The sequence below is a fragment of the Pleurodeles waltl genome, chromosome 3_1 (assembly GCF_031143425.1).
Source record: "Pleurodeles waltl isolate 20211129_DDA chromosome 3_1, aPleWal1.hap1.20221129, whole genome shotgun sequence".
Taxonomy (NCBI): Eukaryota; Metazoa; Chordata; class Amphibia; order Caudata; family Salamandridae; genus Pleurodeles; species Pleurodeles waltl.
Window position 1 is genome coordinate 178,970,538 of NC_090440.1, and position 72,089 is coordinate 179,042,626.

Below are 72,089 nucleotides of genomic sequence, written 5' to 3' on the forward strand. Positions count from 1 at the left end.
CCTTTTCCCGGATGTCCATGTGGGATGCAAAAAACAGACAAAAGACAATCTAACTCATCCCTGTGTAAAAGATCCCATAACTCGAGAACTGTTTCATGACAAATAGACGCGCAAAACCACTGCCAGTTTTACAAAGTCTATGGTGAATGCTACACGCAGTCAATTCAATTCAACACCGAGCTGAGAAAGACCGCCATGCGCTTTTTTACTTCCCAACGGACAGAGGTCAGCATCGACAAGAAATTGCTCTGCTGTCATGAAGCTCTCCAGTTACCCAGATGTTTCACTGATGGAATCAAACAAATAGATTATAAGAACCATTGGCTTTCCAAACAAGATACTGAACTTGTATCATTCCCATCGCTGGCAGAGAGCTGCAAGGCTTCAGAGATAACAACCAACATCATCATCTCAGCTGCAAAGAAGCTAATAGAGCCAGTGAACCACCCCTTTGAAGCATAAGTCAACGTGGTTGAAGATGGCTATGACTTATTCCCTAAAAGACTCCTGGTAAAACGTCTTTATCCCGGCCACTGGCCGACAACATAGGGGACGGTGATTGTGAGAAATATATCCTCTGATGTTTGGAACTTCCTCATTTTGAGGCCTTTTTCGTGATGATTCTGGAGAAAATTCATGGTTCATTGACTTAATTTCACAATATTGTATTACACTATTAAGAGAGTGTGTCATTACTGATTTTTTTTCAAATTATATGCTGTAAATCTTGCAATGTTAATAAACTTTTTAACAAAACTTACAATCTTTGTTAATTATACAACTGGTGTGTTTCTACACTACGTTTCAAAATTTTAATTCTCTTAAACAGACTACTACTATAGGTGCTTGAAAATCCCTCACTCTGTATTTCCGAAGATTGCTTCTCTGAGAACTCTACATTTGGTTCTTACCCAGAAAATCTCATCAAATCCTTTCTCTTCCAAACTCATTAATATTTAATGATAAACTTTAAACAGAGCGTCCTTATCTTAATGTGTTAAACACTTCTTCAGATTTTCACAGCGGAAATTCAATAGTAGGGCAGGAATCATTCTTTCAAAATTAGGCTAAAGCGACCATCAATAATCAACTCAATGATCAATTATTAAAATCTTTGGGGACTGAAAGAGTTTGGTGAGAGCGTTTTTTTTCGTTCACCATCCTAAAATGTTCAAGACCAATAAATATTTGGTATATACCACTATGTCTGTCGTTGTTAATTTATTGGTTATATTAATTGCTATGGTATGCTAGTATTTTCACTTTGATTGTTGGGTTCTGCTTATAGTTTTACAAATTTCGTGGAAATAATTTCAGAAACAAATTCTCTTCGCCCCACAGCCACTGTCTGACTTGTTGTGATTACTTTATTTTTCAGCGCAGCGTGATGATTTATGTAGTCTTTGTCAATTAGGAACAAACCACATTGCAGGGCATCCCCGACGGGACATAAACATGCAGATGAGAGTCAGAACTTTCTTCTTATACTTTGAACTACAGACTCTCTGCATTTGGAGAGCAAGCGCTCCCTTCAGTTCAACATAGGAAGGAGTAGCTCATGAAAGACCAAGGCGCCACACATAGGCAAGAGTGTCGTCATGTCCTGCGCCAGTAGTCAAGCACGTGTTTGGTAACTAGTTGCTCATGAACGTGCGTGCAACGAAGTATCAGCCATCTTGAGTTGAGCAATCTGTGACCGTTGGACATACCACGGTTAGATATTTAAACAGATTGATTTCATAATCCACCCGCTCTTACTGTACACAATGTGTGATATGAAGTGGAAGCATGGTGCATTCACTGGAAGAGTCAGGCCCTGCATTCCATTCACGAATAGCAATCCTGCATTCATCTGTGTAAGCATTGCTAATCGTACATCAAAGTATATAGATAATAGTAAATCATTCCTATCATACCTTCAATATTTGCACTGCCACAATCAGCAAGTACATCAAGATCTGATCAAGATCCCATAATGAAATTTCTGTATTTTGAAGGACTCTCTTACACTTGGCAACAATACAGCAAATTAAGAAAATGTTAAACTTGGTGGCAGGTTCAGTTGTCATACTAGAAATTCATGCCAGTGGCAGAAGCAGGATATCACGAGAGAGATCCACAAAGGTCTAGTCTTGCCTTATAGAGAGGGCCACTTGAATTATGAGATTCTGCAGCTGCTGCGTTTTCCACATAATAATGGGTTTGCCACTTAATCCATCTTCGATTGTAGGATTTACAGATTATTTTTATAAATGTTTCTAGCTCAATATATAAAAGGTTATTAAAAACGGCATGATGCGTGTTGCTGCGCAATGGAAGACCAGTGAAAGGCCATTCACAGTATCAGGCTTGTTTTTTTTCAGATGCTTATTGTTATATTTCGGTGTTAAAGAAGTACAAGTGCGGTGAACACATGATAACGCGTCCGTCTATGTTAATTTATTCACATCAGGACTCGTTTTAGGCCGATGAATCTTTGGACCCAGTGGTGAGACACCGTAAGATGAGATAACTGATCAATATTTCAATCAATATGTCAATAACATTGTCAACAGTTAACACCAAAATATATTTTACTTTAGTCATTAATAAACATTCGGCGCAATCATGACCTTTCAGTCACGAATAACCACACCTTAATGGAGTTTTAGTGAATTTTATTCCCTATTGATTACAATCTAATAGCAAATGCATTAATCTCGAAACCAAGAAGCAAATAAACATAATCACAAGGCGACAACTATGATAAGCTTTCAATAATGCAAAGATCAGGAACATAAGATAATCATGCGAATAGGAACAGATCGCGATACATAATACCTCCTAAAGGTCTTAGTTCAGCATAGCACTACGTCAGTCACGTCAGTTTCGTCAGTCATAATGAATACCTCATCTATCCTCAAATTAGCATTAGCATGTTGGGCTTCATGCAAAACAATTTAGAACATTAATTTGGAAAATATCTAAACTAAGATCTCTAATCAAAACATACAGCAGTTGGTACCTAGAAAGAAAAGGCAAAATAGATTTCATTAGAAATAATTACCCTCCTCGAGATAGGTCAGCATACATGATCAGTCTTCGTCTTCAGGTCATCAGTTAGATCACCGTCAACCTATCTAAGTTAAAGGCAAGGGGCACTCTCCCCATAAGGAGGAAAGTGTAATGGGGCAGTCTATGGGCAAGGATGGTTTTGTCTAAGTCTCAAGTCACCAAATAGAGTGACAGAGTTTCTGGATGCAATTGATATCATTCCCTACCTAATGCGCTTTGTCTCTTGTGTCATGGGTTTTTATCCCTTTTCCCAAAATGCATTCCCCCAAAATTCTATTGGTTAGTCACTACACCCCACCATTGGTAACCTATCAAATTATACATTAAGTAATGCATTTGTCATTTCATGATAATTCTCTAATTCCTAATTGGTCTTCATAATTGACGTTTTTTCGTAGGTGGCACATCCGGGGTTAAATCATCTCCTTGGCACACATCAGGTCAAAAGTTCTCTTCTCCACGCTTTATTGTCCTTGGAAGTGTCCATAATTGTTTCGAAGCACATAACTTTATACTAAAAGCTGCTAGCATGCGGATGAGAAAATCTAGCATTGTTGCAAACGAGTAAGGAAAAGAACAATCGCTGGGTCATGGTCTTTTGCAAGTCAGCACACTGGAGAAACAGAAAAATACGCTTTAATATGAGAGTTACACAGCTAGTTCTCGACTCACGCTAACTTAAGATATACGAATTCTAATAAATGCAGTTTTATACGTTTTAATGTGCTCAGTTAGGCATAATATAAATGATTATTTCTTAAAGTTGACATTAGTTTGCACATGTGAACAATCCTCCACGTTTATGAATACGTTTCAATTAATAATATTATTAATGCAGCATTGTTAAACATAAGTATTTCATGTCTATAATATGTGATATTTAATCTACGCTCTCTCAGTCCCTACTCTGATGACGCTCGTCATCACACAATCTTTTGATGTTAATTTTTCACCTTGCGCATGATACGCATTTCAACATCTTGCCCTTTATGTGAGCTTTCCCATATTTCATTGAACATTTTCTCTCTTTCACTTTCTTCATTTTGTCGGGCTCTTTTAGACCAATTTCTTTTTACTTTGTCATTAATTTTGCATGCCCCCCATAATCCTAATAGACAAATCAAAACAATTAATAGACCCATCATAATTTTTGCAAGTACCCCATTCCAAATGTTAGTAAACCAGCTTCCCACTCGGGCAAAACCAGGTTCTTTTAGATCCTTTAAATCTGTACTATCTCTAGTAAGGTTAGTAAGCATGCTTCTAATTTTCTTACTGTTATCTGGAATAAATGAACAACAATGACGTTCATTAAGCATTTTGCACACACCTCCACTCTTTGCTAAAAGAATGTCTAAAGCAAGCCGATTTTGAAGAGTCATAGCTCTTTCTGCAGCAAGTTCAGTATCCATCAGAAGTATAGCTCCTGTAAAATTTGTCAGCATGTTATCCACAATAGTAGACAACTTTTGAATTTTCATAGAATTTAAGATAACCCCTACTGATGGGATTATAGCTCCAAAAATGTCACCAATGACAGCCGCCACTGATTCTCGTTTTTGTCTAGTATGTTGTAATTCAGACGTTTTAGGTATTTGTTTTAAGTCATCAATCTGGTATATCTTTGGGAATACTATTCCCAAATAACATGTCCCATACCATCCCTTAGGGAGACGGTAATATGCATTTAACCCACAGATGTAATAGATTCCAGGAATCGCTGGGTCTTGTCCATTTAACATAAAGGTCCATTTACTCTGAAACAGAAACACATGTCTACATTCACTCGTACCTACAAACAAATTGTCTTGATCAGATTTCGGCCTATATATACACAGTCTACCTACGTGTAATGCATCTATAGCTAATTTGCCTTGTGTTTTAATTGCCGTGTAAACATAATCATTTGCATAAGTACGTTTTTCTAAGCCTTTTTCTAACCTTTCTTTCAGTGCTTTGTGTCTATCATCTGTGTGATCTAGAAAGCTTTTCTCTACAGGAGACAGTAAGCAAGTCAAATTATTGCGATGTGCATAAGCAATTCCAAATGTAAGTGTTGGCTCAAAGAATCCTCTAACTATTTTAATATCATGCTCTTTAGCTAACTTATTTAAAAATTCAATCACAGGCACAAAAGGAAACACAACATCCAAATTTGAATAAAAGTATTGCACATGCTCTTGATCATAAAATATTGTTAATAGCAAGCTGCAGCTAATTCCATAAGTAAGAGGGAGGCTATGATAAGTAACTCCCTCCTGCACAGATGAAGGAATTTTAGTACACACATAACAATCTTTCGCATCCATAGTTTCCACATACTCATTTAGTAAGCTATAGAAGACATTAGTAGAAAGTTCCCCTTTTACATTAGTTCCCTCATGCAGATGTCTTGCATCTTGCTCAAATTTCTCCCACAGTGATAGTTTATTAGCAGTAGTAGTCTCAGGTTTTGAAGTTGCATTAATAGTTTCACTCTCTCTCCATGGCATTCCTACAATCACTCCCACAATCATTATTGCGCATACAACACCTATCATAAGTCCTAACCAACCACACACCTTACTTCCTTTGCTACTATAAGCCATGTTTGTATAGAATCAGAATAGCAGATCAACAATCAACTCAAGAAGGCAAACTCTTTCTGCGTATTTTACAGCGTCTTCACTCACTCCAGGACCCTTTTCGTCAATTCAGGTTAGCAGCTTGTCGTAATCAGGTTTCTTGAAGTCAAATCCAGGTTAAGTGTCACTTTCCGGTAGTTTCTAAAGACTCTTTCTCTTTTCAGCTTTCACAATTTTAAATTTTATCAGAGTTTTCTTGTAGAATACCTTCAGGTACCGTAGTATTGGCCTGGCACTTCTCGATCAAAGCAGAATGCTAAGAATTCTTGTTGCCATTCAGAGGTTGTAGCATATGCCCATTCAGGACCTGTATATCTTCGGTTTGCTATTCTCTTTCTTTTTAATTTTCGTTCACCTTGTTGTTCTCTTTCACTCAGATCATCTGCCTGTGAAGTATCGCTTTCTTCTATTATTGTTTCGTTTGCTATTTCTCTTATTCTAAGATGTGACTTGTCTGGCCAATTATCACCTCTGTGTGTCTTGTTTCGGTGTTTTCCTTCAGGACGTTGGACAGCACCCTCCTCTTGTGATATGGTGTTTTCTCTTGACGGAGTTGCGACTGGTTCAGAAGTCTCAGATTCGTTTCGATTTGAATTTACAACTTCTCCTTCTCTGTCGTCTTCCGGTTCTACACTGTATTTAGGCTCTGAATTGTATTCGTCTACTTCTGGGAGAACCTCTCCTTGTCTTAGTTCTCCTGCTGCCTCAACTAAGATAGGCACTCTGTCACCTCTCTCGAACTCACTGTCAGCTTGAGGGACAAGGCTGTTCTCAGTGGGCTCTCCTGTAGTCTCAGATCTTTCTTGACTAATCTCTGACTTTGAGACTTCTCCTCCTGAAGTTGCTGTACCGGAATCTTCAAGTTCCTCTTCAACAGGACACATTACCCTCTTTGTGTGACTGGCATGTATCCAGTTGGGAACCCCGGCACACTTCACAGCAGTAGTGGTTGTCAATATTACTTGATATGGTCCCTTCCAACGTGGCTCAAGACACGATTTCCTCACGTGCTTCTTGACAACCACCCAATCTCCAGCTTGCAAAGAGTGTCCTGGTTCGCCGATTGGTGGCAACGTGTTAGCTTCCACCTGGTGAGAGAAAGAGCGAATCACGTCAGCCAAACTTTTGCAGTAATCCAACACCATATCATCTGTAATATTCACTAGTGCATTTGCAGGTACCGCTGGTAACCTCATTGCTCTACCCATGAGGATTTCATGGGGGGACAGTCCCGTTTTCTTATCTGGTGTGTTTCTCATAGACATCAGTACTAGAGGTAATGCATCTGGCCACTTCATGTTTGTTGCTGCACACATTTTTGCTATTCTTGTATTTAAGGTACCATTCATCTGTTCAACTAGTCCTGATGCTTCAGGGCGATAGCTACAATGCAACTTCTGCTCAATGTTGAGTGCGGCACACAGAAGTTTAATCACCTCATTGTCGAAGTGTCTTCCCCTATCTGATTCTATAGAAACCGGAAACCCGAACCTTGGTATTAACTCTCTGAGTAGTAGTTTTGCAACTGTAAGACTGTCATTCCTACGTGTGGGATATGCCTCAATCCAATGACTGAAAACACACACAATCACCAACACGTACTTCAATCCTCCACAAACAGGCATTTCAATGAAATCCATTTGCATTTTGTTAAATGGACCTCCAGCTCTTCCAATGTGGCTCAAGGTTACCACTGTTCCCTTTCCAGCGTTCATCTGTTGACAGATGACGCACCTGTGACAAGTGATTTCTGCGGCATGTCTGAATTTTGGATTGAACCAATCAATTTTAAAAGATCTGATCATGGCATCTCTTCCTAAATGTGCCTGCCCATGATATAATCGGGCAAATTGTGACAGAAGACTATTTGGCAGAACCAATTTTCCTTCCTCTGAAACCCACATATCATCTGCTCTTTGTACACACTGCATTTTCTGCCAGGAACATTTTTCTTCTTTGCTAGCACGGCTTTGTAATGTCTTTAATTTGTCTAAGGTATCAACCACTCGTAATGCTAGGCTTAAGGTTGTGTCGTTCTCAGGTTGTGGTAACAATTCCCACTGCTCTTTAAATGATATACAGTTTAATGCGCAAAATCTTGCAACTTGGTCTGCATAACCATTCCCCATTGACACAAAGTCTTGTGATCTGGTGTGAGCACTGCACTTCACCACGGCAATTTCAAGAGGCAACTGAATCGCATGTAACAAATCTCTTATTTGTTCTCCATTTTTCACTGGTGAACCAGAGGATGTCATGAAACCCCTCTGTGACCAGAGTTGGCTAAAATCATGCACAATTCCAAATCCATATCTACTGTCAGTATAGATTGTGACTTTCAAATTCACAGCAGCGTGGCAGGCTTTTGTAAGAGCTATTAATTCTGCCACCTGCGCAGAAAACACTTTCTCGAGCCAGGTGGCCTCGACTATGCCAGATATGGTACATACTGCGTAACCAGCTCTCAATGTTCCTGTTGAATCTCTTAAACAGGACCCATCAACGAACATAATGCAATTGTTTTCTTTTAACTGGGTATCCTGTATGTCTGGGTGAGGTTTGGTACAGAGCTCAGTCACCTCAAGACAATCATGCTAAAATTCTTCCCCATCTTTGATTTCTGTATTCTCTTTGGGAAGTAAAGTTGCCGGGTTCAGCACAGTGCATCTTTTTAATGTAACATTTGGTGACCCCAGAATAATCGTCTCATATTTGGTAAGTCGTGCATTTGTCATGTGTTGCTTCTTAGTTCATGTCAACAGAATTTCGACAGAATGTGGAACCAATACTGTCAAAGGGTATCCCATGACTATGCCTTCACATTGTGAAAGGCTTTGACCAACTGCTGCGACTGCTCGCAAACAACCCGGAAAGGCTGCTGCAACAGGGTCCAAAGTAGCTGAAAAATATGCTACAGGGCGATTTGCATCACCGTGGACCTGTGTTAAAACAGACAAAGAACAAGCATCACGTTCATGGCAGAACAACTGAAAAGGTTTCTCATAATCAGGCATTCCTAGTGCTGGAGCCCTGCACATGCACTCCTTCAGCTCTAAAAATGACTCAAGCTCTTCTTTTGTCAAAGTGATTGTGTATGGTTCATCCTTGACCTCTTTTCCTGTCAATTTTATTAAGGGTTTTGAAATGATCGAGAAATTGGGTATCCACTGGCGACAGTAACCCACCATTCCCAGAAACAACCTGACATCTCTCTTTGTTGTTGGGGGATTCATTTGTAAAACAGCTGTTATTCTCTCTTTTGATATTCTTCGGGACCCTTTCTCAATCAAATGCCCAAAATATTTCAATTCTTTTTGACAGTATTGTGACAGTATTGCAACTTCTTAGGTGACACCTTGTGTCCATTCTTTCCCAAGTGATTCAACAATGCAATGGTGTCATATTTACAGCTGTCTCTGGTTTTAGATGCAATCAACAAATCATCAATGTACTGCACAAGAGTCGAATTGAAAGGCAGCACAAGAGGTTCCAAATCCTTCTTCAATATCTGATTGAAGATGGATGGTGACTCAGAAAACCCCTGAGGAATTCTGCACCAACTGTACACCTTATCCAGGAATTTGAAACTGAACAAAAATTGGCTATCTTCGTGAAGAGGTATTGAGAAAAATGCTTGTGATAGGTCTACTACAGTAAACCATTCAGCATCACAAGGAACCTGGAACATTATTACCGCTGGGTTAGGTACCACAGGGGAGCATTTTATCACAATTTCGTTTATTTTTCTCAAATCCTGCACAATTCGAACCTTTCCACAGGGCTTCTTTAAACCCATAATAGGTGAGTTACACGGACTGCTCAGAACTTCTTTCAAAACTCCCTGTCTGAGAAAATCTGCAATTATCTGTGTCACTTCAATGAGGACATCCTGAGTCATATGGTATTGTGGCACTTGTGGGAATACTGCATTTGGCTTTATCTGCACCTTGACTGGTCCTACTCCCTTGATTAATCCAACCTCTTTTCCAGTCAAATCCCACACTTTCTCTGTTACAGACCCTTGCAGGTCAGCAGGTAGATCGATCAAGGTAAACACTGGGAATAGTGTAATTAGAGGGTAATCTTCATTCGTCTCTCCTCCTTCTTCTATGAATTGCCCCTCATCTCCTTCATCATCACTGTTTGTCTGCACCTCTATTCCACCATTGGAACAGGTAATTGAACATTTGGTCTTACATAATAAGTCTCTCCCTAGTAAGGACACTGGGCTTGAATCACATACAACAAATCTATGCAGGCCTTGGAAATTTCCAATTTCAACCTGCACTGGGTCAGTAATTGGATTTGTCAGGTACTGGTTAGCCACTCCGACCACTCGTATGGTACGCCCTGAAAGAGGTAATCTCGGCACTTCTGCACTTCGAACTGTAGAGCGTGTAGCTCCTGTGTCAACTAAAAATGAAACCTTATAGCCCATTACTTTTCCCTCTACGTATGGGCCTCTCTGATCTACCTCTAAAGATGCTGCAAGCCTGCACTCTTCACTGTCTGAGCTGTCGTCTGACCAATCTCCATTCATGTCACTTTCACCTCGTAATGGGAATTGTTGTACAGTGTAATTTTGGTTTGTTACCTGGCCTGTGACCTGCTGAGGAAGCGTCACTTGTTGCTGTCCCATCAGAGCTAGGGGTAACTGCATTTGCTGTCTAGGCACCATAGGGATCTGCTGTTGTATTGGTTGTACTGTCACTGTTTGGAAACGCGGCATTTGCATTTGCTGCATGGGTTGTACCCCTGGCATTTGCACCAAATTATTCTGAAAATTCGGGTTCTGGTGTCTCATTCTTGGACCTCGTGAATTTTGTAGTGTACCGGCATTAATGCTCTGCTGAACTGTACCATCCTGCACCATATTCGGACAATCCCGTTTCCAATGCCCCAGCACGCATGACATGGTGACATCTTTTTCATTGCCTGACCGTCATTTTGAATAACAAAATTATTCATATCAGAATTACGATCCACAAAACCTCGACCTCTGCCTCTCGGCTGTGCCTGAAACACACCATTCATTTGCGGTTGTTGCTGTATTATTTGCTGAACACCATTTCCCTGTATTCCAGCTTGTGCAGCTCTTATCTGCATCACCATCACTTTCTCCTTCAACTTTTTCTGCTTCAACTCAATTTCATCACTACAGTATTTCGCATACTGTAACACTTCATCAATCGGTTTAGCTTGCCAACAAATCAAATGATTTTTAATAATCTGGCTGACCTCCGGTCTCAGCCCTTCGACGAACCTAAACACAAGATGATTCATGTCCTTTGGTTCGATTGTCTCAGTACCACTGTAATGTTTGAATGCTTTCAACAATCTCTCATAATACGCATGTATTGACTCTTTAACCTCTTGAGAAGTCCTGTCGATTTTCTGCCAATCGGTCACCTTCGGCGACACCTTTTGTTTTAAAAACTCAATTACTTTATGATAATATTTCATCACCTCTTCAGAAGGTGCTCCAGTCACCTTATCCCTTGCACTCGAGCCACAAGTCTGGCGGAACAATGATCTCAAATAAAGTATTCAAGTCTTCCCAAAGACACTTCGCAAGCTTCACGAATCTATCTGTCTGTTGATACCACTCGATCGTTTTTTCTCTTAACCTAGGATAATCATTTGTAAAGGACAAAATGTCTCCCCTAGACCAAGGCACATGAACTAAGACACCACCAGCTGTTTCTCTTATAGGTAGGATTTTCACCGTGTCTAAATTGGGTGTGGTTGTTACTTCATTAGACCCTGGGCTATCTCTTTTTCCCTTATCTCTTTTCTTTGGCCACCGGCCTTCCCATTTCTCTAGTTCTCCCCAAATTTGTGCACTTTGCAACAACTCTTTCAAGTGTGCCTTCATGCCTGCAGATCTCATGTGTTCAAAATCTTTAATGTCAAAATCTAATCTGTAGCTCCTTTTCAAATGTTTCGTGTTTCCAATTTCGACATTGTATTTGTCTGCCAAATTCGTTAATCTCTGATGTACTTTGCCTACCTCTTTGGTAATCTTAGGGCATAAGTACCTCAATTCTGCCTCAGTGTATGATTCCAACCTATTCACTCCCATTGTTCCTTCCACCAACTCAGCAGCTTCTGCTCCTAGTCGTACAAGATTCAGATATTCATCTTTTTTTTCCTTTTCAGGTTCGATTGTGGTCACTGTAGTCTTTTGTGAAGTACAAGTTTTCTCTAACCACTCATTTAACTGTTGTGCTGTGAAACCTTGCAGTGAAATGTTCCCTGCATGTATCATTGGAGTGTGGGAGGTATTCGTACTCATAGTTTGGGGAGTCAAGACTCCCAACCCTGCTTGCCGCATTGCTTCAAGAGGTGCCCCTATTGGACTAATGTCCATCAAGGGTCTCGGTTGCTCACATACCTGTTCTCCCTGGGCCATTATTTGTGGAGTTCTAATAGGCCCTCCTCTTATCACTTCATGAGTCATAACTCCCTGTTCACATGTCCTTGTTTTCTCCTGTGCATATAACGGCACCGGGGGACCGACAGTAATAGGTAGCGATATAGCGGCAGGTGTCTGACCTGGTCCCAAGCTTCTTGGAGCTTCAACACCATAAGTCTGCTCTAGTGTACCTGGTACAGGTACTAACGGTGGTCCTGCTACAGGGTTATACCCAGGTATCAGCTGTGGCGGTTGAGACACTAGCTTTGGAGTTGACTCAATCTGTATCAGCCTTGGCTTTGTATATATCGGGTCTGGCGGCACCACCAAGTTCGTAGTAGTCTCAAGCACTGGGACATCAGGATAAATTCTTTTTATCTGCGGTGGAGGCTGCAACTGTATCGGCGAGTCTGGTGCAGTGGGTACACTGACACCATTCTGTATCATGGCTGTATCACTAGTCTGTACCGTATCAGTAACTCCCTTTTCCTTCGTCTGGTTCCCAGGATTCAAGCTAGTACTTGGAGCACTGTCGCTCACCGCATACGGTGGCGGGCGATCATGTAACAATCTATCCATAAACGCCTCATCATCTGAATCGTCCTCTTCTTCCCAGGACCTTTTGTTCTCTTTGAATATGCCTGAATCTTTGTCGGTTTTGCAAGAAGCTTTCTTTCCCTGTGTCTCTTCTCCCTGTGTTATTGCCGGAAACAGCTTTAACCCATCTACTATTCCTCGTCTCCACATTTTATTCTCATTGTACCATCTAGCCTCTGCATAGGATTTTCCTGCTCTTGTCAATCTTCTGTGAAACCTTTCTTGCCTATGTTTAAGAGCCATCAGGTCCCAAATCGCCAAAGCCTCGTATTGTGCCGGTCTCGGAGGTGGTTTCTGCGTACTTAACATCCACCTCAAATTTTCTAATACCTTTGGATTGAATGTCCCATGTTATGGAAACGCTAGACACCCCTCTTTCTCTGTTAATTTGCGCCATTGTTTTATCCATAAACAAGGTGCAACACCGTTTTCCTCCATAACTGTATAAGCTGGAGTACCCTCAGGTGGTGTAGGTTCCCCATCAGTTGCAACAATATATACATCTCGTTTCAAAGCGCTTTTGAATGCCTTAACAAAATTCATTTTTGCAATTCTTTATTTCATATTTAATCAGAAAACGGCTTTATTCCCAGGACACTCTTCACCTACCCTTTTCTCAACCTATTGCCTCTCACGGACGGCAGCCAATCCGTGCGCGACCCCTCTCGGCATCTGACCTATCTCAGCGCGGCACCACTGACGTCACACTCACACACACTGCAGCTGACAAAGTCTTGCGGCTTGTCCACAGCTCACTAACTTTTTACAACTCATACAAACTAATGCAAATTATTGCAAGCACTTAAATGACAACACAAATCTGCCGGTTTACTACAGGAAGGGTAACACATTCGCTTCAGAACTTTACAGAGATTTCACTTGAAGCCTCGGCCGCTACTTTCTCCTTCTCAGTTCCCACATATGCAAGCAGAATTCGACCTGCAAATCCTACTCTCGACTTGTCAATGACTCCTTCTAGTGCACTTTAGAATTTGTCAAATCTCCATCGAAGGTTTCACACATACGTCATAACTCGAACTCGACTTGTCAACCACGCCCGATTGACCTATTAAACCGCACAGATTACAACATAAACCACATTTATCATCATACTCCGGAGTCTTAGACCTCAATAGGTCCGTATACAAGAACCAACCACGTGGATAATTTTGAGCAATAAGTGCTGCATTCACATGAAGTATGCCGACTTCCCTACTCTCATACTGTGGAGTACGCCCACTCCTTCTAAACAACACTTAATTTGGCCTAAACACACGCAAATATTCACAACCACCTGCAAGATGCATAAGATTTAATAAGCGCAAAGACCCTAACCACACATACTATGGCGCCGAGAACATTCCCAACTCATTTAGGCAGGCTCCGAGATCCCGGGAAAGCCATGGCGAACCTAGCAACTCATTATCTCTCCAAATTGCATTATCACAGAAAAACAAATTAAACAATGAATCTCCGTCCTAGGGCCCCCAAGGGCCAAACCGTCGCTCTGCTACCAGAACTGATAACGCGTCCGTCTATGTTAATTTATACACATCAGGACTCGTTTTAGGCCGATGAATCTTTGGACCCAGTGGTGAGACACCGTAAGACGAGATAACTGATCAATATATCAATCAATATGTCAATAACATTGTCAACAGTTAACACCAAAATATATTTTACTTTAGTCATTTTTAAACATTCGGCGCAATCATGACCTTTCAGTCACGAATAACCACACCTTAATGGAGTTTTAGTGAATTTTATTCCCTATTGATTACAATCTAATAGCAAATGCATTAATCTCGAAACCAAGAAGCAAATAAACATAATCACAAGGCGACAACTATGATAAGCTTTCAATAATGCAAAGATCAGGAACATAAGATAATCATGCGAATAGGAACAGATCGCGATACATAATACCTCCTAAAGGTCTTAGTTCAGCATAGCACTACGTCAGTCACGTCAGTTTCGTCAGTCATAATGAATACCTCATCTATCCTCAAATTAGCATTAGCATGTTGGGCTTCATGCAAAACAATTTAGAACATTAATTTGGAAAATATCTAAACTAAGATCTCTAATCAAAACATACAGCAGTTGGTACCTAGAAAGAAATGGCAAAATAGATTTCATTAGAAATAATTACCCTCCTCGAGATAGGTCAGCATACAGGATTAGTCTTCGTCTTCAGGTCATCAGTTAGATCACCGTCAGTCTATCTAAGTTAAAGGCAAGGGGCACTCTCCCCATAAGGAGGAAAGTGTAATGGGGCAGTCTATGGGCAATGATGGTTTTGTCTAAGTCTCAAGTCACCAAATAGAGTGACAGAGTTTCTGGATGCAATTGATATCATTCCCTACCTAATGCGCTTTATCTCTTGTGTCATGGGTTTTTATCCCTTTTCCCAAAATGCATTCCCCCAAAATTCTATTGGTTAGTCACTACACCCCACCATTGGTAACCTATCAAATTATACATTAAGTAATGCATTTGTCATTTCATGATAATTCTCTAATTCCTAATTGGTCTTCATAATTGACGTTTTTTCGTAGGTGGCACATCCGGGGTTACTTCATCTCCTTGGCACACATCAGGTCAAAAGTTCTCTTCTCCACACTTTATTGTCCTTCGAAGTGTCCATAATTGTTTCGAAGCACATAACTTTATGCTAAAAGCTGCTAGCATGCGGATGAGAAAATCTAGCATTGTTGCAAACGAGTAAGGAAAAGAACAATCGCTGGGTCATGGTCTTTTGCAAGTCAGCACACTGGAGAAACAGAAAAATACGCTTTAATATGAGAGTTACACAGCTAGTTCTCGACTCACGCTAACTTAAGATATCCGAATTCTAATAAATGCAGTTTTATACGTTTTAATGTGCTCAGTTAGGCATAATATAAATGATTATTTCTTATAGTTGACATTAGTTTGCACATGTGAACAATTCTCCACGTTTATGGATACGTTTCAATGAATAATATTATTAATGCAGCATTGTTAAACATAAGCATTTCAGGTCTATAATATGTGATATTTAATCTACGCTCTCTCACACATCACGCTGCATAATTTGCCTTTTCTTGCCAGATAATTTGGTTGATCCGGCCACATAATTTGGTCTTCCTCAGTGGCCCTATCTATAGATATGGCCACATGCTGCTGCCTAATTACTAAAACAACAGATGTGAGATCTTTCCTTTTCGTTGCACTAAGCCAGCAGAAATCAAACATACAATCAATATATATGAGTTGAAATTTACATTTCATTGCATTGCTTTTTGCAAATAGCAAATGGTGAAGGCTTGTACAAAGCGACACGGGAGATTAAGTCACCCTTAGCCAAGACAATGGAGTAAGGGTGGAGTCTTTGGTTGGCAGTGACGGTGAAGCAGCCTGTGGTTGGCAATGAGGATGAGACTACTGGGTGTGGATCAGGGATTTGGCAGCTTTGCCTTGGCAAAGAAAGTGCAGGCAAAGGAGCAAAAAAAAAGTAAAGTTCAGATACTGCCACGTGGCTCAGATTGGTGCCAATCTTGATCAGAATGCTGATAGAGTGCTTCATGGTGTCCATTGGATGCAGGTGGTGAGCACCAGTGCTGTAGGTGGCTGAGCCAACAAATGGAAAAAAAAGAGCCAGTGCATGAGCCAAGCCCTGAACATATTTGGCGCATATATATATATATATATATAATAATGCAACAAACATCATTGTAGAATACAATAAGCTGTCGTCTTATTCTTATTATAGCTGGAGCAACATCATAGTCTATTAAGTTAAAAGAAAAGAATTCTGTAAAGCACACATCCTGAAGTCACTATTTAAAGGTGCTCTCATATGATGATAATGAACAGAAATCAAAGCTCAGTCTAATAAAGTATTTGCCTAGTAACACATAATGTGGTCAAGCAGGAAAGCCAGGACTGATCACAGGTTTTCAGGTTTCACACTAAGCCATTCAACCACTAGATAGGTATCTCTTTCTGACATCAAAGGAGCCACACACCCCCACCTTTTGCCCCTCCTGAAGAGTGTCTGTCAGGCTGAGCAAAGGTCAGCCTGACAGACACTATTCATGTTCAGATCAGGCATCCAGGAGCGAGACATGCGCGATTTGCGCAGACTCCTGGCTGCCTGAGCTGAACTTTGCTGGGCTGAAGAGGTCACAGCTCCTATGGGCATAACCTCCTCAGCTCAGCAAAGGTGCCTTGAGGCCCTTCCCCTTGGTGACTAGGGGAAGCGTCACCCATTGACTCCGACCTGGGCGCTTCAAGTTTAAGCCCTGAAGCGCCCAGGGCGAGTGTCAATCAGTGACACCTCATCACAGAGTGGGGTGTGGTCAGAAGTCTCACTGACCCCATCCCACTCTGTGACGAAAGTGGGACTGTTGCCCTCACTGGCTGACCTAAGTCAGCCAGCCAGTGAGGGAAGGCAGCAGTCCCAACCCTCCTGGAACCTCCTAGCTGAAGGTAAGTGTGTGTGTGTTTTTTTAAATGAATGTTTGGTGCGTGCGTGTATGTTTGAATGTTGATAAGTGTTGTGAATGGATGTGCGTGTGTGTGAATTAATGAGTGTGATTGTGCTTCCTGCCCGCCCCCCTCCCTCCTAAAATTACCGTCCGCCACTGCTAGGTAAATTAAGCATGAAAATCTTCTCTCCCTCACTATCCGTCCCAGCTCCACCAGTCTGCTCTCATCCAGGAGCACCGTGTGTGCCTCTCTAGAAAAGCAGCTGCAAAGGCGCCTTAGTGGCCGCATCGTGCCTCACCCTTCACTGTGCTGCAAAGTATCTGTTCAAAAATTAAACAGAAAGCCTTTCATCTCGCAGGTGTTGAAATGGTACCGGGAAGAAGTGATCTGGAAAATACATTAATTCTGTGAAGCAAATGCTTTCGGTGAAATGTCCTGCTCGTAAATATACTCTAGAAGAACATTACATGTTTAAAATTAATTTATTCTCAAGCCAGTACGACCTGCCTGCGCAAGCTCCAGACTGCCACTGACCACTAGAAGAACTGTCAATCCCAACATTCCAGTTCCACATTCTGTAGTAATTACATCAAAAATGTGGAATGGCCTGTCTATAGGAAAATCACTGGCACGAGGCATCAGTTTTAGATAGTTATACACACGTATATATAAGGGATAAAGTACACTCTGCCGTTCACTATAAGGATATGACAAGTCACTGAGGAGTTCTATAACCATTTAGAGGAACAAAGTCGAAGGCCCCGCTCCTCTATAAGGTTATGGAACACCAAGGTGACTTACAATAACCTTACCACTTAAACCGGGGGTACTTTATCCCATATGGTACATGGTCATACCATGACCTTTCCCACAAACCACTTAAAACATTGGTGCGTAACTCTTTCATATAAAAGACAGAGCAGGTTTGCAAACATGAAGAATATAAATAAAACTTTTAGTGCAAAATTCCGCACATCAAAAATCTGCTAGATCTTTGTTGCAAAAAGATATTATAAACAGTTCAATAGAATTCAGTTTAAAAAAATGCAATAGTTTAAATTTGTAGAAACATGCAGAAAGATTCTAACTTTAACTTTTCTATAATTATCTAAGGAGTACAAAAATGAACGTTATTTCTTGTTGTCACTAAAATACACCAGAAAAAAGAACAAGCATTGCAATGCAATGGGTCTTGCGTTTGCTCAAGTTAAAGATATTAGCATTGTAAACACGTATCCAGGCTTTTCTTGTCACAGAAACTGACACTGAAAAGTAAAACAGTTTCACATAGGCAAGCCGACGGCCACAGTAAGCGCAAAGCAGACACACAAAAGGAAACAGAGGTTCGCTCGCAGTGAAATGTGTCGGCAAAATTGCAATTATCCATGTAACTGGCAAAAGTGTAATTATCAATGTAACTGCCAAAATGCAAATATCCATATAACAGGGTCGATGTCATGCAAAGTGCTCGACTACTACCCAGCGAGATTGCGCTGTCTACGAAATAAAGAGAAAAAGTAGTCCAGAAACCATATTGAAAACATGGAGCCTTGTATGTTTTCAGTAGTTGGTCTGTGCGCTCGAGGCGGGCTAAACGCCGAAAAAGGCAAGACGTTTGTATGCCTTTCACTAATTAAATCAAGCTAATTTTAAAAGGCAAGCCCACGAACCAACCAAACCGATGGGTATGACATGGGCGTGGTTAAGAGCCCACAGAGAGATTACACCAGGGACAGAGGGCTTTACGCTCGACCCTAAAAACAACTCTTCTTTTTTTCATTTCTTTAAACAGCTGCTTTAATTATACTCCTGACCTGCCTTTTATCTAGCTGCTAGCAGCAGGCATTGTGGCAAATAACTTAATTAATTTGGGTTCTGGCGTCTTTTCTTTATAATCAGCGATTGATGCGTCACAAGTCTTCGATTTTAAATAGAGATAGCATTTATTCAGGGATTGCAGAATTCCATGTACTATATTTACATAAACAATTTACACATTGTTTGTACCAAAGAAGCAATTTGTCTCTTTCCCTGCCAATTATCACTAGTTCCCCGATACTCTCTGAAGTACTATTTGAGTCGCATACTGAGCACATCCATGTCAAGCCCATGACATGTTTTCAAAACATTGTGGATCTTATAAAGAACACATCATTACTGTCTGAAGCACACGGGATCCTCGTCTAAAGAGAGATAGCAGTTTATATATATATTTATACCTCAGTGTAAAATGAGGGACCATCTTAAGCCCATGCGATAACTCTTAAGCTTTTGCTGCTGGTGGTTCTGGGTGTGGTTGTTGGAAATGACTGTCTTTTGTGTCGTATTACCCCAGATTTTTGCATTCTTTAACTGAACCTGTTTTTGTTGGCCATAGAACTTTGCACACTTTATTCCTGCAAATCACTGGGAAAGAGGTTGTGTTCTCACTTCTAAACATGATGGAAATTGGCATATAACTGATTGACACATATAATTTACTTATAAGTCCCTAGTATGTAGTACTACATGTACCTAGGGCCTGTAAATTAAAAGCTCATATTGGGCTGCAGCACTCATTGTGCCACCCACTGATGTAGCACTATGAAACATGTCTTAGAACTGCCCTTGCAGCCTGTGTGTGTATTTGTAAACTGCCATTTCAACCTTGAAAAAGAAACCCTTTGACAGGCCTAAACATGTAAGTTGTTTAGGGGTCGTCAGCTGTTGCAGCTGCACTTGCGTCCACAAGCATCAGAGGTGGCAAATTCAGTACCAGAAACACAGGAGCAGCTTGTCCTAATGGACATTAGTTGGGGCTGCAATCTCTTTTTTTGTCAATTTTTATTACACTAACAGTGAATAATAACATATTATTCACTATTAGTATGATGAAAATGGATTACAGTTGCTGTAATAGGACCGTCCCTAGCAGTTGGGGTAAGGAAAATAATGTTTTTAGATGTATTTTGTGTGCACGTATGCAGGTGAGAGTGTGTTTATGTCACAGAGTGTGTGTATGTCTGATTGTAGGTGTATGTGTAAGCATGTGTGTGTGAGCCAATGTAAAGGTCAAATGGCGTGTGATGTCACGTCCGCTACCCCTGGCCTTTTAGTGAATTGACGTTCATGGGACTAAACCTACATTTTAATAGTCAAATGCCACACCTAAGTTAGACCCTAAATGCCCATCGGGCTGGGTGCAGGGTATTTAAATATCGGGACATGTATATTTAATGTTCGCCTCGTGCTCTTCCGTGCTTTGCCCCACATTGTTCTTTCCTGGGCCTGTGACCTAATTTTCCATCGACTAGGGGGGGAGGCATGAAGTATATCCTATTCATGCTCTGCTGGATTTCCTGCCTGTGGGCGGAATGCTAAGCTTTCAAGGACTACGTTTCTCAGCTGTGTCGGGCATATATATGAGCACTTCAGTTCAACCAGTAGAGCTCCGCTCTTTGGCACCCTCTGTACCTTAATATACATCCATTATGTCTCCTCCACTTTGATCTTGCACACCACAGTCCTCCCAGTATCACAATTATTCCCCACAGCATCCTTCCTTCGTCGTTTTACTTCCATTCTCCTCCACTACAAGATTTCAACTCCAACTCACTTTCTTTCATCATTTCCAACTGCTATTCTGCTCTTTCTCGTCAGTTTCCCTTTTCAAGGTCTCTGCTCTTGCGATCATGTCTGCTTTTTTGGGCAGAGAAATTGAGGCATTAGGTAGCAAAGCTTTGCAAGTAAAGAAAACATTTTGAGAAGGAGAATCAAATTAGTGGCTCCACCCAGCTTGTCTCTATTTGACCATTATGGCCCTCAAACATCTTAAGCTTCCCCAGTACTGCTTACTCTGACCAGTCCACCTCCAGCTCTCCTTTTGCTTCCACTCTGTGCACAGTCTCCATCTCAGGCACGTTTCAATTTTCTTACCCTTTCTACCCACCAGCCCCCGCTTCCCTGACCACACTGAAGAAATTGGGTTACCCCTGAGCCTCACCCCACTGGATTGTATGACATATGATTTATACCATGCTGTTTGCATTTCACAAAATGTTGTAGTTGGCCACTATTTTGGTTGTAGGCCATGGTAGCACAATATATAGCTACCCCATTGGTTAGCAGTCTAGTTGTCACACTAAACTATGAAGAGAGCAGTTGAACTTTATTTAGGCACAGTTGTTCCACGTCCATACAGCCGATGTTTGCAGTGAGCTCACTGCTATATCATCCATATCCACAGGTCTTCAGCCTTCAGCCATGCTGCCTCTTTCACAGCATCCACCTTGGGACAAGGGAAGGCAACACCTTACATTTACTTTTCCAAATATTCATTGTCCCTGTTCCCTACCCATTCTGAACTGCATACCAAACTACTCAATGACTCAGAATGGGAAATCTTCATCAACCGATCCTTCTACACCCAGCCAGAGTAATTAAATTTGCCTTCAAGGACAAGCTAGTCTTCCTCATCAACCTAGTTCTCTTTCTTAGAGTGCTTTTATCGATCTGTAGAAAGCAGCTGTGGTAAAGTCACTACTGAAAAAACCCTCTGTAAATTGGCTTGACCTGAATAATTTCCACCCCATCTCATTGCTTCAGTACCTATGAAATCTGGCATTAACAAAACATAGCTTTGTAGCATCCTCCACAGTACTCTTAAATGAACACACCAAACACAGAGCTTGATTCTACTCATCTTCATTCTTCTATGTGCAAGCATAAACTCCACATTCTAAAACTGATTCCAGCCACCACGCCCAAACACTTATATCACAGCAGTTCTACGGAGTCCTTCAGGAGCCAAAAGGTTCCCATCATTACTACTCACACAACTTTACATTTCCCTCCCTGATAAACAAAAAATACACTTTTACAGACATATACACATATATTCCAACTCTGATATGAATCTCTTTGGAGCTTTTACCAAACGCCCTGATTAGGTCCTTTGAAGCTGGAAAGAGAGATGAGTAGCGTCCATGACTGACACAGGTGACTTCGGGACAGATGCAATCAGGGTTTGCCCTGGAGTCTCACTTGAACCAATCTCCGCTAGGACATTAGGATCTGGTGAAGGTTGAGACAGAGATCTGAAGTGCGAAGAGTCGTGCATAATGGACTTCTCAGGACAGTGGGCAGTCACCATGTGTATCTTACTAGTTACGACTTCAAATAGTTCAGCATCAAAAGGGAGCATCAGATTTACGCTTCCTTTTTGTCACACCAACACTCGATCTCCACACAAAAAGTAATGTTCTTGGCACCTCATCTTTTGTTACAGCCCAAGTCTTTCTGACAAAGTTCACCATCAGTGGTAGATCTTCTGTTGGTCCATTGTGGTAACTTGGTCATCATGGCTCTCCCAAACATCTGTGTGAAAGGACTTTTGCCTGTAGTTGAATGAGTGGTCAACCTGTATGCTTGAAGAGTAGCATGGAGAGCTGACTTCAAAGTAAGCTTCTCTAATCTTGCAAGCTGTACAGTTTTTTTCAAGGTGCTCATAAAGTGTGCAACAAAGCCATTTGCTTGTGACCAAAGAGGTAAGATTTTCTGATGCTTCACAATGAGTTGTTTTAGAAAGTCTCTGAATTCTCAATTGTAGAAAGGTGGACCACTGTCAGATTTTAAAATTGAGGGAACACTCCATAATGCAAAAATTCCATCCAATCTTTCAATGACTTTCTCTTGAGTAATCAATAAAAGACCTCCAATGATTATAAAATGAGAATTTTCATAGACAATCACCATCAGGTGATGTCCATTGTCAAGAGGACCAAAGAAGTCCACAGCAACTCTCTCCCATACATGTTTTGGCAAGTCTGACATTTTCAAATGATGTGGAGTGACTTTGGGAAATAAGCATTGGCACAAATGACAGGCTTTCAGTCCTTTCTCGAATCTCTCATCAAGATGAGGAAACCAAGCCCAGTCTCGAAGAGCTCATTTGGTAGCTACAATTCTACAAGGTCCTTCATAGACCGCTTTGATCACCTGCTGTTGCAGACTCCCTGGTATGGCAATTCTTGAACCTTATAAAACAATGCCTTATTGAGTAACTGATAGATCATTTTTTAAATTCTTGAACTTCTGATTTCCACTGGTATGTGTGAGAGGTTGAGTGTGCTGGCTCCAGGATTGATGTGTAATGATATATTTTAGTGTCAGCATGTCACTATCTTTGCTCATTGCAGAAATAATGTCTTCCAAAGAAATAGTAGCAGGAGTATTTGACTTAACAACAATGTTAATGTAGGCTTCCGTCGCTTTGGAAGGGGTACCACGACACTTTACTGGTACCTGTGAAAAGTAAGCAGCAGGGTTTTGATCCTTCCCTGTTCCAAGTTATATTCCTGTAGACACAAACCCTAATTTAAAATTTTGGGAGGCATCTTGGCTTTTGGATTTTCAAAGATAGTAAGCAATGCTTGATGATCAGTTACTAGAGTGAAAGGTTTGCCATAAAAGGATATATGGAAATATTCACACACCCAGACTATTGCTAAACTCTCTTTTTCAAGCTTCTGCAGGCAGGTCGCTCCCCGCTCCGCCATCTGCGCCACCTCCACTCCATATCTTTTTCCCCTCCTTTTTCCCTGCCGCTGCATCCCCTGCGGCCCCTCCCACCTCCCCCCTTCTCCTCACCGTCTTTTTTCCTCGTTGTCCTTTTTTCCTCCTTTTCCCCGCTGCTGCGTCCCCTGCATCCCCACCCCCCAGCCCTCTCATTCGTCAAGCCCTCCCTCCTCCCAGCTGCCACTCCCACCCTCCCCTACTCTTATGGTAGCCACAGCACGGTAACAGGGAGCAACCTTTGACCCTGCTTCTGCAGACAGGTCGCTCCCCGCTCCGCCATCGCGCCACCTCCACTCCGTATCTTTTTTCCCTCCTTTTGCCCCGCCGCTGCGTTCCCTGCGGCCCCTGCGGCCCCTCCCGCCTCCTCCTCACCGTCTCTTTTTTCCTCGTTGTCCTTTTTTCCTCGTTTTCCCCGCTGCTGCGTCCCCTGCGGCCCCTCCCGCCTCCCCCTCCTGCTCACTGTCTCTTTTTTCCTCGTTTTCCCAGCTGCTGCGTCCCCTGCGGCCCCACCCCCCAGCCCTCACATTCGTCAAGCCCTCCCTCCTCCCAGCTGCCACTCTCACCCTCCCCTACTCTTATGGCAGCCACAGCGCGGTAACATGGAGCAACCTTTGACCCTGCTTCTGCAGGCAGGTCGCTCTCCGCTCCGCCATTCGCGCCACCTCCACTCCGTATCTTTTTTCCCTCCTTTTTCCCCGCTGCTGCGTCCCCTGCGGCCCCTCCCCCTCCTCCTCACCTTCTCTTTTTTCCTCGTTGTCCTTTTTTCCTCATTTTCCCAGCTGCTGCGTCCCCTGCGGCCCCACCCCCAGCCCTCTCATTCGTCAAGCCCTCCATCCTCCCAGCTGCCACTCCCACCCTCCCCTACTCTTATGGCAGCTGCGGCGCGGCCTTGGCTGCTGGCGCGCCAAAGGCAAGCCCATCTGCGCCCATCTGCGCCCATCCGTGCCACGACCGCACCCAGTGCCAGTCCCCCTGGCCCTCTCAGACACACCTACTCCCCCCTCACCCTCCACTCTCTCAACCCAGGCCCCCGCCCCACATGCACCCCCGTCTAGCCCCACACACACTCATGGACCCTTCACCTGCAACACCTGTGACTTTTCCTGCTCCTCATCCCTCACACCACACACCAACCATAGCAACCCCACCTTCAACAAACACAACTCCCCCAACGCAAGACTCACCCGCCCTGCCCCCACCAACCAACCCCGCCGCAAACCAGCCCACAACCAGAACACACCCTGCAACAACACCCTCACGCACCACACCTACGCCACCCACCACAACCACCTCAACTGCCTGCTCCTCAACACCCGCTCCCTTCACAAACATGCCATAGAACTCTGGGACCTCATCACATCACACTCACCTGACATCACCTTCCTCACGGAATCCTGGACCAACCCCTCCTCAGAACCCGACATAGCCATCGCCACCCCCAAGGGATACAAACTCCTACACAAAGACCGCCTCAACAGGCCAGGTGGTGGCATCGCCATCCTACACAGAGACACCATCAAAGTCACCACCAGCTCCCAAGACACTATCGACAACACTGAACACATGCACTTCCTTATCCACATTAACAACAACTCCACCCCTCAGAGGTACACTTATCTACAGACCACCAGGACCACGCCTCGCCTTCTGCGACACCATCACTGACAGCATCAGCTCGCACGCCCTCACCTCCACAGACTACATCCTCCTTGGTGATTTCAACTTTCACTTAGAAAACCTACAAGACCACAATACTACCTCCCTCATAGACAACCTCACCAACCTCGGACTCAAACAACTGGTCACTGCACCCACCCACTCAGCAGGACACACGCTTGACGCAATTTTCACTGTAAGCCAACACATAGCCTACACCCACAACACCGAACTCCTCTGGACCGACCACCACTGCGTCCACTTCTCCTTCACCAAACCCCCCACACACTACCATCAACACACCACACCCTACCGCATGTGGGACAAGATCCTCACAGAATGACTAAACTCCCAACTGGCCCATAACCCCCCCCACGCCAACGACCACAACACAGGAGCACACAACCTCTCCAAATGGATAACTACCCGCGCAGACACACTAGCCCCCTTCAGAAAACACATCGCCACCCGCAACATCAAGAACGCCCCATGGTTCACCCCTGAACTCCAAGCGCAAATGCCGCCAAGCTGAGAAAATATGGCGACTAGATCCTTCCGCAACCAACTTCTTCACCCTCAAAACCACCATCCGCACCCATCACCAACTCATACGCACCGCCAAAAGAGATCACTACAAGGCACGCCTCGACAACAACTCTCAAAACAGCAAAGAACTCTTCACCATCATCAATGAACTTACCAAACCCAAAGCCAGCAACATAGACCCTGCACACACACAGCCCCTATGTGACGCCCTTTCCAACCACTTCCTCCACAAAATCCTGGACATCCACAACAGCTTCATACCACACACGCTCACCACACACACCCCTCACTCACCCAACCCAACCCCCACTCATGACCCCCCCACCACACTCTCCACCTGGGCCCCCACCCCCCACGAAGAAACCGAAAAAAACATGAACTCCATCCACTCCGGTTCCCCCTCCAACCCCTGCCCACATCGCATATACAACAAAGCCAGACCAACCATCGCACCCATACTCTACAAAATAATCACCACTCTCCTAAAAAAAAAACAAGCCGACCCGGAGATCTTCTCCAACTACCGCCCTATCTCCCTCCTCCCTTTCCTCACCAAGGTTGCAGAGAAATTAGTCAACGCCCGCCTATCCCACTTCCTCGAAGCAAACAACACTCTGGACCCCTCACAATCCGGGTTCCGCAAGAACCACAGCATGGAAACCGCCCTCATCGCATGCACTGATGACATCAGGACCAAAGTCGACAAAGGCGAGACCGGCGCACTCATCCTCCTAGACCTCTCCGCAGCCTTTGACACCATCTGCCACCACACACTCCGCACACGCCTCCACAACATAGGAATTCCCCACAAAGCCTTAGACTGGCTCACCTCCTTCCTCACCGACAGGACCCAGAGAGTCCGCCTTCCACCCTTCCACTCCAACACTACCAAGATCACCTGCGGAGTCCCCCAAGGGTCCTCCCTCAGCCCCACACTCTTCAACATCTACATGACCCCCCAGCCAACATCCTCCGAGCAAACGGAATCACTATCCTCTGCTATGCAGATGACACCCAACTCATCCTCTCCCTCACCCGCATCCCCACCACTGCCAAAACCAACCTACATGCTGCTCTCCTCGACACTGCCACCTGGATGACCACTAACCACCTCAAGCTAAACTCAAACAAAACCGAGATCATCATCTTCGGCCCCAACAAAACCACATGGGACGACTCCTGGTGGCCCACCACCCTAGGCCCGCACCCACCCCCGCAAACCACGCACACAACCTCGGCATCATCCTAGACCCCTCCCTCTCCATGACACAGCAAATCAATGCTCTAACCTCCTCCTGCTTCCACACACTCCGCACTCTAAAAAAATCCTACAAATGGATTCCCCCAGAAACCAGGAAGACAGTCACCCACGCACTCATCAGCAACAGACTGGACTACGGTAACGCCCTCTACGCCGGCACCACATGCAAACTCCAGAGAATCCAGAACACAGCCGCACGCCTCGTCCTTGGCCTCCCCCACCACAAACGAATCTCACCACACCTCATATCCCTTCACTGGCTCCTCATAGACAAAAGAATCACATTCAAGATCCTCATCCACGCACACAAATCCCTCCACAACACCGGCCCAAGCTACCTCAACGAAAGTGTGAACTTCCACACTCCCACACGCAACCTCCGATCATCCGACCTCGCCCTAGCCACAGTCCCCCGCATCCAACGCACCACAACAGGAGCAGGTCCTTCTCCTACCTCGCCCCCAAAACCTGGAACTCCCTCCCAATTGACCTTCGCAAAACCAAAGACCTCCTGGTCTTCAGAAAGAACCTCAAGACATGGTTGTTCGATCAATGACTTTCCCTACCCCCCCTTACGTTCCCCCCCAGCGCCTTGAGACCCTCACAGGTGAGTAGCACGCTCTACAAATTTTGGGGATTGATTGATTGAGTAGGCACGTTCAGTTTGTGACAAACTTCTGCTTGCATAGACCACAATATGTCTTTGGGAATTTGGGTGTCCATTCTGTTGGGCAAGGATTGCGCCCAGCCTGACTGAGATTGTGTCAACTACAACCTCCATTTGGAGTGTTAGATCAAAGTAGGGCATTTCAGTGGCTTTCTCAATTGTATGCTTGATTTTCGTAAAGCTTTGTTCGCAACCATGTGACCAGCAAAATGGAACATTCTTTTTTGTTGATTCTCTTAAGGGAGCATTTACAGTGGCAAAGTCATGCATGCATCTAGAACAGTAACTGGCCATTCCAAGCAATGAAAGTATCATGGTAACATCTTGTGGGTGATTAGTAGCTGATAAAGATTGTACTTTAGATGGATATGGCATCATATCCTCATCGGAGAAGATATGGCCAATGAATTTGAGTTTTGTTTTCTTGAACTCACACTTCTCTGCTTTCAAGATTAAACCTACATCAGCAAGTGGTCGACACACTTGTTGAAGAGCTTTATCATGTTCCTTTTGTGTGGCACCAGAAACCAATTTGTCATCACTGTAATTGAAAGCATTTGTGACCTGTTACATTATACGTCGAATTACATCTTGAAACAGTTCTGCAGCTGATGACACACCAAAACTTAGGGCCTGATTTAGAGTTTGGCGGATGGGTTTCTCAGTCGCTAACGTGACGGATATCCTGTCCGCTGTATTACAATCTCCATAAGCTATTGTTGGATCGTAATACGATGGACGAGCTATCCGTTACGCTTGTGACAGAGTAACCCCCTCTGTCAAACTCTAAATCAGGCCCTTTTACATCTGAACAAACCAATGTGACTAGAAAAGATAGTAATGCACTGCAGGAAAGTGAAGTATTATATGATGTGGGAGTTAGTCCTCACCATATAATACTCTCACAATTCCCCAAAGATGGTCCTGGGATTCACACTAGTAAATCCCTATCTTAGTCCTGATAGTGTGGCAAAGAGCAGTCAGGCTTTACTTAGAGGAACATGTGTTAAGCATTTCAGAGTACCAACATGGACGATAGCTAATTGACACGACTCAAAACAAATCTGACACCAATTTATAACAATAGAGATTATTTTTACCTTAATTTAGACACCTAAACCAATAGAATTGCATAAGTACAACCGGAGTTATGAATTTTAAAAGCAAAATGAAATCACAGCGAAAATGGCATTTAAAAGTTGCATTGAAGTCAATGGAGAAATACCACTTGTAGCAAAACAGTACTTAGAGAACGAGTTATGTGTAACTTCTGCAGAGTTAAGATTGGGCAGTCCCTAGGACCAGATCATGATTTTCAGTTCAGTTTTACCTGGTCCCTGGCGTCCGGGTGTAGTGTTGTCCTGGCTGTGTGTGGTGATGACTGAGGCTTGTGCTGATTTTACTGCTTACACAATTGTGCTGACAAAGGGATACCAAATCTCATCCGTGGCTGGCTTGTCGATGTCGGATGCAGGCTGCAGGGTGCTATTGCAGGGTCTAGTGTGGGGGTTAGTTACCGGGCTGGCAACCAACAAGCCTTGGCAGAGTTAAAGGTGGTGAAAAGCTTTGGGAACTTCACAGGGTCAGGGGGAGCATGTAGCGGCCTGATACTTCAGGGCAGGCAAGACTACAACTCCCAGAAGACATAGGACCACCTGGCTTTAGTCGATCCCACAGTGGGCCTGACTAATCAATCAATTAGGGTTCTTGTAGGCTAATGATTTGTTAGAGTATCAAGGTGCTGGGTGTGGGGGTGGGATATCCGCAGTTCAGTCGATAAGCTTACTGGCCAGTTCAGTCAAAGAGTCAGGTCTTGAGGTGCTTCCTGAATTGAGGCAGTGAGGGAGATTGACTGAGATGAAGAGAAATAGAGTTCCAGGTCTTAGCAGTGAGGTATGAGAAGGATCGTCTTCCTACTGTGGTCTTGCAGATCTGCGGGATGGTGGCCAGGGCCATGTGGACAGAGGCAGAGTTGTCTGTTGGGGGTGTAGAAGGTCAGGCGGTGATTGAGGTATGTGGATCCGATGTTGTGGAAGGCCTTGTAGGTGTGTGTGAGGAGCTTGAAGGTGATTCTCGTGTTGATCAGGAACCAGTGGAGGTCTCTCAGGTCCCCTGAGATGATGGCAGCAGCGGGGGATGTCTAGGATAAGTCTGGTGGTGGCATTCTGGATTCTTTGCAGCTTTTTTGGAGCTTATAAGTGGTGCCGGCATAGAGAGGGTTGCCATAGTCGAGCTTGCTGCTGACAAGCGCCTCAGTGACTGTTCTTCTGGATTCAATGAAGATCCACTTGAAGATCTACTGGAGCAGGCGGAGCAAGTGGAAGCAGGAGGATGAGACAACGTCGATATGGTGGTTCAATGAGAGCAAGGAGTCTAAAATGATGACAAGGTGGCATGCGTGGTGGGTGTTGAGGGGGGCTCTGAACCACCCAGAGTCATCCCAGGCAGAGGGGGTGGTTCCCAGGGTGAGGACTTCTGTTTTGTCAGAGTTGAGCTTGAGGCAGCTGTTCTTCACCCAGGCGGCAACTGCCTTCATCCTGTGGTGGAAGTTGCTCTTTGCAGCTGCAGATTTGTTGGTGAAGGAGAGAATCTGTTGGGTGTCATCTGCGTAGGATATGATGCTGAGTCTGTGGTTTCTGACGATGTCTGCAAGCAGGGCCATGTAGATGTTGAAGAGGAGGGGGCTCAGGGAGGATCCCTGAGGGACACCGCAGTTGATCTCTGTAGGTTTGGATAAGAATGGAGGGAGCTTGACTCCCTTGATTCGGCCGGTGAGTATGGAGATGATCCACTCTAGAGCTTGCCGTGGATGCCTGTGCCGTGTAGTCTTGTGCAGAGGGTGTGGTGGGAGACGGTGTTGAAGGTAGCAGAGAGGTCCAGGAGAATGAGGTCTGCGGTTTCGTCTTGGTAGAGGAGATTGCAGATGTTGTCTGTTAGGGCGAGCAGAGCAGTCTTGGTGCTGTGCTTGCTTCTGAAACCTGCTTCGGAGGGGTACAAGATGCAGTTGGATTTGATAAACCCAGCGTGTTGGACGTTGATGGCTTTCTCAATGACTTTTGGCTGGGAACAGGAGCAGAGAGATGGGTCTGTAGTTCTTGAGGTCCGTTGGGTCTGCAGAGAGTTTCTTCAGTGGGGGGTTGATCGCTGCATGTTTCCAGTCTTTGGGGAAGGTGGCATTCTCGATGGAGCAGTTGATGGTGCAGCACAGTTCAGGAGTGATCACCAGATGGCCAGTGAATCTTCATACCCTGCACATGTTTTTACCTGCAGTTTGCAAGGGACTAGTGCCACTAGTCCAAGGAAGTTCGAGGGTGCGTGTGGCATCCACAGGGGCCCTTCTGGTCAGGAGTGCCGAGTATGAGTAAAGGACAAGGGGTGTTCACGTAGTTCCCAGTCCGTTGCCTCAGGAATAGAGTATCCCTCTTTTGCTTTGTTGAAGTGGGCAAAGTCCGGTTGCCAGTGATGCAGGACTCCTCTTGGTCCTTCTTAGATATGAGGTTCTGGTGTCAGGGGTGACCAGTAAATCCTGGATTTAGGGGAGTTAGCAGTGTGGAGGCTAGTAGCCAATTGGCAGCTAGTTCCTACAGCTAATCCACCCCTGAGGTGACCACATCCCATAGGATGGGTCACCATTTGTTACCCAGAAACCTCTATTCTGCTACTCCTAAAATGGCAGAAATTAAAATTTAGTGCACAGACTGGGCTTCTCACCCCAGAGGTGTGGTCATCCTGCTGGGGGTGTGCACTGTCCTCCATATCTAATTTCTAGCCTGACCACAAACAAATGTGCCTGGATCAGGGGGGGTTGTTTCCTGCTCTGGTGAACAGCACAGATGGTTATCAGGGGCAGTGAAGCCTTTGAAGATCACCTCCCTGATGTGCCTATTCACTAACCTGGCTGGGGGACAGGAGGTGTGACCTTCTTCCTGTCTCAGCCTTTGTCTCTGACTCCTGGGAGTGTTAACACTACCTAGCAGGGGGTCAGACAGAACACTGTCTTGGCGGCAGCAGGCATGGGGAAAAGCACAAAGAAGTTGGGCAAATAGGTGGGCTACATCTAGGTTGCCACCTAGGAGTAGGCTAGCCATCCCACAACACCAGATTGTGGTTGGAGGAGCTAAAGCACACTGTTTGGCACCAAACTCAACATATCCAGGCAGGTCTGCCCGGGTGCAAGTCCCATGTTATCCTATGGACTGGTCAGTACTTACAGTGTACTTTAATGGAAAAGACACTACAGAGACATATAAGCTCATGCTACCATGCCTCCACATTAAATATAATGCCCCCTACCTCCTGGGCTGCAGAGGCCCTCATTAGGGGTGTCTGACTTATATGTAAGGCAGTGCATTGGACTGTGCCACTCAAGGTGAGGGCACAGTCGAACTTGACCAGTCTGCACTGCTCCTGCAGTCTGCAATGGCAGGCCTGCCAACAGTAGTTTGTAAGGGTCCCTCAGGGTGGCACAAACTCATGCTGCAGCCCTGGGGACCCCTTTACCACCTATGCTCTGGGTACCCTGGGTACTATTTACTAGGGACTTATAAGGGGGTAATGCTTTTGCCATTCACAGAATTACCAAGTCGACAAATCAATTTAGAGAGAGCGCACGAGCACTAGGGCCTGGTTAGCAGGCTTCAAAGTACTAACAGAGTCATAACCATCAGCACTGGGGGCAAAAAGTGGGGGGTTACCATATACAAAGGGACACTTTCCTACATGTACCTGCAATTTTCTTCAAGTTCCAACTGATGATATTCTTTGTTCAGATCAAGGCAAGAGAAGACTTTGGCACCATTTAACTGTGTGATCCTTTAGGCAATGTGCAGACCAGGATGTCGTTATTCTATTGCCTTGTTAGTTTGATGTGAGTCAATGCAAACGCATACAGCTCATTCACTGTCCTTTTTAGGTACTACCACTATGGGCGAAACCCACGGAGCTGGACAAGTAGATCACCCAATGATATTAAATTAAATACAATGGCCCTCATTACAACGATGGCGGTAAATTCCACCTACTGCCGTGCTGACGGCCGCCAACATACCGTGCCCACAGCGGTATTCCGCTACGGGTGTTATGGCCCACACTGAGAAATCCACCACTATACAGACACACACAAGTCTGCCAGACCAAAGGTCAGTGATAAACTGGCAGTACCAAAACCCACACCGTTACACCAACAGGAATACGCCCACAATATGAGGACCCACGAATCACCGCAGCGGTCTTTCAACCGCGCTCAAAATACACACACACTAACAAAACTCAACCACATTGGACAATTCAAACTACACAAACCTGACACACATACACACACCACACCCACACACCCAATCCAATATAAAACACACACCCACGATACCCACAACCCTTTACGACCCCAACATTTTGGCAAGTGAGAGAGAGAGAAGCCAGGAAAACTCACTCAAACAGAGCCACAAAACCCCCTCACCCAAACACAATCCACACACCTCAAAACACATACCCCAACACAGCACCTCACGCACCCGCACACATATCAATCACATTACATCCATGGCACCCCAAAAACACCCCAGGTTTTCATAGGAGGAGCTCAGGGTCATGGTGGAGGAAATCGTCCTGGTAGAGCCACAGCTATTCAGAGCACAGGTGCAGCACACCTCCATTGCAAGGAAGATGGAGCTATGGCAAAGAATAGTGGACAGGGTCAACGCAGTGGGACAGCACCCCAGAATAAGGGATGACATCAGGAAGAGGTGGAACGACCTATGGGGGAAGGTGCGTTCCGTGGTTGCAAGACACCAGGTAGCAGTACAGAGGACTGGCGGTGGACCCTTACCTCCTCCCCCACAACTAACAACATGGGAGGAGCAGGTCTTGGAGATTCTGCATCCTGAGGGCCTCGCAGGAGTAGGTGGAGGAATGGACTCTGGTAAGTCAAATCTAAATTATTACATCCCCCACCCTACCTGCATACTATCACATACCCCCACCCGCACCCCCAGCACCCCAACTCCTCACATATGTCCCAACATCACAAACCACCCATCCCAACACCAAGCCCTGCATGCAACAACAAAGCATGGACACCCATCACTAAAGCATGCCCACTGCACATACCCACACAACCCCCTAAACCATCATCACACAAGGTCCCACACAGGAATTCAACCACTGGGGTATACGGTCACCCACCCATTGCACACCATGACACACACAGATGTAATAACCATCCTTTTATACCCCTGTAGGACCCCTACCCAACGTCACCGGACAGGAGGGTCCACACATGACCACACCACCAACAGAAGAGGCCCACAGTGATGACAGCACCTCTGTCCAACTGGATCTAGATGACCAGCCCGGCCCATCGGGGACCTCGGGACAGTCGGTTCCCATCACACAGTCACAGGCCACTACAGACCTTCCACCCTCTGGAAACACCAGCATAGCACCCACCCAGCGGGCCCATACCTCCGTCCCCAGGACACGTCAATCAGCTGTGTGTCCACCACTACAGGGAACACAGGATAGCCCACCACCCCACCAACAACAGGGACCTGGGGGCAATGGTAGTGGGCACACAGTCCAGGGGACGGAGGCCCAGTAACACATGGGAAATGGGAGGGCTGCTGTGCAACAGGGGGCGGACAGGACAAGGGAACCCACTCTCCACGAGGCCCTCTCCTCCATCATGGGAGCCTCCACTCCCAGGAGACGATGGCAACGGTACTGGCCAAGTTTCAGGAGACCCAACGCCTGCAGGAGGAACAGTATATGGGCTTCAGGGAGGAACTCGGAACCATCAGATCCACCCTAGGCACCATCGTAGGGGTGCTGAAGGAACTTGTGAACACCAGGAGCGACACTGTGGCACTACAAGGGGCCCCTGACACTAGCATGGATGATGAACTGCCCACCACCTCCACCGGCGCTAGTGGACAGGACGCCCCGCCACAGGACCACCACACCAGCACCCCACCCCCTGCAGAGGGAGAACCACCCCGCAAACGGTCCCTGAGAACCAGGACAAAGACAGAGCACGATGCCAAGACCCCCGCCAAGAAATTAGACCACCCTGATTGTCATCCTACTGTCCCACTTTGTCACCCTGTCCATACTTTAACTGCCCCAGCTCCACTTCCTATGCCCATATGGGCAATGCACCTGTGAGACTAATAGACTGGACTCTGCCATAGACATTCCTCCGTCATCACCCCTCACCATTTCACTACCCCCTCCAATATTGAGCAGTTAAATAAACACACCTAAAGCACAAAACGATCTGGAGTCTGTCTGTGATTTCGAAATAGTGTATTAGCAATTACAGTGACAAAATGCTTTTTAAATAGTAATGTCAACATACCTACGTCACAAAGCTCTAGTCTATGAGGAATCTAAGCAGATGTCACACAGTGGGAGCCACATCTGTGAAATCGTAAGGGAAAGTGACAACTCAGTGACCATACACTGGGTGAAAATGACAGACAGTAGAGAGGTAGTAGTGTTAAAGTACATGTAGTAGGCAGGTTTGTATTCTTACCTGTGTCTCACTGGAAATATTGCAGGATCACTGAGTCCCTGTTGTGCATGTCTTCTTCCTCTGCTTCCTCGTCTTCAATGTCCACAGGCCCCACAGCTGCCACAACACCGCCATCTGGACCATCCTCCTGCAGAAAAGGCACCTGTCGTCGCAAAGCCAAGTTATGAAGCATACAGAAGGCCACGATGATCTGGCACACCTTCTTTTGTGAGTAGAATAGGGATCCACCTGTCATTTGGAGGCACCTGAACCTGGCCTTCAGGAGCCCGAAGGTCCGCTCGATCACCCTCCTAGTTCGCCCATGGGCCTCATTGTAGCATTCCTCTGCCCTTGTCCTGGGATTCCTCACTAGGGTCAGTAGCCATGACAGGTTGGGGTAACCAGAGTCACCTGCAAATGGTGAGGGACAACTGTCAGAGACATACTAACCTGTAGGGATATCCCCAGACCCAGACAACCATTCCCACTGACTGGCTTCCAGGTGCTCACCTAAAAGCCACACACAGTGCCTTTGGAGTTGACCCATCACATAAGGGATGCTGCTATTCCGTAGGATGTAGGCGTCATGCACTGAGCCAGGGAACATGGCATTCACATGGGAGATGTACTGGTCGGCCAAACATACCATCTGTACATTCATCGAATGATAACTCTTCCGGTTTCTGTACACCTGTTCACTCCTGTGGGGGGGACCAAAGCCACATGTGTCCCATCAATGGCACCTATGATGTTGGGGATATGTCCCAGGGCATAGAAATCACCTTTCACTGTAGGCAAATCCTCCACCTGAGGGAAAACGATGTAGCTCCGCATGTGTTTCAGAAGGGCAGACAACACTCTGGACAATACGTTGGAAAACATAGGCTGGGACATCCCTGATGCCATGGCCACAGTAGTTTGAAATGACCCACTTGCAAGGAAATGGAGCACTGACAGCACCTGCACTTGAGGGGGGATTCCTGTAGGATGGCGGATTGCTGACATCAGGTCTGGCTCCAACTGGGTACACAGTTCCTGGATTGTGGCACGGTCAAGCCTGTATGTGATAATCAAATGTCACTCCTCCATTGTCGACAGGTCCACCAACGGTCGGTACACTGGAGGATGCCGCCATCTCCTCACATAACCCAGTGGACGGGGCCTATGAAGGACAACAGGGAGCACAGAGTCAAACAACTCAGAGGTATGTACCCACAGTTTACACAGAACACCATTCATACACAAAAGGTGGTCTGTGTGACGCAGTTGAAAATGAAGCCATGTGGGCCCCTGAAATGGCGGCTGCCTGACCTGTAAAGTGGGACAATGGGATGTGAGGTAACTGCGCTGGTGTTGTACACCGTCGCGGTAGGCGGCCGAAGACCGTGGCGCAATGCTGCATTGGTTAACATTGGACCCTCTGGGTCCCAGGAGCCAATGACGATGTACGCCGGCGGTGACGGTACGCACCACCGCGGACGTGACCGCCATTTTCTATCACTTCAATCACTCGATACCTGATCTTTGACAGGAGAGGACCTAAACTGCAAGTGCTGCTGTGACCTCGGTCTGGAAGAGACAATGGCTCGAGTGTCTGGGGAAAGGGCCCCTGCCTTCACATCGCAGGAGTTGGAGAAACTCGTTGATGGGGTCCTCCCCCAGTACAGGCTACTCTACGGTCCTCCAGACAAACAGGTAAGTACACAGGGAGCATGTTGTATGGGCTATGCCTGTGTGGAGAGGGCTGGATGTAAGAAGGAAGGGGGCAGAGTGCTGCGTGCATGAAAGACGGTGAATGCATGTGCCACATGGCAAGGGTAGGGATGGGGGCCAATTAGTTTGGCGGTGCAGTTGGTAATAACCTCTCTTTTTTCCCTGTACATTTCATGTAGGTCAGCGCCCACTAGAAGAAAGATATTTGGCGTGCCATTGCCAAGGACGTCCGGACCCTGGGGGTCTACCACAGACAGAGCACCCACTGCCGTAAAAGATGGGAGGACATTCGCCGCTGGAGCAAGAAGATGGCGGAGGCTCAGCTAGGGATGGCCTCCCAACGTGGGAGGGGTGCCCGTCGCACCATGACCCCTCTGATGTTCAGGATCCTGGCGGTGGCCTACCCGGAGTTGGATGGGCGCTTGAGGGCATCACAGCAAACATAAGGGGGTGAGTACACTCTCATTTAGCTGACTTTGCGCGCATCACGAGGTGTCTGGGTGGGGGAGGTGGGCTGTGGGTTTCCCTAGGCCAGGGCGAGTTCCGTAGGCAAGGCCCCTCCGTAAGGCAGGCCCTGTGGCACCCCACCCCACCTCTGTAGAGTGCCAAGTACAGCTATTCATGCCCCTGTGTCATCTATGTGTGCAGATGTCGTCCATAGCCTTGTAGGCCATTTCCCAGGAATTGAACAGTGGAGCCCAAGAGTGCGGCGTAGTGCAGGGGGCTTCTGTGTCTGTCATGTCCGCCAACGATAGCGGTAATGCATGCACTCAACATGTCTTTCTTCTGTCTTCCCCCCCCTTTTTTTGGTCTCCCTGTTCTTGTGTGCATTAGCATCATCAGGCGGAGGAGCAGTGGCACCGGAGCACAAGGGAGCTGCATCCCACATGGCCCTGGAGGGCGACACTACGGAGTCAGAATTCACCAGTGGGACAGAGGGCGAGGGGAGCTCCACGGCGGGGATAGGAGCTGTGACCAGCGACACGGACTCGTCCTCTGATGGGAGCTCCCTTGTGGTGGCGGCAACATCTGTGCCCCCCGCATCTACAGGTACAGCCGCCACCCCCCCTACCAGCACCGCCCTCCCAGCAGCCCCGCAGCCTTTGCCCCGTGCCCGCTCACCCAGGAGGGTGGGCATCACCTTCGCTCCAGGCACCTCAGGCCCTGCCCCAGTCACCCCTGCTGCCCTCAGTGAGGAGGCCATTGACCTCCTCAGGTCCCTCACTGTTGGGCAGTCTACTATTTTGAATGCCATCCAGGGTGTAGAGAGGCAGTTGCAACAAACAAATGCATTCCTGGAGGGCATTCATTCTGGTCAGGCGGCCCTTCACCAAGCTTTTCAGACTCTGGCCTCAGCACTGATGGCAGCCATTGTCCCCGTCTCTAGCCTCCCCCCTCCAACTTCCTCCACCCCAACCCAATCCCCTGTACCTCTGCCTATCCCAAGCACACCTACAGACCAACATGCACACACGTCAACACACAAGGGTAGCTCTAGCAAACATAAGCACCACCCATCCCACAGGCACTCACGCAAGCATCACACACATACAGACACACCAACATCCACTGCCTCCACTGTGTCCCCCTCCTCCCTCCCAGTCTCGTCTACACTCACACCTGCATGCACTACCTCTACAGCCACTACGTCCCTCTCTAGCACACTCACCACCACACCCCGCTCACGTGCAGTCACCACGCCCACTACCATTCACACGTCCCCTGTGACCTCTCCCAGTGTGTCTGTGACGCCCCCTCCCAAGATGCACAAACGCAGGCACACACCCACCCAACAGCCATCCACCTCACGACAGCCTCCAGTGCATGCACCTTCACCCAAAGTCACCAAACATACACCTCCTGCAGCCACCACCTCTTCCTCCACTCCCAAACCCCCTCCAGCTACCCATCCCAGTGTGTCCAAAAAACGTTTCCTGTCCACCCTTGACCTCTTTCCCACACCTCCCCCACCCCGTCCATCTCATAGGTCCCGAAGTAGTACCTCAGCCACAACATCTCCAGGACCAGTGGTGCCTGTAGTCACCGGAATCTGGAGTGCACCGGCCACCAGGGCAGCCAGTGTGGCACGGAGCCACAGCACAGACAGTCCCCCACCTGTGAAGCATCAGAAGTTGGCCAGTGCCTGGCGGGAGAGGGGGAAGACTCCAGCCACCAAAGCCGCTCCCAGGGGTCCTGTTGGGAGTGTGGAGTCAGCTGTGACACCTTCCAAGGTGGGGAAGGGCCACAAGAAACCCGGCAAGTCTGGGAAGAGCAGCACGTCGGAGAAGACCGCCATCATCCCCGCTGCCCAGGAGGCCACCGCCAGCCCCATCCCAGCTGCCCAGGAGGCCACCGCCAGCACCAGCCCAGCTGCCCAGGAGGCCACCGCCAGCCCCAGCCCAGCTGCCCAGGAGGCCACCGCCAGCACCAGCCCAGCTGCCCAGGAGGCCACCGCCAGCACCAGCCCAGCTGGGCCATGAAGGACCGCCAGCAAAAGGCCCATTGGGCCATGAAGGACCGCCAGCAGCTGAGACCCTGCAATGTAGACCGCCATCTGAAGCACTGCTGAACAGGGCACCGCCATCTGAAGCACCGCTGAACAGGGCACTGCCATCTGAAGCACCCCTGAACAGGGCACCGCCATCTGAAGCACCGCTGAACAGGGCACCGCCATCTGAAGCACCGCTAGCCCATGAGCGGCAGGGGCACTGACGCAACTGGGTTCGTCACGGGGTGAATGATGCACTCTGGGCACCAGTCCCCCTCCAGAACCAGTGGAGAGATCCATCCACTACCTCTGTCCTTAACAGGATGAAGCACTCTGGGCACCAGGCCCCCTCCAGAACCAGTGAAGAGATCCATCCACTACCTCTGTCCTTAACAGGATGAAGCACTCTGGGCACCATGCCCCCTCCAGAACCAGTGGAGAGATCCATCCACTACCTCTGTCCTTAACAGGATGAAGCACTCTGGGCACCATGCCCCCTCCAGAACCAGTCGAGACTGTCATCCACTTGTGACACTGTGGCTTTGCACTCCCCAGGATTGAACAGTGGGCAGACCACCCACTGTACAGACTTGTGAGACTGTGGCTTTGCACTCCCCAGGATTGAACAGTGGGAATGTGGCCCCCTTGTGGATTTGGCGTCGTGCACTCAAGCGGCTGAGGTGCCCCCCCTTTCCCTCCTCCTGAGGTGCCTGTTTTCTTGCTCAATGATGCCCCTGCGGTGTTCTCTCCGTCATGGTCGAGGATCTTGTGTGGGCCTCGCCCATACCGTATGGTCCCAGTGATCCACGGACTTTCTTTGTGCAGTACCTGGACTACTATGCCTGGTATTTATTTTGTACATTGTGTATATATATATATTTCTGCCTACTTGTTTTTAATATATTACAATGGTTACACTCATTTTCTTTGGTCTTTGCATTCTTCTGGGGTGGGTTGGGGGGTGTAACTATATTGTATCGTGATGTATTAGTGTGTGTGTTGTCGTGGGTGAGGGTGGGGGTGGGGGTGTTGCATGTTGCGTGTGTGTGTCCCTGTTTTTTCCCTCCCCCCTTCCCTGTGTCGTAGGTGCAGTACTCACCGTGGTCTTCGCCGCCGGCGTTCATGCTCCTGGTAGAGGAGCAGGAAGACTATCGCAGGTAGAATTTGGAATCTCCAGAATCCCCAGCCCAGCTGCCCAGGAGGCCACCGCCAGCCCCAGCCCAGCTGCCCAGGAGGCCACCGCCAGCACCAGCCCAGCTGCCCAGGATGCCACCACCAGCACCAGCCCAGCTGGGCCATGAAGGACTGCCAGCAAAAGGCCCGTTGGGCCATTAAGAACCGCCAGCAGCTGAGACCCTGCAATGTAGACCGCCATCTGAAGCACCGCTGAACAGGGCACCGCCATCTGAAGCACCGCTGAACAGGGCACCGCCATCTGAAGCACCACTGAACAGGGCACCGCCATCTGAAGCACCGCTAGCCCATGAGCCGCAGGGCACTGACGCAACTGGGTTCATCAAGGGGTGAATGATGCACTCTGGGCACCAGTCCCCCTCCAGAACCAGTGGAGAGATCCATCCACTACCTCTGTCCTTAACAGGATGAAGCACTCTGGGCACCAGGCCCCCTCGAGAACCAGTGGAGAGATCCATCCACTACCTCAGTCCTTAACAGGATGAAGCACTCTGGGCACCATGCCCCCTCCAGAACCAGTGGAGACTGTCATCCACTTGTGAGACTGTGGCTTTGCACTCCCCAGGATTGAACAGTGGGCAGACCACCCACTGTATAGACTTGTGAGACTGTGGCTTTGCACTCCCCAGGATTGAAAAGTGGGCAGACCACCCACTGTATAGACTTGTGAGACTGTGGCTTTGCAATCCCCAGGATTGAACAGTGGGCAGACCACCCACTGTATAGACTTGTGAGAGTGTGGCTTTGCACTCCCCAGGATTGAACAGTGGGCATGTGGCCCCCTCGTGGATTTGGCGTTGTGCACTCAAGCGGCTGAGGTGCCCTCCTTTTCCCTCCCCGTGAGGTGCCTGTTTTCTTGCTCAATGATGCCACTGCAGTGTTCTCTCCGTCATATTTCGGGGATCTTGTGTGGCCCTCGCCCATACCGTGTGGTCCCAGTGTTCCAAGCACTTTCTTTGTGCAGTACCTGGACTACTATGCCTGGTATTTATTTTGTACATTGTGTATATATATATTTCTGCCTACTTGTTTTTAATATATTACAATGTTTACACTCATTTTCTTTGGTCTTTGCATTCTTCCGGGGTGGGTTAGAGGGTGTAACTATATTGTATTGTGATGTATTAGTGTGTGTGTTGTCGTGGGTGAGGGTGGGGGTGTTGCATGTTGCGTGTGTGTGTCCCTGTTTTTTCCCTTCCCCCCTCCCCTGTGTCGTAGGTGCAGTACACACTGTGGTCTTCGCCGCCAGTGTTTGTGCTCCTGGTAGAGGAGCAGGAAGACTATCGCAGGTGGAATTTGGAGTTCCGGTTCCATGGTGTCCTCGTTCCTCGTGGAGTGTGTAGAGGTGAGCGTTTTCCTTTCGAAATTCCAGTTTCCGACGTGTTTTTATCCGTGGTGAATCCGCCCCGGAAAAGGTGGCAGATTGGCCTGTCATAATAGTGTGGGTGGTACATTGTCTCCCGCCTGTCTGTTGGCGGTGACCGCCACGCTGTTTGTTTGTACCACCGTGGCGGTCGGAGTGTTAAAGTGGCTGTCTTTGTTGGCGGTTTCCGCCACGGTCATAATTGCACATTTTTTACCGCCGGCCTGTTGGCGGTCTTACCGCTGCTTTAACACCGTCCGCCAGGGTTGTAATGACCACCTTAGTTTTTCCTTCGCCTTGCACACCATTACAAAATGGTTTTCTTTGCTGCAACTTTTGGATATTTGTCCAATTGCGGGACTTTTACCCTCATGTAGAAATTAACATCCACATCTAAAGCACAGTTTCTTTGTCTTCTGAGATCCCACCATGGAGAGGCTGGTGGAAACACAGTGCTGGGGGCCACAGGGGGACCCCTGCCCAACACCCTTCAAATACACAATGTCTACTACAGCAATGTATATTCTAAGGGTGCTGGACGCTCCCTCTGTGCAATGACATTGGCTCTGGCTCCATTAGGAGCTGAGGCCAATGCCGCCACATGATTTTCACTGGGCTGACTGGCAGGAACCTCAGTTTTCTAATGTTTCCACCAGTCAGCTTAGTGGAAACCTCATAATGGGCCTGGGGTGGGAGATCACCAGCTCTGCGGTAGTCTCCTCTTCACAGGGATGGCTGGCTGGCCGACGGTCAGCCCACCAGCCTCATAATGAGGCCCTAAGTGTTCCTCTCAGCATTCGTCACCTGGAGGAATCTGACAAACAACCAGCTAACTGTAAGACGTGTGTCTTCTTCATTATTGAATTAATTGAACTTACAATGTTTGATGAGTGTATCAAGTCTCTCAACAAATTTGTCAACAGTTTAACCAGCTCTTTCCATACTGAAAATATATCTTTCATCATCAACATTTGGCATTGGATTGAATTTGACATTCCGTGCTTCTTTGATCTGATGGTAGGAGACCTCTTCAGCATGTGGTATTTGTTAAGAAATGTGTCATCTGTTTCTTCCAGTGTATCAATGAAATCATCAAAAGTCTCTATCCAGGCAGTCCATCTTTCACCAATATTTTGCTTTTTGGCAGTATTGAATGGAAGTGGTGCTTTTAATAAGGAAGCAGCATTATAACCTTTCCTCAGCCTCTGGTGGCTTAATAATTCTACTCCTGTAGTGGATTGGAACTTAAAGGACAAAGTCCAAAGGTAGAATATTTAACCAGGATGAACCTATATGGTATCTGACACCCAAGCACAGTCATCTTCAAATTGTGCCCAGATAATAGTCTACAATAACCAGTGACATTGTGTGCTTTTTTTTGCTAAATCTAATTAAACCTTTTTTTTTTTAAATCATATCTCTAGTTACTTTTATTTGATTGTTATGCTTGTGTTACTTTGTCTAATAAATTGTACTTAATTATTCTAGTTATATTTAAGATTATGATTATTTTGCATTTTTGTATTTCATTATTGATTCTGTACAATTATTCTGGTTGAATTCCTGAAGATGTTCCCTCAGGATCATGAGGGTTTTATTGAATATCCCCCCTCCCTTTTTTTCCAATACTCTAATGCGGTTCTGTTTTTTACCGCTGATTTGTTCCTCTTTCTATACCATTTCTCTTGTCATCGTCATCTTGAACAGCATGGTGCATGCTCTAGTCTTTATTTGCACTGGATGTTGTACGTCACGTTGTCCACCATACTTTTAGCTGGCCGGGACATTCACTAAAACACCATGGCCCATATTTATACCTTTTAGTGCTGCATTTGCATAATTTTTTTACGCAAAAACGGCCCAAACTTACAAAATTCAATTATAGTTTGCCGTTTGCGCTGCTTTCGCATCAAAAAATGACGCAAATGCGGCGCAAAAGAGTATAAAAATGGGCCCATGATTTCTTGTACTCCATCCCTGTGTGCTGTTTTCCTGTAGGAACAATTTCCTTCCTACAGGTATGTCCTCATTTTTCTCTGTATGTTCTGGGAGATTTACCCTCATTTGGGAGTGCACTATTTGCACATGGTTAATTTTACTCACCTTTGCCAGCTCAATTCATATATACGATTGTCAGTGCAGATTTGTTTATGGACATTTTTTTCCTGCAACACTACATTGTAAGTAATGAAAAGGCCCATATATACAGTGGAATACTTTTTTCATCTTTTCATATAGGATACATACACTTCTCACTTTGGTGTGACTCTGGTTGTGCACCTCCATCTCCTTGACTGTTATTCTTCAGACAAGTCAATACAAATCTAGTCATTATTATTTTTTCTATCTCCCCTGTTTTTATAGCATCAGATTGAAAAACAAAAAGCTTGCAAAAATGTGGTTGCTGGCCATCAAAACTGACGGCAACCATCCACCAAACTTTTTGTTGCTTTGCCACCAATACGGATGGCAAAATATAAGTGATACCATTAATCTTGAGTGCATTAGAAAATGTAAAGTTAATTTACCATATTTGATTAACTATACTCAGAATATTTTTCCCAACACACCAAGCATTAAAAAACACTGTGCCCCATTTTCCCTTTCAAGTAATCTATTTTGAAACATTTAAAATCTTTGGAAAGTGTGCTGCTAAAATGGTTATTACAACTGGAAATCTAAGGCAACATTTACCAGATGCTCTGTGTTTTTAACCCAATCGCCATTACAGTACAGGCTACAAAACACTCCAGCTTTGCAGCCAGACATATAAGCATACACATGTGCAGGGCCGGCTTTAGGACTGGGGGCGCCCTGTGTGACAGTTTATTGTGACGCCCCATGACCTCCTCCTTGGTTTCACTCACTACCACCCGGCAAATGTGCCCCTCATCTCTCCATCGCTCCCCTTTCACATACATTCATGTGTTTTAAAGGACTTGTGAAAAGTGGCTTTACAAATCCACTCAGATAGCCACTTAAAATACAGGGGCATATTTAAGAGCCCCTTGCGCCATTCTAATGCCACATTAGCGTTCTTTTGTCAATGCTAATTTGGCGTTACAAGGCCCAAAACATCATGCCATATTTAAAAAGTGGTGCAATGCATGCATTGCGCCACATTGTATCTCTTTGTGCTACATTATGCATGCGCCAGGCATCATGTATGCAAAGGTGGCATTCCCCTGTTTTTGGTGGGGGGGAGGCAAAAAATTTCAAATGGAAATTGGACAGTTTTCTTTGCGTTGTTTTTTTCCAGCACTTTTAACACCTGCTCAGAGCAGGCGTTAAAAGGAGACTTCTGTTGATTACTATGGGCCTCTGGGTGCTTTGAAGGATTAGCATCAAAAATGTTTACGCTAATCCTGCAAAGCCCCGGACTAGCGTAAAAAATTCTGACACTAGTCCCCTAACTACCACCATGTTGCGCCATATTTTAAATACAGCGCACACATGGTGGCGTTAGGGGAGCGCTAAGGAGCACAAGAAAAGTGGTGAAGCACTGTGTGCAGCACCACTTTTTTCAAATATGCACCATAGGGGCATATTTAAGAGCCCCATGTGGCATTCTAACACCATATTAGTGTAATTTGTTTTGAGCAAATGTGGCGTTAGGAGGCCGAAAATGCTCTGCCATATTTATAAAGTGGCGCAATGCATGCGTTGCACCACTTTGTAACCCTTTGCATGGGACAAATAAATGGAGCAAAGAAATCTGACAGATTTCTTTGCGTCATTTTTTCCCGGCACTTTTAATGCCTGCTCAGAGCAGGCATTAAATGGAGGCTTCCATTAGTTACAATGGGCCTCTAGGTGCTCTGCAGGATTAGCATCAACATTTTTTATGCTAATCCTGCAAAGCGCCGGACTAGAATAAAAAATTCTGATGCTAGTCCCCGAACTACTGCCGTGGGGCGCCATATTTTAAATATGACACACATATGGTGGCGTTAAGGGGGGGTGATAAGAGGCAGAAGAAAAGTGGAACAGCCCTGTGTGCAGCGCTACTTTTTTCAAGTATGCCCCATAGGGCAGTGCTTAATTTGTAAATAAAAAGGTGCCGGTGCCCAAAGCCCTCCTCTTAAACACACAGCTGCTGCAATTGAATGTGTGAACTCGGAATACAGAGACAGCGTAATCCTGAAGCCATCTCGGGACTCTTCAATCCATTTACAGGCGCTCCCTGCCCCTTCAGGTCACTCTTGCGGATTTCTGATTTTTCCCATTGTGACGCTTTTTCGTTTTTCTCTTCCTTTGTCTTTCCTGTATGTGTTTTTTTATTGCAGTAAATGCTTGAGGCAGAAAAATAAGCGCTGGCCCTCAAAAATAAGTGCCGGGCTCTGCACCGGAAACAAAAAGCACAAATTAAACTACCCTAGGGGCATATTGAAGAGCCCCTAGTGCCATTCTAACAACACATTAGTGTAATTTTTTTACAATAATATGGTGTTAGAAGGCCAAAAACGCTGCTCCATATTTACAAAGAGCCACAATGCATGCATTGCGCAACTTTGTAACCCTTTGCGCTACATTATGCCTGTGCCAGGCATAATGTATGCAAAGGGGGCAACCTCCGTTTGGGAGGCCAAACAAATGACGCAGGGAAATCTGTCAGATGCCTTTACGTAATTTTTTCCAGGCACTTTTAACACCTGCTCAGAGCAGGCATTCAAAGGAGGCTTCCATTGGTTACAATGGGCCTCTGGGTGCTTTGCAAAATTAGCGTAAACGTTTTTGACGCTAATCCTGCAAATCGCTAGACTAGCGTAAAAAATTCTGACATTAGTCCTCTAACTACCGCCATGGTGCACAGTATTTTAAATATGATGCACACATGGTGGCATTAGGGGGCGCTAAGGGGTGCAAGAAAAGTGGCGCTACACTGTGAGCAGCGCCACTTTTCTTAAATATGCCCCATAGTTCTGTTTTTTGCAGCAGGCTTATTAACACTCTATGCTACTTTATGTTGAGTCAAAGCTGCCACTAGGCAAAACTCCCATCTCTCTTTCTCTAGCAGGAACGTTAATCACAAAAGGTATAATGATGTTTTAATGGTTTCTTGAAGGCTAAACGCACAAGGAACATTTCAGCAGGTGGTTTTAAATCGCAAGTTTTGGAAATCATTGCTAAACACAGTGCCCACCGGAGGTCAGCGCCTGGTGCGGTTGCAAAGCTCGCACCACCCAAAAGCTGGCCCTGCACATGCGCATGAATAAATAATACTCATTTGTTTGTACAAGGCAGTATCTTATTTACTTAACTAAAATTAACCTTTGCTTCCTCAAAGGCACAACAAATGCTGCAAGAGAAAACACTTTAAAGGGCCTCATTATTACTCATTTTAAATTCTGCAATATCTCCATGTCATCTGGGGTGCTGCAGCACCAGCATGAACCCTACCTTCTGCACCCCCGTATACTGTCTCTGGTATGACTCCCTGCAGCAATGCGCTGGCACGTGCTCAACTCTTCAGAGCGACCGCACGGCACCTGGAGCCACTGGCGGCTCCTCCGTTATGGCGGAGGAGCGTCGCCCCCCTGCCAGCATGCAAACAGGAAAAATAAAATGATATTAAAACTATTTTATTATCATTTTATTTTTCTTCATGAGATGAGTGTTAGGGGTGAGGCCACAATGGTGACAGCACTGAAGGAAGAATGGTGGGCACTGCTGCAAGTGAGGATGTTGGTTTGTCCGGCTGTCTTAGGACAGCCAAACCAACATGCACACTGAGTTCTCTCCAACCTGAGCTGCACTGCTGGGTAGAGATCAGCAGCAACTGGTGCAAAACCAGCCCGCTCACACAGATCCCTACACTTCTCTCATGCTGGGGAATGGTATTACCAGCATGAGAGAAGTGTGTGGATTGGCGTAGGGGAGTCTGGGAGCCTGTGCACTGGCAGCAGAGGAACACCGAGGTGGTGAGACGGCAGGTAAGTGCTTTTATTTTTTTACTGTTTTTGCCCCCACGCTGCCCAACCACTTTTCTTAGATACCAGCTGCCACTGTCTGGAGCTGGAACCTGCAGTGGCAGAGAAGCAGGAAGAGGGACTTTGCTTCTCCAAGTGAGCTACACAACACCTGTTAACCCCTTCTGTGCCGCGACCGTAATGTAACCATTACGTCCTGGGCACACAGCCCAGAGGGAGCGCTAGCGTTCCCTCTGTTGGGTTCCCCCCCAACCCCCCAAGGCAGGGATGGAAGGGGAAGCCCTTCCCCTTCCACCCCGACCCCCCGTGACATCAGCACGCGAGCGCGCGCTGATTGTCACAGAGCCTCCCCCATCTTCCAGCGCGATCGGAAGAGAAATGCTTTGCATTTCTCTTCCGATCACGTGGGGGAGGCCGAGAGAGGCTTCAAAAGGAAGGAAAGTTATTTCCTTCCCTTTGAAGTCTCTCTCTGCGTTTTGGCAGCCGGATTGAAAGCAATCCGGCTGTCAAAACGCCCACTAGACACCAGGGATTTTATTTACAAAATGAAATTGACATAAGGGAGCGACCCCTTGGGCAAGGGTCGCTCCCAGGGGGGGCATTTTTTTTAAGGCCTTTTCTGCCCCCCTTGGGGGAAGATCGGCCTATTATTAGGCCAATCTGCCCCCAGGGGGGGCAGACACCTCTAGGCACCACGGATTAAAAAAAATTGTTGTTTTATTTTTGTTTAGTTTTTAGTTTTAAAGGTGGGGAGCGACCCCTTAGGCAAGGGTCGCTCCCATAGGGGGCAAATTATATTTAGGCCATTTCTGCCCCCCTTGGGGGCAGATTGGCCTATTTTTATGAGGCCAATCTGCCCCCAAGGGAGACAGAAACCACTAGACACCGGGGATTTTTTTTTTTTTTTCGTGAATTTCACGTAAGGGGAGCGACCCCTTAGGCAAGGGTCGTTCCCCTGGGGGGCAAATTTATTTTAGGCCATTTCTGCCCCCCAGGAGGGCAGATCAGCCTATTTTAATTAGGCCGATCTGCCCCCAAATCACTAGGCACCGGGGATTTTTGTTGTTGTTGTTTTACAGATGGGGAGCGTCCCCTTAGGCAAGGGTCGCTCCCCTGGAGGGGCAAATTGTATTTAGGCCATTTCTGCCCGCTTTGGAGGCAGATCGGCCGATTTTAGGTCAATCTGCCCCACTAGGCACCAGAGATATTTTTTTTGCACTGTCACGCAAGGGGAGCGACCCCGTAGGCAAGGGTCGCTCCCCGGGGCAGGGCACAATTATTTTAGGCCATTTCTGCCCCCCCATGGGGGCAGATCGGCCTATTGTTATTAGGCTGATCTGCCCCCGGGTGGACAGAAACCTCTAGGCGCCAGGGCTAATTTTTTTGTTGTGTTTTTTTTTGTTGTTGTTTGTTTGTTTATTTAGAGATGGGGAGCGACCCCTTAGGCAAGGGTCGCTCCCATGGAGGGGCAAATTGTATTTAGGCCATTTCTGCCTGCTTTGGGGGCAGATCGGCCTATTTTAGGTGAATCTGCCCCCAAGGGGGGCAGAAACCACTAGGCACTGGGGATCTTTTTTTTTTGCGCCCTCATGCAAGGGGAGCGACCCCGTAGGCAAGGTTCGCTTCCGGGGGGGGGGGGCAAATTCATTTTAGGCCATTTCTGCCCCCCCTGGGGCCGGCTGAGCTAGAGGCCAAAATCCACAGGTAGGCACTTTGCAAAAAACACCTCTGTTTTCTGTGAAAAAATGTGATGTGTCCACGTTGTGTTTTGGGCCATTTCCTTTCGTGGGCGCTAGGCCCACCCACACAAGTGAGGTACCATTTTTATCGGGAGACTTGGGGGAACGCTGGGTGGAAGGACATTTGTGTCTCCTCTCAGATTCCAGAACTTTCTGTCACCGAAATGAGAGGAACAAGTGTTTTTTTGGCCACATTTTGAGGTTTGCAAAGGATTCTGGGTAACAGAACCTGGTCAGAGCCCCACAAGTCACGCGATCTTGGATTTCCCTAGGTGTCTAGTTTTCAGAAATGTGCTGGTTTGCTAGGTTTCCCCAGGTGCCGGCTGAACTAGAGACCAAAATCCACAGGTAGGCACTGTTTTCTGTGAAAAAATGTGATGTGTCCATGTTGTGTTTTGGGCCATTTCCTTTCATGGGCGCTAGGCCTACCCACACAAGTGAGGTACCATTTTTATCGGGAGACTTGGGGGAACGCTGGGTGGAAGGACATTTGTGGCTCCTCTCATATTCCAGAACTTTCTGTCACCGAAATGTGAGGAAAATGTGTTTCTTTAGCCAAATTTTGAGGTTTGCAAAGGATTCTGGGTAACAGAACCTGATCAGAGCCCCACAAGTCACCGCATCTTGGATTCCCCTAGGTCCCTAGTTTTCAAAAATGCACAGGTTTGGTAGGTTTCCCTGGGTGCCTTCTGAGCTAGAGGCCAAAATCTACAGGTAGGCACTTTGCAAAAAACACCTCTGTTTTCTGTCAAAAAATGGGATGTGTCCACGTTGTGTTTTGGGGCATTTCATGTCGCGGGCGCTAGGCCTACCCTCACAAGTGAGGTATCATTTTTATCGGGTGACTTGGGGAACATAGAATAGCAAAACAAGTGTTATTGCCCCTTGTCTTTCTCTAGATTTTTTCCTTCCAAATATAAGAGAGTGTGTAAAAAAGACGTCTATTTGAGAAATGCCCTGTAATTCACATGCTAGTATGGGCACCCCGAAATTCAGAGATGTGCAAATAACCACTGCTCCTCAACACCTTATCTTGTACCCATTTTGGAAATACAAAGGTTTTCTTGATAGCTATTTTTTACTCTTTATATTTCAGCAAATGAATTGCTGTATACCCAGTATGGAATGAAAACCCACTGCAGGGTGCAGGTCATTTATTGGCTCTGGGTACCTAGAGTTCTTGATGAACCTACAAGCCCTATATATCCCCGCAACTAGAAGAGTCCAGCAGACGTAACGGTATATTGCTTTAAAAAATCTGACATTGCAGGAAAAAGGTACAGAGTAAAACGTAGAGAAAAATTGCAGATTTTTTCACCTCAATTTCAACATTGTTTATTTTTAGTTGTTATTTTCTGTAGGAAACCCTTGTAGGATCTACACAAATTACCCCTTGCTGAATTCAGAATTGTGTCTACTTTTCAGAAATGTTTCGGTTTCTGGGATCCATTATTGGTTTCATGCCCATTTCTGTCACTGACTGGAAGGAGGCTGAAAGCACAAAAAATCGTAAAAATGGGGTATGTCCCAGTAAAATGCCACAATTGTGTTGAAAAATTGGGTTTTCTGATTCAAGTCTGCCTGTTCCTGAAATCTGGGAAGCTAGTGATTTTAGCACCGCAAACCCTTTGTTGATGCCATTTTCAGGGGAAAAAAATACAAGCCTTCTCCTGCAGCCCCTTTTTCCAATTGTTTTGAAAAAAACGAAATTTTCACTGTATTTTGACTAATTTCTTGGCCTCCTTCTGGAGAACCCACAAAGTCTGGGTACCTCTAGAATCCCTAGGATGTTAGAAAAAAAGGACGCAAATTTGGCGTGTGTAGCTTATGTGAACAAAAAGTTATGAGGGCCGAAGCGCGTACTGCCCCAAATAGCCAAAAAAAGGCTCGGCACAGGAGGGGGAAAAGGCCTGGCAGCGAAGGGGTTAAACTCAAGGGTGCTTCTCCAGGAACCACTAAGCCACATGCACAGCCTCCCCTCCCCTCCCACCAAGGTTCCTTAGTCAGAGAAATGCAGCCAAATAGAGCCTCGCAGAAGTCAGTCAATACCATAAGAATTTGAAGCTAGCTCTAAAATATGTGAGAACATCCACCGACACTGACATCTTGAATTCCTAAAACGCGGGTGAATTTCAGTACTCCCAGCCTCATTGTATGTTTATTGACTGGCATTTTAATGTTTGAATCCTTCTAAATTTGTAACACAATACATGGTCTGTGCATTTTTAAATTATTGAATTGTTTTAATGCAGCAGGAACATTAGGCAAAAAGGGGGAAGCATCAAATTAAAGAGCTCGATTGTTTTTGTGGCCATTTTTGACTAAGATCGGTTAGCGCTCTAGCTTTTTTTGCCTCCTATTAACCAGGTTGGGCCTGCCTACTTAAGTGCAGCTATGGCGCAGGTGTGCTGCTGCTTGCCCGAACGCATGCCTAAGACAAGCCCATCTGCTCCCGTAGATGCCCAAATGGGCTCAGGGGCAACAGATGCTGCCTCTCAGCTAGTAGATAGCAGTGCATGCCCTATACTCTACCATGTTAGAAGCCTGTAGACACTCACTTAAGGCTTCAGAAGGTTTGAATAAATGCATATATTGTCCTTTCCAGTTTACCAACTCCAGTTTCATATCTCCATCTCTTACCAATACACCTGTAAGTTCAAATAGGGATTCAAATAATGATGCTGATGGTACCTTGAACTGGTGGCTGCAAATTCTTTAGTTTGAACTATCGCTCTTTGGGGAAACACGAACAGGAATTGTTTGATTTCTTAATTGATCAAAATCCAGATGTCATGTTTCTTACAGAAACCTGATTAAATGGAAACTCTGGCCTGGACATGGTCTCAGTCTTGCTGGCTGGTTATTGCGTGGCCCATGTAGATCGCACAGACAGGAAAGGTGGGACTGCAGTTACATGTAGAGACAAATACACCTGCAAGATTGAGAAGTTTAGGGGCATATTTATACTCTGTTTGCGCCGAATTTGCGTAGTTTTTTTCGACGCAAATTCGACGCAAAACTAACTCCAGATTTATACTTTGGCGTTAGACGCGTCTAGCGCCAAAGTTCATGGAGTTAGCGTCATTTTTTGGCGTGAACACCTTCCTTGCGTTAATGATATGCAAGGTAGGCGTTCCCGTCTTAAAAAATGACTGCGATGCATATGCGTCGTATTTATACTCCCGGGCAAAAATGACGCCCGGGAGTGGGCGGGACTAAAAAACCCGCATTTGCGCCAGATTTTAGCGCCTCGGTTAGGGCAGGCGTTAAGGGACCTGTGGGCTCAGAATGAGCCCAGAGGTGCCCTCCCAAGCCCCCAGGGACACCCCCTGCACCCTTGCCCACCCCAGGAGGACACCCAAGGATGGAGGGACCCATCCCAGGGAAGAAATGGTAAGTTGTGGTAAGTATTTTTTTTATTTTTTTTTGTGGCATAGGGGGGCCTGATTTGTGCCCCCCTACATGCCACTATGCCCAATGACCATGCCCAGGGGACAGAAGTCCCCTGGGCATGGCCATTGGGCAAGGGGGCATGACTCCTGTCTTTGTCATGTTAATGGCGTCTGGGCGCCAAAAAAAAATGGCGCAAATCGGGTTAAGACGATTTTTTTGCCTCAGCCTGACTTGCCCCATTTTTGGACGCCCAAACGCCATTTTGCCCTACGCCGGCGCTGCCTGGTGTACATGGTTTTTTTTCACGCACACCAGGCAGCGCCGGTCGGCTAACGCCGGCTAACGCCATTCAATAAATACGGCGCCCGCATGGCGCTTCAGAATGGCGTTAGCCGGCGCTAATTTTTTTGTCGCTAAACTGCGTTAGCGCAGTTTTGCGTCAAAAAGTATAAATATGGCCCTTAATATCCCTGGGAGGGAGGCTCTGAGGTTTTCTATCACTATCACAAAGAAATTTGCCATGACATGAGCACTAATCTATCGGCCTCCGGGCCCAGTTGGTAAATGGTGTTCAGATCTTGTTGAAGGGCTAGCCCCTGCCTTTTTGAAGCATGCTAATTTTACCATCCGGGGAGATCTGAATATACATTTAGAGGATAATTCTAACATTGCAGGTATATTCCTAATTGATGATCTGGTATTTGACATGAAGCTAATAACCAAAGTTCCCACTTATAAGGCAGGGCATCTGCAAGATCCAATACTCACAAATGTGGTTATGGCATGGGCTGACATGCCTTTGCCTCTGACATGATCTGACCATTTTGCAGGTCCTTGCTCCCTTTCAATTGAGTAATTACCACATTTTCAAGATAAGCAATATCCTCTGGTAGATGCTAGACAAAACTTTGTATCCCTAAATGAAATGTGATTTGAAGGTGAACCCTCCTCCAATATGCGACTCCGTGGAACTACAGGCACCTGTGATTGATAATTGGTTAAGGACCTCCTTAGACACTTTGGAACCCATGACTACCAACAGGCATCATAGGTCCTTACCTCCGGCACCCTGGTATAATGATTTCCTCTACAAGGAAAAAAAATTGTAAAATGTTAGAAAGAACATGGCGTAAAACCTATAACAAAGAGGATAAGGCAACCTATATGAATGCCTAAAAATCCTATCGTAAAGCCAACCAGGAAGCTAAAGCTACTTACTTTTTTATTAAAATCACTGCGACACAAAATTCTCCTAAAATGTTATTCAAAGTTGTGTCATCTCTGTCAGATCAAACTAAGGGGCAGATTTACAAGAAAGTGACGCACCGGTCCCAATGCACCAACTTTCTTGGGTCCCCCTACCGCCACCTACCACCACCTAACGACACCATGACTCGTATTTGTAATTTGGCACAATATAGCGGTCATTAGCACAATAGCTACAATATTGTGGAGCTTTGCTGCACTAGCATCAAAAATGTTTACGCTAGTGCAGCAAAGCACAGGGAAGCCCATAGGTTAATATGGGTGTGTCATTTTAACACCTGCTCTGAGCAGTCAGTAAAAATGACGTAAAAAATGGCACAATGAAATGTTGTAAATTTCACTGTGCCATTTTTTGGGGCCTCCCTGTGCCGGAACGCCCTCCTTGCATATTTTATGCCTAACTGAGTCATAATGTTGCCCAAGTGTTTACAAAGCGGCGCAATGCATGCATTGCGAGGCTTTGTAAATAGGGCACAGGAAAAAAGCAACCTTAACACCGCCTTAGCATTTAAAAAAAATTACACTAGGACAGCGCAAGGTAGCACAAGGGGCTTATAAATATGCCCCTAAGTTGGTTCCAGTCACCCCACTCTCCCACATACAGTGTGAGGAAATTGCTGAATTCTTCATCAAAAAAGTAGAGGATATCAAGGCTACTATTTCTAACACAACTGTGGCTAATTTCCAGACAAGCATTTCCAAAGTTAACACTATTTTGAGGAATTTTCAACCCCTTGAGACACTGTCAGTTTAGACCGTACTTTCTTCTAACAATCAGGCTCCCTATTGGATCCATGTCCTCCAGATACCATGGGTAAGCTTTTCAAGCAAGGCCTGGAGCAGATAGGCCTGCTTCTGAATTAATCATTGGCAGAAGGGGTATTACCAAAAATGTGGAAGACGGCCTTAGTTACGCCACAATTGAAAAATTCTAATGCTGACCCCCTCATATGGTCCACCTTTGGACCAATATCGCTGATTCCTACCCTTTCTAAAGTGCTGGAACAACATTTGAATGCACTATCGACAAAACACATTGAGCAAAATGACCATCTCCACCAGGCGCAATATGGATTTCAAGCAGGTCATAGTACTGAATCTGCACTTCTTGGCGTCAAGGAGTATCTAACACATCAATTGGATGAAGGTGGAGCTGCTGCACTACTTCTGTTAGATCTCAGTGCAGCATTCAACACTTGTTAGATCTGGCATCTTTTGCGTGTTTCCCCTGTCTTTTTGCCTTCTGGCCTCCTATTTTTATGATATGCTGGACTCTGTTTTTGCTGGTTTATTGTCTTGGCGCACTTTACCACTGCTGATCAGTGCTGAAGTGCAAGTGCTCCTTGTGTAAATTGTATTGGTGATTGGTTTATCCACGATTGGCATACTTGATTTACTGGTAAGTCTCTAGTAAGGTGCACCAGATGTGGCCCGGGGCCTATAAATCAAATGCTACTACTGGGCCTGCAGCACTGATTGTGCCACCCACATGAGTAGCCCTGTAACCATGTTTCAGGCCCGTCACTGCAGTGGCTGTATGTGTAGTCTTCCACTGCCAGGCCCAAACCATCCCTTTTACTACATGTAAGGCACCCCTAAGGTAGGCTCTAGGTAGCCCCATAAACAGGGTGCACTGTATTTAAAAGGTGGGACATGTACTGGTGTATCCTGATAGTGAAATACTGCAAAATTCATTTTTCACTATTGTAAAGCCTATCTCTCCCATAGGATAACATGGGAACTGCCTTTAAATATATTTTAAGTGTAGTTTGCCATTGGAAGCAGGAAGCAGATAGAGATATGGAGTTTGGGATCTCTGAGCTCACAATTTAAAATAAATCTTTTGGTGGAGTTGGTTTTTAAATTGTCTGTTTGAAAATGTCACTTTTAGAAAGTGGGTATTTTCTTGCTTAACCATTCTGTGCCTCTGCCTGCCTGTGACATCCACGCCTGGGGCAGACTGAGAGTTGGGCTGTCTGTGAATACCCTCTAGACAGTGACACAAAGGGAGCTGAGGTGTGTCCGGCATATTCTGATGAGTCTCATGGGCTAGATTGGGGATGGAGGAGTTGACACCTGCACCTGAAAAAGCTGTGCCTGTCTCACACAATGCAGTCTCCAGCCCCCTGGAGTATGTCTGGAGCTAAGCCTGGACAAGGCAGGATCTTATAAACAACAGAGACATTCCTTTGAAGTTTGCCCACTTCAAAGGCATAAATGAGCATAAGGAGTGGACCCCAAACCCAGACTTTCAGAACACTTTTAGATCAAAAGGAACCTCAGCCAAAGAGAAGAGTTGGAGGAGGAGTACTGCCCCTTTTCTGTGTGTGCTTTGCTGGGTTGGCCTGAAGTTGCTGCTTCTGCCTTAAAGAGGGCAAAGACTGGACTTTGCTGTGTATCCTGCTTGTGAAGTTTCTCCAAGGTCTTGGAGTAGAGCTTGCCTCCTGTTGGAAGTCTCAGGGATATCAAAGACTTTAGCTTCATCTGCCTACATCACTGGGAACTGTGCTGCTCCAACAGAAGAAAAACCACTGCCTGCAAAGTGACCTGATGATGTCATTCGGAGGCATGCCCGATGTCGCACCACAACCTTGGTCTCACCGATACCACAACCTGACGCTGTCACCGAGCCACTGCTTGCACTGTGACATAGGGGCCTGCACTCTGCATTGCATGCTCACACTGCGGCCTTGTTATCCCTGACGATGCCGGTCCACCTTGACACTGGCATCCCTGCCTGCACCATGGCTTAGGACACCAATCGTGAGGTGGCCCATCGCCCCGTCCTGCACCGTAGCCCCGGTACACCGACACTAGCGTCATCGACTCCGGCGTCATCAACAGATGCCCCTTTCTGCACCATGACCCACGGGTGCCACACGGAGCCCGTCTGGTGCCTCGCCACCGCCTTGGGCCTACCAACGACAGTGCTTCAGTAACAACGATGTTACTGCCTGCACCATGACCTGGCGACACCGCATATCGCACGGCCCCACTTCACACCACAGCCCTGTTCTCACCAACGCTGCAGGATGCCATCACCGAGCCACTGCCTGCACTTCAACCTGTGGGCACCGCATGTTGCATTGCAGCACAGCCCTGATGCCATCAACAGCTTCCTTTGTCATCAGCCCAGAGTTAGATCTGCAACGCAGTGGCCCGACAACCCCCGCACTGACATCCAGTACCAACACCTGCAACGCCACACTCCAGATCTAATCATGAGGATCTCATTGCCCTGCATTTTCAAGCTACTGTTTGTTGGTCTTCTCAACACACTAGCTGGCCTGTGATGCTGCGGCTGACCTGAACTGTTGGATTTGTTGTTCTCAATGCCGTGATAGCCGCAGAAGGAGCTATCGACTTCAAGAAACTGTATTTTTTAGTTAATTCTTGCATAATTCATAACATTATTATTGTATGTTGGATTTTGTATGTTTTGGTCTTGTTTTACACAGATGAATATTGGCTATTTTTTCTAAAACTGGTGTGGCGTCCTTTTGTAATGTTTTCACTGTATTACTGTGTGTTATGTGCAAATGCTTTACACATTGCTCCTGAGATAAGCCTGACTGCTCGTACAAGCTAGAAGGGGGTGAGCAGGGGTTATCTGAGCTGGGTATCTCCCTTACCCTGACTAGAGTGAGGGTTATTACTCAGACAGGGTGTAAACTGGCTGCCAACTAGAGACCCCATTTCTAACAACACTGTTAACCATAATACATTTCTGTAAAGACTGTAAGGAATGGGAATACAGGACACTGCTTTAGATTGCATTAAATCTTTCCTAGATAATCGTTCCGTTCAGCTGCATACCAACCAGCACAGATAAAAAACATAAATTTTAACGTCTGGTGTGCCACAGGGCTCCACCTTGAGTCAGTTGCTTTTCAATGTATATGTGAGACCTTTGGCAGTTATCGTAGAATACTGGGGCTTTACCCTTTTCTCATATGCAGGTGATACACAAATTGTGGTATCTCTGTCATCTAAGGAGAGCCACACTGTTACAGTTCTGCCCTCTTATCTTGATCAGGTGTCAGCCTGAACGGGAGCAAGACAAGACCGAGGTGCTGCTGGTTGGTAATCCTGCCATACCATGGGGCACACATTTGCCTCATCCCTGTGTCGGTGATAAGAAATATGGGAGTGTGGCTGGACCAGGAGCTCACAATAAATCAACAGATTACTAAGGTTGCCTCTACTTGTTTTGGAATACCTAAATGGCTCAAGAAGATCCTTTAGTGCCTCGCATTCATGACTCAGAGGACAGTGGTCTAAGCTTTGGTGATGTCCAGGCAGGAGTATGGGAATGTTTCATGCTTAGGGGTGGCTAAATCATCACTGAAATGTCTCCAACTGCGGCACGCCTCCTGCATCGTCTTTCCAAGTTTACAAGCGCGACCAGTATGCTAGGATGTCTACATTGGCTGCCCATCGAGCAAAGGGTGCAATTCAAGGCACTGTGTTAAATGCACAAATTCCTACACAACACCAGACCTACCTATTTGAGTTCATTTGAGTTCATTGGTTTCCCACTATTCCCCTAGCCTCCAGCTTAGGTAGAGCCAACAGAAGCTGTCTGCAATTCCAGGTATTAGTAAGATTCAGCGGACAGGCCACGCCACTGTTACTTTGAGCCTAAACATTGGAATGGCCTCCCTGTTACTTTGAGAGGATGCGAGTCTCTCTTAGCATTCTGAAAACTGTTAAAAACCTCATTATTCCAATTACGAAGCCCTTATTGCTTTGTCGGTATGCTGCTTGAAGTGATGTAGTCCTAAATTCTCGCAAGCGCTGGAAAACCATTTTTGGTAGCTATGAGCTCTACAAAATACGTCTAATATTACAATAATGACTTCTTAATAGATGTCCATGTGGAATGCATGAAAAAGAAAATCCTATGTTGCCATAAATCTATCTCATTCTCCGGCCTGCAGACTGCCACCACATAGCCGCATGGGTCCGAAATTGTTACAGTTTAGAAGAGATCTTAACAATCAACACCAATTTTATTTTCTTGAAAGCGGAAGTGTCACAGTTGATGACAAGCCAGTGTTTTGTTGGCAGCTTAAGGCCGTGATTACTCCAATAAAAGATCACTCCATTACAGAGTAATTTTGTTTTAAATCTACTGTAACATGAACACTGACAAAGTTTATTAATGTTGACTATCATTTTGAATGTTATATGTACTTATTTTATATTAATGAATGTGCTGTTTTAACTCACTTTGCCTAGCCTAAGTGAGGTCTGCAAGGCCATGTTTCATGAGTGTGCAGAAAATGTTGAGTCATTCTTGCTAACACAAACTTTTCTTTCAGACTTCGTTCTCATAAAATGCTAGCTAGGCAATAGATGCTTTATTGTTCTACACACAGTGAGCCTGAGATACTAACCTTGAGCCCAGTGCATTCAGGAACTCTGGGATGTACTATGCATATATTTGTCTCAACTGTACGAATGAGGTAAGATGGATGTCATCCACATGTTGGTAATAGGAATCTTCAATGATGTTGCTGTTGCACATGACTGACTTTCATTGGACAATTACACCTTCTGCATCATATGGCGTGAGAGATGGATTAATTTTTGCATTATGAGCTATAATATACTGTTCCCCAGCTGGATTTGTAGCATTCCCCCATTGCCTTCCATTCAGCAGCAGTTTCTCTCCAGATCCCACTGCAGCAGTCTTCTCGCCTTCCCTTTAGGAGCAGATCACTCGTACCCTGTCTGAGAGGTACAGTCCTCTACCCTTGCCCCTTCAAAATACTTTGCCGAAACCCAGAGATTTTTCCTTGACCCAGAGAAGAAGAGTCTTGATTGAGCTTCTGACATGCTGACGCTTTACCTTACCTACTTTTTGCCAATTTTGGTCACCTTTTGCCCCAGATGTCATTTTTCACAATTCTTTTTATTCTTTATCTTTTTACTTTTTGCCAATGAGTTTAAACGAGCACATTAACTTTTGCTTTGCTAATTTGTAGGGTTTTCCCTTACCCTAGTTAGATAAGTTTAGATGCCTTTTAAATTGGCTTAATGTTTAAAAGAACTGAACAGCACTTGTTTTCTGTTCATCAGGTAATTCCTCTAATGTTTTGTATTGTATTTGTCAAATGTCTAGTCCTTTTGATGTTAGTTCATTTAAATCGTTTCCATCGTCCTGGTCAATCCATGGTGATTTTGTAGCTTTATAACTTTGTTTTGAGAATTGTCTACATGACTTTGAGTCTGAGCTTGTAATAAAACCCCTTAACTTTATTTCAGACTGAAGTTTTTCATGTATGACTCATTTGATCAAACTGTCACTCTAAACTGACTTGTTAATAAGTAAGTTTTGATGACTTGTGTCACCACACTCGTATGCTGAGTAAAAAGATTTATTGACCTTGTTGTAAAGCATAATCCTAGGAAAAATATGCTTTAGCAAATCCATAGTACTGTCCCCCAGATTCAGGCATCTCCAGGCACTGGTTGCCATTCTTTTTATGAAAAACACAGTTAACACAGCCTATGTTGAGGGTGTCTCCATTGGTTGTGGTGTGATTCTTGTGGAATCTAAGTGGATAGGGAATTCCAGATTTAAAGGTGTTGGTAGAAACCGCCAATCAACATTAAACATTGGCTTGAATTACATTATTGTCAAATCAAAATAGAAGAGATATTTTTCCCTTGCTGGTAATTTTTGCAGGAGAATTAGGCAGCCTTAAATGTTTTCTAATGCTTTTACCAAGATATTTAATAGGAACTTAAGAATGTGGGTTAAATGGCCTGCCTATGCCAGTCCCAGAAGCAGGGAGAGCCATTTGATCTATAATTCACAAGACCATTTGTGTGCACCTAGAAGAACAATTGAGTTCTAGACAGCAATTGATCTTTTTGGCAAAGGTGAGCACCGCACTACAATTTAAAGGTTATGTTGGGTTAGTACACTTAGGCACAAACTGGGCTGACTGATTTGCACTAGCTTCAACCTAATGAGTATAACAATCAAGTGACTCCATAAAACGGTAAAATTAGCTATGGGAAGCATGGAGACCTCCCACAAACTGGTGGTCTTATTGATTTTCTGGCTGTGGAAACGGTTCTACTACAGGGAACACTTCAAGTTTTAGAAGTGGTTTAGCTCCTCTACAAAGAGTTTATTTTAGCGAACACCCCAGCCAGATATCTTTTCTCCCATCAACATAAAGACCCCACTTCCAAGTTACATCGTATGTGTTTCTTCTGCTTGTACCAAATACCCACTAGATGGGGGAGCAAAAATACTTTATCGCAGGAGCCTGGACACAATAAACAGACACCCACTGGTCGTTGTTGCCGGTTTTGGCTTTATTGAGAGAATTGGCTTGTACAAAGACAATACTATCTGTGAAAACCATCTTGGATTTCAGTTTTTTGTATTCTTTAATAGAGTCATAAATGTAGCTATATTGTTCCAAAATGGCAGCCAAGTTCTATCCAAATGCAATGTCATGCCCATTTTGAAACACTATGATTATATCATAGCCTTATAGCCCTCTGCCGAGGGCTATACCGATTGGTGAAGGCCTTGAACGAGGGGGAGGGCCTTTAACAACAGGAATAGCCCGCGGCACAAGAGCTATAAGGCTATTAGAACATTCCATTCATAAAGGGTAGAATGTTCTAACTTAAAGGGGAGAAATAGAAAGACAAACATTTGAATGGTGGACCGGAAGCCTTATACCAGCCATTATAAGCCCGGAGCCACTTCAATTGAGCTCTCACCATTCCAATGTTCTAGTAAATAATAGAAAACAACAGATTTCCAAGATGGTCATCGTTTTGCTAGGCTGGGCCTCACGTATATCAGAAGAAGGCAACATATTCCATGTTTATCTGTAATCACTTTTACTGAATCCAAGTTCTGTCACGCTTATTTTAAGAATAACATTTCACCAATCTGACCCTTTCTCCAACTGACCAAATCCATTCAGGTTAACTAGTTGCCAAAGTTATCTGTCTAAATTAGAGGCAGGACATTGCTGGTGGGTCATTTACTAGTCAGAAGAACAGGATTAGCAATACTTCACCACTCATTATTAAATTGACAAACACTGACAAAGTCAAGTTGGTCTCACTTTGCCAATGCATGTTTTTCTTTGCCAGTATTTGTACTTAGCGAGTATTGTCAAAGTAAATACTGTTGGGCAGCCACCTGGAATTCAGTGTTTTGTATGGTATGGTATCAGTTTTATAAAGGCAAATGGGTTTTTATAAAGATGTTCAGACACAATGTGAAAGCCATCATAGAATTCAGATTTTTTGCACTCTGTAATATAGTCATGCTGGCCCAAGATGAACACCTCCTTGCATCTGAATGCAAAGTTACAGCCACGTTTGAAAATTGCAATTATGTTCAAGAATACAAATCCAATTCCAAGATGGCCTTCGTTGCCTGATCGTATTTGCTTTGCCAATGCTAGCTCCACACAACCACTGGCAAAGCAAAAACATGCATTCCCAAAGTTAGACCTACCGGTTTGTCTATGGGTGCTTGTAGACTCCATGCAATTTAGAGCTCTCAAAGGGACAAACGCTGCACAAGAATTGGTTTTTTTTAATTGATAAAATGCTTGAATTAGTCTCATTAATTCTTACTTATCCAAGAGTTCTCGTGATGCTGTATTGGTAAGCAAAAAAAGGGAAAATCTGTTTTCAACTAAAATATACTTGTAGAAATCCTGCACACTTGATGAACATCACAGAATGCTAAACAAATAATATAATACCCAAAGGGCTGTATCAATATTTCTTTGATACAAAAGATTAACAGCTGACATGTATTTCACTGCCAGCCATGAGCTTTTTCAAGGCAGGATGAGTTTAATTAAGCTGCGCTTGGTTGATGACAAATAGAAAGAAACCTAAGTTTGCAGTGAGTGAAGGTTGTGTTTGCGTGTCAGTGTTCAATTGTACAATTAAGCCCCCTTATTTTCAGGACTGGGGACTGAGAACAGAGTCCTCAAATGGCTGCCACCACATCATTGTTGATGTGGTGGCAGCCAATCAGATCTTATCTTCAGATCTGTTGGCTCCATGAATCCTCCACGGCATTAAATACACAAAGTTTTTCAGGCTTAATTTCTCTTAAACTACTGAACGATTCACACCAAATCACAAGAAGCATACATTTGGGACCAATATCTAGATTTTTTTGTCAAATTCAATGTAATTTTGTTCAGCAGTTTTTGCGATGTTGCCGGTCAATTTCCCTACAGAAAAAAGAAAGTGGAAACAATTTTTGGGACCCTTCATTTTTCTCGGCCTCCACTTGATGGATTATTCTGAAATATTCCAGAACGGAGCAGAGGTGGATGAGACTTTTTTTTTAGTAAAGTTTAGTGAACTTTCATCCATCGACCCAAATGTTAATAGCAAACCAAGAAATCGATTTCCCATGGAAACTTGGTCCTAACTATAACAACCTAATACATATATTATCTTTGTTGGCCATCATAACATATTTCATTTTTATCTCTGGCCCAATGAATGCATCCTTAAAAGACACTTCTAGAGATGCCACTGACTATAATACACCATATTATTACACACTAGACCCGTGTGGCTATAATTTTGCAAGTATAAACTAATTATAGTAACGCTCAAAAGTCATCACCATGAAGTATTGTTGTTTATAAAGTTTAACGTCATGTATGAGTCACTGAGTGTTGTAACTTATTTTTAAACAATGAGAAGCTGCACGAAGTTGTCTGAAGGTGTGCCTACCATGCCCTGTTACATGGGGTAGTCAGCTGATTGTAGCAACATTGCACATTCTTGTGAAATGAGTCCAGAGGCCTTCGTGTGCCTGTGCCAACCTTTAAGATGAAGAACAAACACCTTAAAGGAAGAAGCTTGAAGGCAGATAATACTTCACCATAATATCGACTCCTGACACAAACGTATCAGTAATTCAGAAAACAGAATTGACTAAAATATTGGATTCCTCTAATTCTCCTTGCTGGGTCCACCAACTGCTGGATACCTGGACGTGTTTGGAGTTTAAGCTCTGTCTAATCTACACCATCAATAACAAATAATGTGCCACGTCTCAGCACGTAAAGAAGACTTTATGTATGACCTAATAATTTTAGGGCTTGGGCAGATTCACGAGGAGGATAATCATTCATTCGCAAACTTCATGGATTGTTCTGAACTGAGAATTGCCCCTGACTAGGACGCTGAAAAACAATAAACACTGTATAAGGCAATACTGGTGATTACTTGATATTATCACAAGCATTCCCTGCAGCAATTACAAAAGCATTCAATCGCTCACGCCTTGCAAAACACCAAGACAATGGCCCTCATTACGACTTTGGCGGGCTTCTCAGAAGACCGCCAAAGCCGCGGGTGCCAGAATACCGCCAGTGCTGGTGGTCTTCCTACCACCATATTACGAGTACTGCAGGATTTCGGCCACAATTGGGCCGGAAATCATGCAGTAGTCGTGCTGGCTGTTGGAGGCGCTGTGGCGGTTCCACCACCAGCCCCGCCCCACCAGTATGACTTCACCAGCCGTATTACGTGCAATAATATGGCCTGGCCGTATCCTGCAGGCGGTGCGCTGCCGGCAGTGGAAGCGCCCCTTTCCTTTCCCTGACGGACGACCTCTTCCCCAGACCAGGTAAGGTGATCATCTGCCAGGGGAGGGGGATTGGAGGGTAAGGGGTGTTGTGTGTGAGTATTGGGGGTCTGCATGGGTGCATGGATGTGTTTATTCGTGGTTACTGAATGTTGAAGTGAGTGCGTGTATGCATGTAAGTGTGTATGTGTATGCAAGTGTGAGAGTTGCTGTGAACGTGTGTTTGTATGCATGTGAGTGAATGCGTGTATGTAAGTGTAGGTGAATGAGTGTATCAAATTAAATCATAAACATTTATAAAGCGCGCTACTCACCCGTGCGGGTCTCAAGGCGCTAGGGGGAAAGGGTTACTGCTTCTTGAAAAGCCAGGTCTTGAGTAGCCTCCGGAATGCGGAGTGGTCCTGGATGGTCCTGAGGATGGTGGGGAGGGAGTTCCAAGTCTTGGCCGCCAGGTAGGAGAAGGACCTCCCACCCGCCGTGAACCGGCAGATGCGAGGGACGGCGGCGAGAGCGAGGCTGGTGGAGCAAAGAAGACGGGTGGGAGTGTAGAAGCTGAGGCGGCGGTTGAGGTATTCGGGTCCCTTGTTGTGTAGGGCTTTGTGTGCGTGGGTGAGGAGTCGGAAGGTCATCCTTTTGCTGACGGGAAGCCAGTGCAGGTGTCTCAAGTGGGCGGAGATGTGGCTGTTGCGGGGTATGTTGAGGATGAGGCGGGCGGAGGCGTTTTGAATTCGTTGCAGACGTTTCTGGAGTTTAGCGGTGGTTCCGGCGTATAGGGTGTTGCCGTAGTCCAGGCGGCTCGTGACGAGGGCGTGGGTCACGGTCTTTCTGGTGTCAGCGGGGATCCAATGGAAGATCTTTCGGAGCATGCGGAGGGTGAGATTAATGTACCGATACAGAGGACGCCGCGGGGGGATTTCGACCGCGTCGTTGCCTTTCTTGATGATGGCTACTTACGTATACGATAGGAAACGGTTCTTGAATACTTCATTTGCATCCTAATGTTGGATATTATATATATTTTACTCAGACTCTGGACGGTTCTTAATGATACTGGTTATACATGTAGATATAATTTGAGTTAAGCCCTGATGAAGTCCGTGAGAGTACTGTTCTCATAGGACGAAACACGTGTTGGCTGTGGCTGTATGTGCTACATGGATACTGACTTCAATACTGTGTTTACTACATGAACATGGATGTCAAAGGACAATTCTGTGGTTACTATGATGAACTTTTTTGTTGAACAATAAATTGAGCTTGAAACTCTCCATGGTATTAATGCCATTATACATTACATATTGATATATTACTTACTTGGAATTATAGATTCATGGGTGCCCTGACAGCTGTGTTTTGTCATGGTGAGGAAGCAGGAGGATGATACGGCGTTGACTTGTTTGGTCATGGTGAGAAGTGGGTCCAGGATGAAACCGAGGTTGCCTGCGTGGTCTGAGGGGGTCGGTGCGGTGCCAAGGGCCGTGGGCCACCAGGAGTCGTCCCAGGCGGTCGGGGTGTTTCTGAGGATGAGGACTTCCGTTTTGTCTGAGTTCAGTTTCAGACGGCTGAGTTTCATCCAGTCTGCGACGTCTTTCATTCCATCTTGCGGGTTGGTCTTGGCGCTGGTGGGGTCCTTGGTGAGGGAAAGTATCAGCTGAGTGTCGTCGGCGTAGGAGGTGATGATGATGCTGTGTTTGCGTACGATGTCGGAGAGGGGGCTCATGTAGACATTGAAGAGAGTCGGGCTGAGCGAGGAGCCTTGTGGGATGCCGCAGATGATCACGGTGGGGTCTGAGCGGAAAGGTGGGAGGTAGACTCTTTGGGAGCGGTTGGAGAGGAAGGAGGTGATCCAGTCTAGGGCCTGTCCTTGGATCCCGGTGGAGCGGAGGCGGGTTATTAGGGTGCGGTGGCAGACGGTGTCGAAGGCAGCCGAGAGATCGAGGAGGATGAGGGCGACTGTTTCTCCGTTGTCCATCAGGGTTCTGATGTCGTCTGTGACTGAGATGAGGGCGGTTTCTGTGCTGTGGTTGGCTCGGAATCCGGACTGAGAGGGGTCGAGAAGGTTGTTGTCTTCAAGGAAGTTGGTAATCTGCTTGTTGACAGTCTTCTCTATGACTTTGTCAGGGAAGGGGAGGAGCGAGATGGGGCGGAAGTTCTTCAGGTCGCTTGGGTCCGCCTTAGGTTTCTTCAGTAGGGCGTTGACTTCAGCGTGTTTCCAGCTCTCGGGGAAGGTAGCAGACGAAAAGGAGCTGTTGATGATGGTCTGGAGGTGCGGGGCGATGATGTCGTCGGCTTTGTTGAAGATGAAGTGTGGGCAGGGGTCCGAGGGGGCACCGGAGTGGATGGAGTTCATGGTGGCTTTGGTCTCTTCCGTGTTGATGTGGGTCCAGGCGTTGAGGGTGATGGCTGGGGTTGTGGGTTCTGTGGTGGTCGGCTGGGTCTGGTGTCCGAAGCTGTCGTGTAGGTCGGTGATCTTACGATGGAAGAAGGTGACGAGGGAGTTGCAAAGGTCTTGTGAGGGCGTGATGGCGTTGGCGTTGGGGTTGGAGAGCTCTTTGACGATGTTGAAGAGTTCTCTGCTGTTGTGGCTGTTTTTGTCCAGTCTGTCTGTGAAGAAATTTCTTTTGGCGGCGCGGATCAGTTGGTGGTGTTCGCGGGTAGCGTTCTTGAGGGAAGTCATGTTATCTGCGGTGTGGTCCTTTCGCCAGGCTTTCTCGAGATTGCGGCAGTTTTTTTTTTATTCCTTAAGAGTGTCAGTGAACCAGAGAGGTTTTTTGGTGTTGGTCTGTCTTGGGAGGCGTCTGAGGGGAGCGAGGTTTTCTGCGCAGTTGGTGATCCAATTCGTGAGGCTGAGGGCTGCGTCGTTGGGGTCGGAGGAGAAGGTGGGTTGGTTGTCGATGAGGGTGGAGAGAAGCTGTTCTTCGGGATTTTGTTCCACTGTCGACGTGGGATGGGTTGTGTGCGGAGGTGGCGAGTCTCGCATCGGAAGGTGAAATGGACACATCTGTGGTCGGTCCAGTGTAAAGCGGAGGAGTGGCTGAAGGATACGTGGTTGCTGGCGGAGAAGATGGGGTCAAGTGTGTGTCCGGCGATGTGGGTGGGGGTGTTCACCAGTTGCTTGAGACCGAGGTTGGCGAGGTTGTCGAGCAGGGCGGTGGTGTTGGGGTCGTTGTTCTGTTCCAGATGGAAGTTGAGGTCGCCGAGGAGGATGTAGTCCGGCGAGGCAAGGGCGTGCGGGGAGATGAAGTCGGTGATAGAGTCGCTGAAGAGGGCGCGCGGTCCAGGGGGTCAGTAGATGAGAGTTCCTCTGAGGGTGGTCCTGGGGTCTGTGCGGATCTGGAAGCGCAGGTGTTCGGCGGCGAGGGGGGTGTCTTCGGTGGAGGTGGTGACGTTGATGGAGTCCTTGAAGAAGATGGCGATTCCTCCTCCTACTTGGTTGGTGCGGTCTTTCCTGGAAATCTTGTAGCCTTCGGGGATGGCTATGGCGATGTCGGGGGCCGAGGAGGTGTTCATCCAGGTCTCAGTGATGAAGGCGACGTCTGGTGCGATGGAGTCCAGGAGGTCCCAAAGTTCAACGGCGTGCTTGTGGACGGAGCGTGCATTGATCAGGATGCATTTGAGGTGGTTGATGGCGCGTGGGCTGGCGGACGTGGTGTTTTCGTGGTGGAAGGTGAGTTTACAGGTGTGACATACGAAGGGTACGTTTCGGGTTGGCTTGGAAGCAGGTGCTGGAGCGACCTGGGTTGAGGGCGTGGAGGGTGATGGGGTCGTAGCGGTGCTGCGGGGTTTGGAAGTGCTGGGGGCCAGGGGTCGTGGCGCTGGGCGCGGTCCAGGCGTGGACGGGTGCAGGCAGGCGCAGACGGGCTTGCCTCTGGTGTGCCTTTGGCGTGCCAGCGGCATGACCGCACAGCGGCCATCATAAGAGGGAGGAGGGGGGGAGGGGTCAGCTGGGGGCGGGGGCGGGAGTGGGGCGACGAATGGGAGCAGGGGGGGTGGGGGCGAGCAGGAGGTGGCGGCGGGAAAGCGGAGGGAGGGAGGGTCAGGTAGAGGGGAGAAAAGATAGGGGAGGGGGGTTAAAGGTGGCGGGGAGTTAGGAAGAAAGATAGGAAGATAGGGGGGGTTACAGAGGTGGTGGCGAGGGAGGGAGAAAGATAGAAAGATAGGAAGATAGGAGAGGGAGGTTACAAAGGTGGTGGCGAGTGAGGAAGGTCAGAGAGAAGAGTCAGGAGCAGGAGGGCAGAAGAGAGAAGAGCCAAGAAGACAGTAAAGAGGAAGAGGAGCAGAAGAGCAGACGAGAGAAGAGCCAAGGAGAAGGTAAAGAAGAAGAGGAGCGAAGAGCAGAAGAGAGAAGAGCCAAGGAGAAGGTAAAGAAGAAGAGGAGCGAGGAGCAGAAGAGAGAAGAGCCTAGAAGAAGGACAAAGAAGAAGAAAGCACACGCAAGCTTCACTCACACACAGCAAAGGTCTCCAAGTATAGGGGCATAGAATCAATCAATCACAGGCTTCGATGGATGGGGCAAATGGGTGTGGGAGTGGCACAGGCAGAAGAAGTGAGTCACAGTCAGGAAGAGGAACTTTAGGGAAATGTTATATGCAGGAGGAGAGAGTGGAGGAGGGGATTCTCAGGCAGGAGTAGCCCAGGCTGTGGAGGAGTATAGAGACCGGCGGAACAAGGCAGATAATAGAGGAAGCAAGCGAAAGGGGGATACAGCCAGCGCTGTTCAAATGGAACACACATCAGGGTGGAAAGAAGTACTCAATCAGGAGGTAGAAGCACAGAGATGGTGAGGAGTATGGGGGTCACAGGTAAGAGAGAAACAGTGAGTAACAGAGTGTGCAGAGTAGAGAGAAACTAGTACTGACAGGAGAAGGCATAGGTAGGAAGGATTCAAATAAGGAGGAAGTCTGAATATTTGCAGTATCTTGATATAAATTAAAACATTTTCTTGTAGGGTACACACTTCAAATGGAATAACCCCTGGACACTCCTGGTCAAAAATGAGACTTAGGGGCCAGGAATATAGTGATTTTCCAAGGAACACACAATTTCATCCAGTCATGAAATCTTAATTGAAATGCTTGTCTCATTACTCCACAGTCTGTTTCTTAACCCCTTTTTCTTTCTAATAATCCTTCCAAAGAATGACTAATATCAATTCTGTGTGCTATCACACTCAACAAATTGTGAAAAACTAAAATATTGGAGGTTCACCAATAAGGTTACATATCCAGGGCCGTATAAAGGCATGGACAAAGTGGGCAAATGCCCAGGCTCCCCACCTTCCAGGATAAATTGATTGGGCTTCCTACCATAATAATGTTGCACACAAAGAAGCTTATTATTTTTCTAATTTCACAACTGAGAATGCTAAACAGAAAAAAGACCATGTTTACTAAGGGTTTGCTCATCTGGAAGGTCAGGCACAGTGATGCAAAGCAGTGCAAAGTCCTGCAAGGGCATTTGCATTACGGTGCAACAGCCATTTTGCTCTGGGCAAGGTGTCATTTTCGTAGCCTAAATTGTGCTTTGTACTGCTTTTCGCCACATACATCAACATGATGTTACTGGAGGGTAAATTGGGTGGATTAGCATAAGCACTCATAGTTTTTGATGCAACCCCAATCTTTTGAAATAGCTAGACCAGGCTCTGAATCAAAATACACATTGGCAGGTCCTCCATTAGGGCAGAGGAGCATGCCCCCGCCAGCAGCAGAAGCTGCAAACCTTTTACAGGGAAAGGATAATAAACTGTGTTTATTATCATTTTGTTGTGAAAGGGGCATGGCCTTGTGGGGTGACCTGGATGAGGGGAGTGCACTGTGCAGTCCCCTCAGTGAGCATATGTGTTTGACTGGCCAAACATACATTCACAGTGTGCTCTCTCAAGCCCAGCACTGTGTTTCCGGTGTGGAGAGAGCAGGCACAGGCTCCCAGTCTGCCTGGGAGTGCCCTGGGTGGGTGCTTCCAGCCAATCCTAACGCAGCTCTGAGCAGTGACAGGAATGGCCACAGGGCAGGCTCGGAGCCTGTGCCTGCCTGCCGTGACGAGGGAAAGAGAAGCGGTGCGGCGGCGGAAAAGCTAAGTTTTTATTTTTATTTGTAATTAAATGTGTCCCCCTGTGACCCCTCCTGCATGCTTCACCGTCCCACCCCTTGTAAACGCAGCGAGCCGCGACAGAAAATACAACGCCTCCTTGAAGCTGGAACCATCATGGAGAAATGATTTCCTTTCTGCAAACATTCCACCCATTGCATGTGTGTTGCACCGTACAGCACATATATAATGGGTGGAATATTTTAGAAAAATGTCTAGGCATTGGATTTTGAACTACAAGCTCAAAGTGTATGCTTCGCTTACAAATCCTACAGCACACACCTTTCGCACCATAGTGCAAAGGTTTGCATGGTGGTACGAAGCCTGTTAGTGCGCCACCACAGTGAGTAAAAGGGTATTTTTTTATTTCGAATAGTTTTTATTGTGTTTTTTGCAAAGAAAAACACAAAATAATAAAATTATTACCATTGAACAGCAATACAGAACACAAGATGAAGTAAATGATTCAGGGACATCATTTCATACATGTAAAGACGTAATATAACAAAAAAAGAACTAGTAACTGAAAAGAAAGTGAAACTGAAAATCAATAAAAACTTATATGGAAGTACATCAAAAAATCAATATGTTACAATCATAGACTTGGCAATTCAATGATATAGAAAAACAGCACTAGTGCAACTCAATGCAAAAGGATATGACCCTACAACAGATGATGGATATTATGGTTATGATTCATGGAGGTTTGGTAACAACAAAGTAATTGTCTAAACATTTCTAGGGTAATCTGGATTGGGGTTTCCAAGGTAACATTTAGAGAGAAACATTATCTGTGCTTCTTAAGCAAGATACCCAATTCAGCCAGGATTAAAAAGAGGTAGAGGAGGCATTTTTCAAGTTAGTAAGTACAGACTTACACGCCGCAACCAGCAGTATGGGCCTCACTACGAGTTTAGTGGTCGGATGAGCCAACCGTCAAACTCGT